This window comes from Alnus glutinosa, chromosome 7, assembly GCF_958979055.1.
Source record: "Alnus glutinosa chromosome 7, dhAlnGlut1.1, whole genome shotgun sequence".
In the NCBI taxonomy this organism is placed as follows: Eukaryota; Viridiplantae; Streptophyta; class Magnoliopsida; order Fagales; family Betulaceae; genus Alnus; species Alnus glutinosa.
In genome coordinates, this window is record NC_084892.1 from 3839560 (window position 1) to 3911648 (window position 72089).

The 72089-nt window shown below is 35.9% G+C and overlaps 5 protein-coding genes across 6 annotated transcripts; 2 read left to right on the forward strand and 3 right to left on the reverse strand.

Annotated features, from left to right (window-relative positions):
- Nucleotides 1–3520: 3520 nt before the first annotated feature.
- LOC133873013 (transcription factor E2FA-like) lies at nt 3521–10034 on the reverse strand. Its single transcript, XM_062310717.1, has 14 exons — nt 9516–10034; nt 6939–7131; nt 6691–6741; nt 6492–6577; nt 6331–6419; nt 6147–6201; nt 5608–5660; nt 5470–5520; nt 5316–5364; nt 5135–5200; nt 4973–5049; nt 4529–4760; nt 4337–4406; nt 3521–4228 (listed from the first exon to the last, which is right to left on the reverse strand). The coding sequence occupies exons 1-14, from the start codon at nt 9726–9728 to the stop codon at nt 4092–4094; spliced, it is 1422 nt and encodes a 473-aa protein (XP_062166701.1). The 5' UTR covers nt 9729–10034; the 3' UTR covers nt 3521–4091.
- A 3648-nt stretch (nt 10035–13682) lies between these two features.
- Nucleotides 13683–16351, reverse strand: LOC133874305 (protein SEEDLING LETHAL 1, chloroplastic). The gene is made up of 2 exons (XM_062312195.1): nt 15210–16351; nt 13683–14471 (listed from the first exon to the last, which is right to left on the reverse strand). Exons 1-2 carry the CDS (start codon nt 16149–16151, stop codon nt 14469–14471), a joined length of 945 nt encoding a protein of 314 aa, XP_062168179.1. The 5' UTR covers nt 16152–16351; the 3' UTR covers nt 13683–14468.
- Nucleotides 16352–18447: 2096 nt separating this feature from the next.
- Nucleotides 18448–21931, forward strand: LOC133873809 (2-Cys peroxiredoxin BAS1, chloroplastic). The gene is made up of 7 exons (XM_062311580.1): nt 18448–18822; nt 19427–19501; nt 19707–19788; nt 19884–19963; nt 20379–20504; nt 21387–21500; nt 21628–21931. Exons 1-7 carry the CDS (start codon nt 18598–18600, stop codon nt 21742–21744), a joined length of 819 nt encoding a protein of 272 aa, XP_062167564.1. The 5' UTR covers nt 18448–18597; the 3' UTR covers nt 21745–21931.
- Nucleotides 21932–22259: 328 nt separating this feature from the next.
- LOC133872665 (protein ALP1-like) lies at nt 22260–26097 on the forward strand. The gene is made up of 5 exons (XM_062310245.1): nt 22260–22450; nt 24193–24684; nt 24774–24999; nt 25085–25468; nt 25757–26097. The coding sequence occupies exons 2-5, from the start codon at nt 24193–24195 to the stop codon at nt 26095–26097; spliced, it is 1443 nt and encodes a 480-aa protein (XP_062166229.1). The 5' UTR covers nt 22260–22450.
- Nucleotides 26098–45789: 19692 nt separating this feature from the next.
- On the reverse strand, nt 45790–50665 carry LOC133873620 (cytokinin riboside 5'-monophosphate phosphoribohydrolase LOG7). 2 transcript variants are annotated; one of them, XM_062311349.1, is made up of 7 exons: nt 50401–50665; nt 49261–49358; nt 48279–48309; nt 47866–47965; nt 47695–47765; nt 46660–46803; nt 45790–46093 (listed from the first exon to the last, which is right to left on the reverse strand). In XM_062311349.1, exons 1-7 carry the CDS (start codon nt 50599–50601, stop codon nt 45998–46000), a joined length of 741 nt encoding a protein of 246 aa, XP_062167333.1. In that variant the 5' UTR covers nt 50602–50665; the 3' UTR covers nt 45790–45997. The 2 variants fall into 2 exon arrangements, with proteins under 2 accessions (XP_062167333.1, XP_062167335.1); XM_062311351.1 differs by having other exon boundaries at nt 45797–46093; nt 50494–50665.
- Between the last annotated feature and the right edge of the window lie 21424 nt (nt 50666–72089).

Here is a 72089-nt window from a genome sequence, read left to right on the forward strand (position 1 = left end):
CCCCCCTTATTCGGTGCACATTTCACGTTTTTGTATAAAATCACAAATTACAAGTGGTTGAAGAATCTACACCTTGGGCTCATGAGCAAATAGTGTTAAAGTATTAATCGATTAAATTTATCTATTCTTATCGGTTTAAGTTTTTAGAATAATTGATGATTTAACATGGTATCAAAGTGTCAAAGATTCTGAGTTCGAACCTTGACTCCGTCATTTACCTCACATTTTAAATAAATATTCAACGTGTTAGGCTTCACCTATTAAAGAAAAGTTTGAGCGATTAAATTTACTTATTCTTATCAGCTTATTCTTTTAGGATAAGTGATGATTTAACAAATAGCAATTTTAAATGCAGTTAAGTATTTAATATGATACCCGAAATCGTGCATTTTAAAAGCACATATAATGTGCTTGTTGCACGAAAATGTAAATTTTTTTAACATTTTCAAACTGGTAGTTAGTTTATTTTAAACGTACTCTTAAACAGAAGATCATTTCCGACAATTTTATTTAAAAACACACGTTTAGCATGCAATACGGGGCCAAACAAATTCTTAGTACATACCCTTTGCAAATGGTTAAATTAATTGGTGATAGGTGCCCCCATAGTCTAGAGGAGGAGGTGACCCAAAATCATTAGGCATATTTAATTTGAAAGCGGTCCCCAAACTTGAATGGCCTAATTATCAACTACTGGCCACTCTTCACCTTAGAGGTTGAAACCATTATAGTGGAGATGAAAGCAACCAATAATCCTGGTTAGAACCTATAAGGTTAGGGTTACTGCTCAACTGCCAGAGTCACCACTTAGATTTGGTGAGCTGCAATTCAACAGCTCTCTCAAGAATTTGAGAGCCAAACTACCAACCTCTAATCAAAAACCCTCTCGAGAGGTGTCTGTGTTATTTATTTATTTTTATTTTATTTTTTTGGGTTCTCTTCTCTTCTATTGTTCTGACAATTGATCAGGAAAAAAAATTGATGAAAAAAGTGTTTTTTAACCAAAATCACAGGAAATGTTCCACTTTAGATCACATTAAAAAAAAAAAAAAAAAAATCACGTTTAAAAACTCACGATTATAAATTGAATCGTAATTTTTAAGGGTGATTACCTTTTTCCTCATTAAACTACCAGTCATTGTCAACATGCCACCACAAACTGACACATTGACCATAAGAGAGCATTTAACTACCATTTCCGTACCTTTTATATATATATTTAAAAAAAAGAAAAAAAAACAAAAGAAAAAAAAAGGCCACTCCATTGGGGGAGGGGGTGGCCTGCGAGCTACTGGAGGTGATGGCAGCCACCCCTTAGTTATCTTTTCTTTTTTTTACTTATTATTATTTGTTTAATTTTGAAAGTATTTTTTGTAAATTTTGATTTTAAATTAAAGAATTTGAGTTTTTTAACGAATTTAACTAAATAAGAAAAGTAAAGATATAGAAATATTAATTGAATGCTTTTTATAATGAAGTGTCACTTCGTAATGACACGTTGAAGATAACCATAGTTCACTGGAGATGCCATTAGGATTACCCTTGAAAATTGTGATAGAAAAAAGTTAATCTTTGAAAGGCGACATGACAGGCATTTGGATCCCATCATCAAAATCCAAAAGGGATAATAACCAAACCCCTTTTTTCTACTTTTCTATCACTTGAGAGCTGATTTGTCCCGCTATAGTGCATGTCCCAAAATTGTCCATATTCCATGAAAATGACCTCTCACTGGTTAATTAGCTTAGGCAAAATCCCCGTCAACCATTGGCTATCAGGTGATGCAAACTTGCAATCGCCAATCCTGACTCAAATTAGAGACTAATTACGGTGGTTGCTTTTAGTTTTGTGGCTCTATTTCTTTTGGGATCTAATTTAGATTGTGGTCCTGGACATGCACAATCCTCCCTTGGCCCACCCCTAGGATTGAGAACAGCCCATTAGGCAGCCAACCTCCCGTCAACACACAAACATGCGCACTACAAATTGTGTTGCATGTGGTTAAGGTTGTTAATCGGTGTTTGCATGTAAGGTTTAGATCGTCTTAAAATATGTATATAAGATTATATAAGTAAATCTTAACTTAACTCATTTAATTAAACAAGTTAGACCACTCAACCCTAACTCGCTAATTTTGTGTTGAGTTCATGTCGAGTTCGCGAATTGTGTTAAAAAAATTTAATCCTAAATGTTGTGGGTCAGGTTCTAGTCGTGTCAAGACATGGGTATACAATTATATAAGTTAACCATACCCGGTCCATTTAATTAAACGGGTAAGATAGCTCAACTTTAACCCACTAATTTCGTGTTAAGTTCGCAAATTGTGTCAAATATTGTCAGCCTATTTGTAAGTATGCTATGGCTACACTAAAAAATAGATACAATTCACATCAAATTATTCAAACAATTTATAGACTAACTTATCATGGATGTTTCAAAACTATGTTAGGACTTCCAATCTTTTGAATTAGAGTAATGTTAAAAAGTACAATTTTATCCTATAATGTTGATGGAATAATTCCAACCAACCATTGAATCAATCCTTGTTTTTTTATTTTTTATTTTATTGATTAAGACTGTTAGGTTAGTATTGTGAGATAAAAGTGTGATATATAACATTACTCTTTGAATTAGATAAAGAGAAAATTAATAAAGCAATCTATTGGGTTTGATTTTGTTTAAATTGAATTCCAAGAGTTTTGATCTTAAAAATTGACATGGTATACTTTGTATCAAATTAATCTCTCAATGTATATTGGCATTGCATCTATTTTTTTCAACATTTCAACAAAATACTTATGAATACCAACTCTTGCCTGTCTTTGGAAGAGGTTTCAACCATCATTAGAGGCTAGTTTTAAGGGCGGTTGAATCACCCTCATAATCTTTGGGGATAGTTCACCCATACCTAATAGCCAAATTTGAGGGTGGTCTAGACTGTTTTTAGAATGGCTGAACCACTAACAAAAGACCATAACCAGTCAGAGCCTTTGGTGGTTGACCACCTCCTAAACCAAAAATAAAAGGTAAAAAACTTAGTTAGGGGATGGCCAACCATTCTATAACCTCGCTTTATTTTCTTTACTTTTTCTATTTTTTTTATTTGAAGGTAAAATTGTAATTTCACAAAAGCTGTCAAAAAATAGCCAAAATTTGTACAAACGAATTATTTTGATACAAAAAGTATACTACAAGGATTTATAAGATCATTTTGAAATCCCAAGAATTTATTTGATACAAGCCCCCAAAGCCCAATTTAATAATTGTTCCTTAAATAAATATGGTCCGTAATTCTTCTACCATTCCATCTCCTTTTGGAATCTTTTTATGGTTAGAAGCATTGCAAAAGGAAGTGTTTGCAGTCATATGCTGCTAATAGATTTTACATAAAAATAAATGCAGCTTATAAAGTATTTCAGACCAAGTAAGACGCATTGCTCCCAATTTGCTATGCAAAAGGACCGCAAAAAAAAAAAAGGAATAGAAACTGTCAAACTGAGGATGGATGGAATACCATTCCTGACGTTCAATCCAAAAGAATACCATCAACATCAAAATTTCATGTCAAATGCTTACAACCATAGTTTATACCAAAGATTAGGATCACTGACCATGCAATTACATCAATCTGGGGCAGATCTAGCTCGGTGCTTCCTCACAATATCCAGTACATGAACCTTGCAGCAATGTTTACATTTGCAACATATACAGCCTAAGTTGCCTCAATTTCAAAACAGAGATCAAGGTGCTACAGACAAAGAAGGGATATGCATGTAAATTCTATCTTTGTTTCTCTCTAGTTTGTGCCCTAACTTAATCCAAAGCACCCATGTTAAAGTAATCATATACCCTCCATACTCTACCATCTTAATTCAAAAGTACCCAGTTTATTCATACCACAGGGCCCCTAAACTGTACAGTATAAGAAGTACCTCCAGCTTGCCATCTATTAGCTTCCTCCAAAAGCTTATTCAGCACTTTCTTCTGGCAACCCTTTGGCACCTTTAAGCAATGATTTGAGGACATAAGGTTGCTACTGGGACATAGACATGAGTTTCTTGATTTAGCACATTAGGCAAATCAATATTCATTCATCTTTGAGTAGAATTAGCAGCTGCAGATGGCACTTCAGTGATCCCAGATAATGGAGTTTGTTGAATTGGAGTAACGAGATCAGCTACTCCAAAGTCAGCATGAAGCATATCAATCCCAGTCCATTCAGCGGGAGCTATTGTTGGAGTAAAGGAATTGAGCATCCATAGTTAGACAAAAAATTATGTCCCAAAAAAAAAAAAAAAAAAGATTAAAAAGAAGAAGAAGAAAACAATGCTAATACCATCATCTGTTTTCCACATATCTGTTATGCTAACTTCAGCATCTGATAGAAGCCAGTAATCTGCATCATTCTGTAACAACAAACAAACAAATAAATATACTTCACGATAGTTGGTTCTCGGTCTTTATAAATTTAAGATATTTTGAAAATGATTAGCTATAGGAACAAATTACTCAGGATAACAACACCTACATCAACATCTGAGGGAACAATCTTCATCATGCCTCCAGCAAAATCCTGTGAAGCATTAAGATCAGAGGGCATTTGATGACCGTACAGTGCCTGAGGTTCAATTTCATTCCCGGTGCCGTTTACATTGACCACTTCTGTGGGTGGGTTCTCATTAGAACCCGAGCTTGAAGCCACTGGGAAGCTCACAGGTGGCTCAACACTGTTCATCTCCTCAAACTTCTCCTCAAATTGACTACAAAACAATCAAAGAGAGTTCAAGGGGGAAAAAAGAGGGAGAAAGAGGGCTAAAACATAGGACAGAAAGGAATATTTTATTTTTTTTAAAAAAAAAAACCACCAAAAACATTTAAGGATCTCAAATCAACTATTATTACAGATGCAAGATATATAGGTAATAAACCTGCAGAAGCAGATATTTCAGCCTCAAAAAGTAGACAACAATACCTGACAAGGTAGACATCAATAGGTCCCATTGAGCTTCTAAGAATAATCCTATATCTCCTTTGTGGATAGTCAACAGCCTGATGTGTATAGAAGCAGTCATGCATCAAATCAATTTTAAACATAAAAATGAACCATCTTTCAATTTGTTTGGTCTGGACTTACTTCATCTGGATCTGGGACTTCCAGCGTGGTTCCATGAGGAGCTTTAATTGCTAATAGGGTTTGGTTCTGCCAGAGAAAGACTTAAACCAGTTAAACTATAAAGCTAAAGCACCATTGAACCCATAGAAGGTGGGACACAATTATAATAGTACTAAATCAGTATAACACAACATGAACTGACCTCGAGGCAGGGTAGGCCCTTGATATCTTCTTTGGTTACAAAAAGGCACCTAATAAGAAGAATAGAATATAAAGTCACCAGGTTGCAAGGCCTTGATAAACCATTTGAGTCTTTTTTTTTTCTTTAGAAAAAATAATACAGGAAAATATTTTACTTTTGGTTGTTTTCATCTTCACTCAAACCCCTCAATCTTTCCTGCATTTCCCTGCAACAGCTTGAAAGCGTCAGCCTTAATTCAACAATTTCAAGATAGCAACAATTATTGCTTTGACAAGAAAAACGGCCATATAACCTTATCTGATCATCCAATGTTTGCTCTCGCATGGAAAGGTTTTCAACTTCCGCCTGCAGGAAAAAACCATAAGAAGAATTTTCATCCTCGGTAAAAAATTATTAAATTGCTTTCTTCTTTCCTTCCTTTTCATCCTTTCTTGGATCATACCATGGTTATCATCCTATATTTATTGGATGTCACTGAGGGGAGGTTGTGGAGCAGCAATTATTGAATACTATATGGACATGAGAAATGCTATATACAACATTTTTTTGCCCACAACTATCTCACAATATTGATGTGACAGTCCCAACCAAACCTTGGATTGTATATTTTATTTTTTTATTTTTAACAAGGATTAATCTAAGAGTTGGTTGAAACATTGTGGGATAGTTGTTGAATAAAAATGTGGTTTATAACATTACTTTATGAACGCTTATAGATCATATTAAACAAATATAATAACATTCTAATCCATGATAATTGAAAAACACAAAAAAATAATAATCCCCGTGTTTCATCATCACAAGAGACATAATATCCACACCCGCATATACCTGTAATACAGAGGCATCATATTCCCCTTCCCCTTGCCGTAAAGCATCAAGTCCCCTGATCGGTCATTCAACCAATCCTCATGTAAGATATCATTTCCTCACATGCTAAGTAGAATCTCAAATCAAAATCAATTAAAAGCAAAGCAACATCAGATATTTTAATAGCAAAGGTATCAAGCATTACTTCCATCGTATTCTGTTCTTAAGCTTCTTTTCAATTAGACCAATGCCTTCCAGGACATTTGTAATGTCATATATCCGCCTCTTCTGCACCTGTATCATTAGAAGCTCTCTAATTAGTATGAGTATTAATTAATGCATATAATCAAATAGCTAAATGATCACCTCCAAAGTTCCCGCTGCTTTGTTTAGGTCAAGAATACCATCCTCTGCTTGCTTGAGCAAATTGATGAACTTTTTTGTCAACAATCCTGTAAATTTCTGGCACTGTCACTCTTAGCCCATATGACATTTTCAAAAGCTACAAAATACATTATAATTACATATGAAGAACTCATTTAGATGCCAACACTTTCAGCATTACCTAGGGAACTGTCATAACGACAGCTGCCGGGAGTAAGAGGAGCAGGGGAACCTGCATGATTATAGAAACTGTTTTGTTAGATCTTATTTTTCTAGCAATGCTGGGCAGAGTACAGACTGTATTATTTCCAACTTCAATTAGAATGGTGAGAAGCAAATGTGACCTATGCAACACAACATAAGTTGTTTCCAAGACAAACTATCTGATGGTATAAATCAACGTTGAGGATGGTGTAAGAAATGTCTCACCGGCATTGGACACTGGTGTCTGAGGCCCAGATCTGTTGCCCTTTGAAGCCTGTGACCTGTTGTATATCCTTCCCCCTTTTGCAGACACAGGCGTCTTGAGTGGACTGTTAACCACACTATTGCATCCAGGACTGCTAGTCCAGTCAATAGACTGAATTTCATTGTCGTCTGTTCCACTCTTCCGCTTTAATTGCTGAGAATCATATCAGGTTTGTGAAATTATGAAAATGACAGGTAGAAGAATAGTCAACCACAATACTATTTTAAAATGTATCTTTTAGTAAGTGATATTTACTTGATATATAGAGTTCTGGTGGATTAATTTCCAGATGGAAATAACTAAAGTTGAGATATATATATAGCACTTGAATACTAATGTGGAGGATGCTGACAATGCAACCACAATGAAGAAACCGCAAGTCCTTCCCATAGTCCAATTAATTATGAGTATACTTAAGTACATGTATATCCATAAAATACTAGAATCAGAGTATCGATTAAAATCAGAAAATCTAACAATTCTTTTTGTGACGGGCGGCAAAGCAATAATGAGCAACAACAATTTAAGAGCAAAAATTATTAGCATATATGATAGACTACAGTGTCAGAAATCGGGTAACAATATAAGCTACTTAAAGCACTGATACAAAATCCTATGGTGGCTGTTGGAGAAAATTGAAATGAAGCCCAATTCCCTTTTTTATATTTTTTTCAAAGGTAAATACAACTTATACACCCGTTTAGGATTGAAAATGTGACCTTATCATCCACCCCTAGTTATAAGTGAAGGAAATGCCATTTCGACTACAGAGCAATGTCTAAATGATCACAGAAAAGTTCAGTAGAAGGAACTTAATGTCAATCCTCAATATTACCACCAAACAGTTGACATCAAAGTGGTAATACAGTTTTGATGTCATTGCTGATGATGAGTTGAAATGGATGAAAACAACACAAGGATAATGCCAATAAGCTCCCAAAGATGCATAAGCTTCTCTTCATGTTCAGCAAAAACAATAGGAAAGTGGTAATACAGTTTTGATGTCATCACTGACGATGAGTCAAAATGGATGAAAACATCACAAGGACAATGCCAATAAGCTCCCTAAGATGTCTAAGCTTCTCTTCATGTTCAGCAAAAACAATAGGAGTCATATATGAACTATGTGTTGTACATCTGTTGTCACCCACATTGTCTTTTGAAGCTCAGTACATAATGTAGAACCATAATGAACATTTGAGCTTTCTTCATATTGTTGATAGGAATACATCCAAAAAAATACCAGTGAAGATGTCTAGAAATAAGTAGCAAATGTTGCACCCACTGACGATATTGACAAGGAGATATAAGTGTTCTCTCTGTGTTAAGATGGCCAACTCAAATAGGAAAAATTAAACCAGGCAATATTTCAGATGCAATACATGTCGAATGTGAGCTTGTCTTTGTTGTGCACTATAATATAACTACAAATTTAGCAATTCAAGATTTATATCTCAACCTAACTAACACAAGTAAGCAGTCAGTTTGCACCACAAGCCTCATGCCAAACAAAAAGGACTGAATCACCATAATCAAGTTGAAAATGGTGTACATGTAAGAATACACACATACTCAAAAGAACATAATAATGATTGACTGCATGTCAAAGCCAATCTTAACAGCTTCTTCAAAAGAAACCAATGCATCAAGTGAGCAAGTATTGCTTCCCAAATAGAAGAATTCCCTCTTAAAGTAAAAACCCTGGTTACCATCCATGGGAAAATAAACACTAAAGAGCAAACATAAACATTCAAAATGCGCCTTCAGTCCCATGCCAAAATGTTAAAAAAAGACAATCTTCTCGTATGCATCAATTCTATCGAGATATCTTTTTCAACCTCACTTTGTTTTGCATACTCAAACCATCTTCAACATAGTCTAAAAATATACTAATATTAGATTGTATGTACCAAACAATTCAAAGAGAGCTTTACAATCCCTTCTTCACGGAGAACCAAATGACTAAATTGCTGAAGAAGTAATTTTCCACAAACCACGAAAAGAACAAACTAAATCAATCACTCTACATCTAGGAAAATATGGTGTTCGACTATGGTAATTTGAAGGGTAAACGAAAAAAAAAAAAAACAAACAATAAAGGAAATTAGTAGCAAACTAGTACTGCTGAATTACATGTTTTGACTGCCCTCTTCAAGCTTCCAAATTAAATTCACCAACACGAATCCTCTCCAAAGTGAATATCGTCCGGGTAAATACAACAAAGTTAAAATTTCCATATAGCACATAATATTATTACGCAAAATTGCAGGTACGCGCATAGATCCTCAATATGACCAAAGAATTTGAGCGTCAGTTCATAACTTAGACAGTGTCTCATACAGCGAGAAGCGCCACCAAACAAGCTTGAATTTCCTTCCAATTATCAGCATTGCATAAAAAAATTCATTCAAAGCGTCTCAACAATCAATCTCGCCAATATTGTCCAAAAATCGCGCATCAGTTACACTTTAGGCCAAGTAAACTGCTCGCCTAAACGCAAAATCAAATAAAAAGAGACAAAATAACAACAAACTTACAGGCGATCTAACGACAATTGCTTCGGCTTCACGATCGGCTGCTTGTCGAGAATCGGCGGCGGAGGAGAAGCGGTGGTAGTCATCGGGAGGGACGAACGGCGGCTTCGTCGACGCGAGCGTCGAGAGGTTCCGCTTCGGCGGCGGCGGCAGGATCTGCATCGCCCCTGCCTTCGCCGCCGTTGGGCGGCTCGGACCTCGAGCGCCGCCGGACATCGATGAGCCCTCGCCTGCTTCCGGTAGAGGTTCTCTCACAGGTTTCGGTAATTGGACGAACAACCTGAGAGTCCGTGAGCGATAGGATCTGCGTATGTGCGTGCGTGCGTGTGTGCGTGAGAGAGGGTGAGAGAGAGAGAGAGAGAGGGTTTAGAGAGAGAAGGGGTTTGGGGAAAAGTGTGTGAGGTAGAAGAGAGAAGAAAACGAGGGAAGGAGGGAATTTTTAGTTTGGGATAGATGTGGAGGGAAGCACGGCGCAAATGGAAATTTATATTTTTGTACTTTTGCCCTCTATTTTTAGCGGTATTCTATATTGACCCACTATAAATTATAATTCCATGTACTTTCTTTATCTTAATGAGTATTTGTTATAAGAGTCGTAAAGTCTGTGTCCTAAAATTACTAGTCCTGTGGTAGCACTGGTCCACGCTATAACGAGTCATTTGGTCCCCTTCATTCTTCTAAAAGACCATTAAAAAATAAACGGTTTTAATTGTCTTCACTAAAAAAAAAAATTGAAATTCTCCTTCAATCATCCAATTTTTACTGTTTTTTTTTTTCCACATAAAATTTCCTCGAATTATTATTTTTTTACTGAAAACAAGTCAAACTCGTGCCTCTCAATGTTCCAAACGCAAATGTGTTTTGTGGATTGATTTAAATATTTTTTATTAGTTTAATGATGGTTGTATAAGCAATATCTAATATGCAGAAGAAAAATAAACCAAACAAAACTCTTCCTACCGAAACCTATATAATTTAACTAGTTTCAATGAAAATTTTAAAGAAAAACTAATCTCAATAGGAAGCAATATAAGTACAATAGAGACGGTTTGACTTAGTGGTTTATAGGGAAATGATTTGTGTCTCTAAATAGATTAATAAACATTTAAATTGCAAATTTACCATTCCCTCCCAAGAGAAAAAAAATAATAAAAGAAATAAAAGAAAACAAAACAAACATTTGACCTCCATACTCATAGTGATTGGCTTACTGCATGTCAAATTACATTCAAACTTGTAATTGAAAGATTCTACTGTTTGTAATGTTTATAGAATTTTTTCTTCTATGATAAATGGAAGAAAAGTTTAAAGAAAAAAGGTTAATATATGGTTTCCTTTGATGATGGGAATCATTTAAAACTTACCCGATAGGTAGGCTATTAGATTCAGGAGTCAAAAGCTTACTACCAACGCATAAAAGTTTCAATTCGAGCGAAAGCCCGATCAGGAGAGGCATCCGAATTGGTGCTGGAATGAGAGAGTGGCCTATGGGGCTCAGGTCAATCCCAAACTGGTGAGTTATGCTCTTGCCCTCTCTGTCCGGATTGTTTGAATTTAATTGCATTCTAAATTTTACCCAGTCCTAATCCTCATCCTTTCTTTGGTAGGGGCATGGATGAACAACAACCTAATAACATAGAATGTAAAAGGGATAAGGGAAAAAGCGATACTCAAAGATGTAATTTGAAGTTACCAACAAGTTTGGGGCTCTAGTGCAAAAATGATGATAACTAATAAAAGGTAGAAAAAGACAAAAATTAAAAAAAATAGCAGGGGAGAGATACGCGCCTTTATTTGTCTAATTGTCTTTATACTTAAACGGCTCTCCATTACTATTTGTTGGCACTCTTTTCTCACCTTCCCTTTTCTCCTAAAAAAATGATGAAACTCTAACTCATATGTCCGTGCAATTGCTATTGGCAGAAACCTTTCTACAAGTAGGTTCACCGTACCAAGACATCGCATGAGTGGAGTAATCAATTATTTCGATGTTATTGCCTCGTTGGAAGGGCTCTCATATTTTTAGGACTCGTTTGAGTGTGTTATTTTTTTTGTATTATATTTAAAATTATGAATAATGAAAGAATTTATTTTTTGAAATTATATTTAGATGGTTTATAAAACTTAAAAAAAAAAAATTAAAAAAAAAAGTTAGATAAAACCTTAGTAGAATTTAAATTTCAAGAAATAACCCAAACATGTTTTCTGAAAAATAATAAAATATAATTAAAAAAATAAATTTTACCCAAACATGCCCTTAGCATCAGTTTTAGACTTCTAGTTACCTATTACTCTTGAAAATGCTACAATAAATCTGTGAGTTCATTTATGTCCACAATTTCACGCTTTTGAAAGAAATGCGACGATGGTGACAAGAGAATCTTGATAAATAATTATGATCCGTCGTTTAATGTTTTTTAAAGCGTAATTTTATTTTTTGATTAAAAAAATATTTTAATGTGAAGTAAAAGTAAAAATAATTTTAAATATTTTATAAAGGATCTTCGGGTAAGCATATTGCACGCGAGTAATTAGTAAAAGAACAAAGGTTTTTTTTTTTTAAAAAAAAAAAAAAAAAAAAAAAGAATTAAAGAAAATGTCTTAAATTCAGTCTATTAAATTGAGATTTATTTTTAAAATATAAGTTTCTCACATACATATTTTTAAAAATTGTAATTTTAATAGATTGAAATGGATAAATTTGCTATGATCTAATTTGAAGAAAACTTGTCCATTAGAAAAACAATGTGTAACTCCACTTGCGGGGATGAAAACACGTTGTGGTGTGGAGGTCTTCAGTCCCCTAAAAAATTTAAAAACCCTCTAAAATATATATTTTTCTATATGAATGAACCTCTTAAAATTAATTTCTTAAAATTTTTAGACACAAACCTAAAAATTCAAGTTACCCCTATTCACTTGGACGATTTTTCCATAAGAAATGATTAATAAAGTCGTGCTCACGAGTGATCATTTGACTTTCACTCTCTACACAACGTCGTTTCTCAGTTTCTCTTATGCTTCTAAATTTAGAGTTTTAACTTCCTCATTTGGTTTGTCTATGTGTCAACTACACCGCTAGCTTTTTATATTTGAAGGCATAGCCCGATGGCCATTGAATTCCAGTTTTCCACAAACGTCCGCTGCTCTGCATTTGACAAATCACTGCAGGTTTTGACCATCCAAAAAACCACGGTTGTTACCGGCACTCCATAAATTTTAATATTAAGACCTTAATTTTTTATTGAGACCCAATTTTGTGATTATTTTAAATTTGATATTTTCGTCAAATTTTCTTCAAAATAAATAATAAAAATATAATTATGCCCCTCATAAAAAAAATTGCAAAAATGTAAAGTTTAGGGTTACCCCAACTACGATTGTGGCTGGTAACAGCCACCCAACAACGGTCGTGGTAAGATAACAGCCTGCCATGGCTGAACTGTTACCCAGCCCCATTTTGGTTGGATGTTAGCCTAGGAGCTAGGTAATGGGTTGTTGTTGCCTGTTGGACAACACCCTAAACTTTGCATTTTTGTATTTATGTTTTTTTTTTTAAAAAAAAATAAAAATAAAAATAGTAATGTGAAGGATATAATCGATTTTCATATAAATTTGTAATATATATTCGAGGGAGAAATAGATGAAAAGTATTAGATTTAAAATGACCATAAACTCAGGTATTAAATTTGTAAAATTGAAAAAATGAGACCTTAATGACAAAATCTAGTAAAGAATACAAGGTCATATCACAATTTTCCTATAATTTAAAGCTAACTTATCACTTTGGTTTTAGATGTTCATTACTTGGGGAAATGATATTTGGGGGACGTTTTACCGTCCCCCAGCAGGCTTTCTAAATAATTTTTTTTTTTTTTTTTTTTTTTTTTTTTTTTTTTTTTTTTTTTATATGAAAATGCAACTTCTGATGTCACATCAGAGTTGCTTTTTCATTAAAAAATCTCTTTTTAATGAAAAGGGGCGGGCAGGGCCGGCTGGTTTACCCCTGCCTGTCATTGCTCTATCACTTGAATAAAGATATCCGATCAAGTATTTATCACTTCTATGCCGAAAAACTTCCCAATTTTGGTGAACCACCTTTTCCATATACTGGTTTTGGCTTTATTTTTCTTGTAAGCTCCATTTAATTCAGAGAGACATGAAATGAAATGCAAAGAAACAAGACATTATTGTTAAGGCAAGCAAAGAAACATTATGCAACAAATTCGCAACTCCTAAGGGTGTTATTCCCTTTACAGCAAATCTAAGAAAATGACCAACAGATATCCAAATACACAATCTTGAGACAAGTGAATTCTAAATCCCTTTCATTAACCTTTATACTACCTAACTTCCATTTAGCCAAATCAAGAAACTCTAGCCAATTATATCCAAACCAAAAACCCATTAGCCCAAAAGTAGATCCGGGCTCACCAAGCTACGCACACACTAGAACCCCTCCCATTGCCTACGCCCCAAACTGTAGCGAACCACGATCATCTTAATTATTGACCTACCAATCAAAGATGTGCAGAAAAAGAAAATTGTCGGTTGGCGATTTTCTCTCTAAGTAAAGCTAGCAACGAGCCTTAAATGACCTGCCATTTCGAACACACTCTGTAAGGAATAGAGGCTGACGGATCCAAGAGCAAAATGAAATAAAATCAAGAAGAAACACCACATTCAATAGGTGATCCTAGTGTCAGTCGACACTTGCCTTACCTGGCTCATTTACCGACAAAGGACAGACAACCTCTACAAAAGGTGAGAAAAATCATAGCGCATGTACATTGTTCTTACACTTATACTCTGCTCTTTGCTTATTCATCTTCCCAAATTCACCTCCACTAACTTAAACATAAGAGGTGATTCCACTGCTACCACCAGCGTGCCACTCTGACCCTTAAGACTTTTTTCAGATTTCTGGAATCGGACGTTTGACTTCGACGTGCGTAATCACTGTATCAACAAATTGAATGATTAAGCTTATCCTTTTTTATCAGCTTCAAGTTTTTGGAATCAGAATAGTGATTTAACATAGTATCATAATATATAAGTCCTAAATTCAAACCCTACCTCTATAATTCACCCCTCATTTCAATTAAATATTCTATCGCCTCAAACTTATCCATTTATCTTTTCGATTAAATATTCAATCACCTCAAACTTATCCATAAAGAGCTGTTCAAATGCGTGCCAAAATAACATATGCCCAAGTCCAAATCTCAGATTTTGGGATTTGGCACTCGAAATGTATAATAGAAGGATCCTGCTCGGATCCAATCTGCAGGGCAACATCTCAGATCGTCTCATTTTCCTAAACCACATAGACAAAGCACAAGGACAGTCAAATATTGTTCATACTTTCATATCACGTAGACAGCAGCCTTTTTTCTACCGGTATAAACAGAACCGTTAACATCATATTAGACAACATGAGCTTTTCCACAACATAAAAGCTATGTACATTTACTAGTAATCCAGAAGTTGAATTGTAGTAATTCAATTAAATTTTGAAAATTCAGGAAAGTTCCCAAATAATTTTTCAGAAATTGCCAAACAACGCCCACCAATTGAAACATGGCAAAAGAAAAATTCAAACCCAAATTTACACTATACGTTTTTGAATGAATAGATATCATAATTTGTACAGCACAAAGGAGAAGTTCTCAACGGTAAGGAAGAATTACAACATACCTCCAATCCATTACGGAATTGTGCCTCACTCGCCTTTAACAACACAGGGAGAGGAAAGTATACACGCTTCTCTACGCAACACTGGTGCCTAGGCTTAATCCTATTCTCTAAGCTAAACGAAAAGTATTGCGGAAACTCCTTCAGCTCCTTCAAATCCCTCCCCATTTCCACCACGAAGTAATTCAATTTCGGCTCGAAATTATCCTTCAAACTGTAATTGAACAGCTGCGGAAATCGCCGAAACATCCACAACGCGTCTCGGCGAGAGAACCCGATATTTTCGAAGTATTCGATTCTGGGTATGAGCTTGTCTTCGACGCTAGCGGAGAGCAGAGAGGCGTGCTTGTTCACCTCGGAGATGCCGATGCTCTGGAGGAAGTACAGGGTGGGGCGGAGGCGGTGCTTGACGCTGCAGGCGAGCAATCTGGGGCGTCGGTTGATGACGCGCTTGAGATCGGAGCCCTTGACGCGGGCCTCCCGGAGGAGGAAGGTGAAGACGGGGACGATGTCGGCGACTCGGGAGGCGAGGATCTCGGGGCACATGCCGGCGATTCGGCGGAGCTCGATGGCGGTGAAGCCGAGGGAAGTCATGTAATCGACGGTAGATTTGATGTCGGAGAGAGGGGCGGAGATGATCGGAGGGTGGTGGTTTAAGAGGGAGAGGAAGTCGAGGCCAATGGAGTCGAGGTAGAGCATTTTCTCTTGGAACTGGGAATTGGGTTGCGGGTGAGTTGGGGGGGAGATGGAGAGGATTTCTGGGGTCTTGGGGGGTTTGAGTGGGAGAGAGACGGTTGCTTTGATGGAAGAGATGGGAGAGAAGTGGGGGTTTCTTGGGCGAGAAAGTGAAGGGAAACCATGGTGAGGTTTAGGATGGAAGAAAGATGATGTGAAGGAGGACTTGGCGGAGGCGGTGGAGAGGAAGTGGAGTGTTTCTTGGTGCATTGTTTGGGTGCTACATGGCTGATGGTGAGGGAAACTTCTTTTCTCTGGTGGGGGTTGTATAGGAGGTGGTGTGGGTGGCAGAGGATAAGGCTCCGAACTTTACCATTGCAAGATTGTGTGCTAGTGCTATCTGAAATCAATCCAAGGAGGTTGGTTTCATAGAGAGTGAGATAACGAGAGAGAGAGAGAGAGAGAGATAGCAACAAGGGAAAGGTAAGGCCCAAAAGAACCACGGCCTAGGCTCTATAAGACTATTCTGAGAACCTCCTTTTCCTTCTTCTTTTTCTTTGTTAAAAAATGACACCAGTTCCTATTGTTTATGCCTTTTTCGGCCCTTTTAAGGGGGAGAGTGAAAAACAAGCCCAGTGGGCCGAAGCTAAAAGCTTACTTGAAAATACTTTGCTACTCCTACAATTAAAAAATAGTAATGTTTAGGTCCTACCGTCCTACACTCTCTCATTTGGGAGGATGTAGTAGTGTTATTATCCTTTAAATCAGTTTTTGTTAAAAAACAAAAAAGAAATATAAGAATTGACGGTGTAGTACTGTAGTATTTACCATTCGTGCATGTGTGAAATTATGTTAAAGAATTTAAAAAGTATTTTTAGTATTTAAAAATCTCTTGTAGGCAAAAAATAATAATATTGGTGTGATAAAAAAAACTTTAAAATCTTTCTTTTTTTTTTTTTTAAAAAAAAAAAAAAATCTCAAAAACTGGTTGTAAGAAACTTGAAAATGAGGTTTTTTCTAAAAAAAAAACTCTTTCAAACTTTTTATATAGAAAGAGCTCTATTTCTCTAGGCAATATTAAACGGTCTTTTACTCTAAAAAAATTGAGTAATGTTAAAAACTACATTTTTATTACATAACTATTTTACAATACTGATGTGATAATCTTAACCAACCGATCAATCATTAATTAAAAAAATAAAAAATAAAAAAATCAAGAGTTGGTTGGAAGTCACATCCTTGTCCTAGTCTTTGTGGGTTGGAATGACTCGATTGATCATGTTAACATAGTGTAATAATTGTAACATAAAAATGTGTTTTTTATAATGGTTAAATTCTTTTTTGTCCCATCTGATTTAACAATTTTAATTCTTTTCCACATAGGTTTTAATTTGTATCGTAGATGATATATCGTTTGTGACTAAAAACAGAGATAATGCTTCTGTCTAACTTATGAATATAAATTGACAGATGTCCACGTCAGTACCCTTAACAAACATACACGTGTTTGGTGTCCCTATGCCTCATTAAAAATAAAAAATAAAAAATTTGATAAACTAAAAATATTAAAACCTTTTTTTTAAAAAAAAAAAAAAAGAAAAAAAAAGGGTGGCTCGACCCACCCCAAGCCATGGCGTAACTAACCATCCTTTTTTTTTTTTTTTTTTTTTTTTCAAATCTTTATTTTTTAATTTTATTAATATTCTTAGTTTTCTAGTTTTTTAATTTTTAATAGGCACATGGACATGTGTCTTTCTTTTAAAGTTATTGACATGGACTTCCGTCAATTTATTGACAAAAATACCATATCTATTTTTAATCATGAGCGATGTATCATAAATGATTGAAATTTATGCTCTGTTTGTTTCAATGTAAAATGATTTCTTTCGTAAAATATTTTCGATTGTTTCAAAAATGTTTTCCAGCGTTTGGTTCGCATGAAAAAAATTACGAAAGGCGAAAATGCAACTGTCACTAGAATTCGGCAACGTCCAGTCATCGTTGCCGGATTCCGGCGAATATGTTTGGTTGGATCCGGCCAGATCTAGGCCATTTTGGCCAGATCCGGTCAGGTACTGACCATGGCTGGATTCTAACCATTTTCAATCGAAATCTGGTCCGCCGGCATCCGGCGACGGTGGCCGAATGTCGTCGGATTCCGAAATCAAATATCAAACATGCGTGGAAGGACAAAGAGTTTAATTTCAGAAAATGATTTACGGTTTTTAAAACCGTAAATCGTTTTCCAAAAATTAAAGAAGCTTTTACGGTTAAACCGAAAATGATTTTCGTTGACCATTATTTTTTGCCCCTACCAAACACCGTAAAATGTTAAAATTATTTTTCAAAAATCAATTTACGCCGTAACAAACGGAGCAATAGATGAGAAAAAATAAAATTTTTAAACAAATGTGGTATTTAACCCTTTTTATAATTGCTAAAAAAAATAAAATAAAACCAATTACGTCCACAACTGCCGGCTCAAAATCACCTACATTTCCCGGTTTCCCCAATGCCTGGAGTCGGTTACCCGTAAAAATAACTCCCACCAACCTCACACGGTCACACCCGTTCCCTTCCTCGCTTTATCCTATCTTCTCACCCACCAAATCGATTTCTCCACCCTAGACTTCCCAAACGACAGTGAGTGAGTGAGCCAGTGAGAGGCGAGAGCTTTCTACGCGCTCTGTCACTCTCCCCCCTGAAATCCCAAAGAATGGCTTGCTCAGCTGCCGCCACCGCTCTTCTCTCCTCAAACTCTGGGGCTTTCTCTTCCAAAGCTGCTGCTCCGATGGCCTCGATCTCCAAGCCCTTCTCTCAAACCCTAACCATCCCCAAGTCCTTCAACGGCCTCCGCAGACCCATCCAATCCCACGCCTCTCGATCCCTCTCGCTCTCTCGTGGCTCCCATTCTCGACGGAGCTTCGTTGTCAGAGCCTGTGTAAGTAATTTTGACTCCCCGCTTGTAGATTAATACATTCACAATGTTTCTTTTGCTTTTAAGTGCACCGTAACCCTTTCGTTTGAAGTTATAAGTGTGGTTTCCGTTCAAAAGTGTATAATGCTATGGCCTAGGATTCTTGTAGAGGATATTCAATAGTTGGGTTTTTTGAATTTATAAGTTTGGTTTCCGTTCAAAAGTGTATAATGCTATGGCCTAGGATTCTTGTGGAGGATATTAAATAGTTGGGTTTTTTGTATTTATAAAGATAATTGAATTCAATGTCTCTGATAATATAGTGAGGAAAGGTAGTGCTTGTGTTGCATTGGAAGATGGATTGGTCATGAATGGACGGCCAGGATTCATGAAGTATCGATATTTATGGAGTAAGATTAGAAATTAAATAACAGGCAGAGACTCTAATGGGCTCTTGTGCTTAACTACCATAAGTTTTTGATAAATTTGTTATTAGAAGGGTATTTCAGTTAATTTTCTTATGCCATTGTTAACGGCAATGTAAAATTCTAGAGGAGTGTGTATATATGTAATTTTTCGTGTTATGAATCCTGGTCTATGTTTTATGGGCTAATTGCTCTTTTTGCAGTCTTTACGTCCATTGGTTGGAAATGTAGCACCGGATTTCGAGGCAGAGGCTGTTTTTGATCAGGAGTTCATCAAGGTAGTTTACAAAGAATAATGTTGCAAATTCTGAGTGGCACTCATGGTTATTTCTTGCAAACTCCAAATTATATTGGGTGTGTTTGAGTTATAGTGTTGGTCAATTTTTCAGCCAATCCTAATATGGGTAGTGTGCGTTTTTTTTTTTTTTAGCTGGGATGGATTTTTTATCAGGTTTTCATTTAATCAAAGCATCTCCATTTCAGGTTAAACTCTCTGAATATATTGGGAAGAAATATGTGATTCTCTTTTTCTACCCTTTAGACTTCACATTTGTTTGCCCCACAGGTTTGTTTGACACTGAACTAATGGAATTTGAAGTTTACATATTAAGTTGATGCTAAGGCTTACCATTATTCTCTTCTCTTGTCCTTCATTTGCAGAGATCACTGCTTTCAGTGACCGCCATGCTGAATTTGAGCAGCTAAACACGGAAATATTGGGTGTTTCAATCGACAGTGTGGTAAGTTGTTTCCTCCATTTAATTTGAAGGCTCTTAAGCCAGTGGCTGGCAATCCTTCCATTTCTTTTTTCTTAATAAATATATTTATATTTGGTAAATTGGTGTATTCTTTAGTTTTTGGTTCAGCAACAAATATTATACGCACTAAGTTTGTGTATTGTGATATAGGGGTTAGATTGTAGAACCGAATTGATCTATCAGCTTATCATTCAAAACTTTTGAGATTGTTGATGGGGTGCCATTTTAGAGCCTCTGTGTCCGGATGGAGTGTGTCCATTTATGTTTTCTTTGTAGAACTCTTCTTTTTACTTCTTTTTTCTTTTTTCCTTTTTTCCTTTTTTTATCAGATTACTGATGTGGCCTAAATTCGAAATTGCTTGTTTATCTTGATGTCCTTATGTTATCCTTTTTGTAGTTCTCGCACCTTGCGTGGGTCCAAACAGACAGAAAGTCTGGTGGGCTTGGTGATCTGAAGTATCCTTTGATTTCTGATGTCACCAAATCAATCTCAAAATCCTATGGTGTGCTGATCCCAGATCAGGTATGAATACCTTTTTGGGCTAGAATTTCATTGTTAAAGAGCTTGTTTGAGGGTTTTCTTTTTTCCCAAAAAATTAAATACAGATCATAATGGGTAAGTTGATCAGAACATGGTATGATGGGTTCTGTAGGCAACATGTGTTGCCAGAAAGACTTGACCATGCCATCTTTTTCTGTAGTCTGTTGAATTATACCATTATTATTGTCTGCTTCATGTTGCCAACAGAAAGCCTAAGCTGGTTTTTCATGGGGTTTTAAGAACTGTTTTATAACATATGAAGTGGTACGATCTAATTAAATATATGGAGTGATGTGGTTAGTCTTGGCCAACCCCTTGCAGAAAATTGGGGTTATCTAACCATACTAAAATTTGATGACATTTGGAAATTTATCAGAAAATGTGGCACATGAGACAGAATATGAAAATGTTCTTTGAAGTGGTTATTAATGTGTAGCTGTATGTTAAGATATATGCATATATAATACTCAAATATGCATAGGCTGATAGGTACACATCTCAGAATAAAAGTTCCTAGCTATTGTGTTAAATCTTGCATATATTATGTCTTTGCTACAAAATCTTATGCTTAATCTTGCGTGTATTTTATGTTGTATTTTATTTTAGAGGATATTGAATTTTCATATAAAATAAAGGTTAAGTTATATAAGTTACTAAAATTATTTTCATTGATTTTCGAAGTAGACAATCTTTTGGAACATTAAATGGAATAGTGGAGAAACAATATGGGATAGACAAAGTACAATGTAGTGCATGTTAAATGTTGGGACTTGGGATGAATGCTTTGTTATTGTAATTACACTTTTTCACCATTAGCTACAGTTTTCTTTGATTATAATTAGAAGTTCTGTTTCAATCTTGTAGGGAATTGCATTAAGGGGACTTTTCATCATTGACAAGGAAGGAGTGATCCAACACTCCACCATTAACAATCTTGCCATTGGTCGGAGTGTTGATGAGACAAAGAGAACACTCCAGGTAAATTTTATTTTCAAGGACAAGACAATGACTTGGCGGATTCATTTTTATTCTTATGTGGAATAGTTTTGCTTTCCTATTTCTTTGTTGCCTTCTAAATTGGTCATTGTTGCTTTATTTCCTGCAGGCTTTGCAGTATGTGCAGGAGAACCCAGATGAAGTTTGCCCTGCCGGATGGAAGCCTGGAGAGAAGTCCATGAAGCCAGATCCTAAGCTCAGCAAAGAGTACTTCGCAGCAATATAGAGTGGAGCTACCATTTATGACCCCAGTTGCCTGTTTATTTCAATTAGCGTGGTGTAAACGAGTTTTGTATTCATGTAATGTCTTTGACTTTTGAGCAGCAGATGGTGGGAATAAGTGCGGGACTTGCCCCGTTTTTTGGACTGTATGAATGTAGCTAAGTACAATTGAAGCATTACTACCTTTACTATACCATGGGTTCAAACATGATCAGATTTGGCTGGCTTAGGTATGGTTAAAAAAAAAAAAAAAAAAAAACTACAGGAGATCTCCTGTAATTTTGTCAAAGGTTCTGATTTGATTTCACTTTCTTTTTCTTATAAAAAATTTAAAATTAAATTTGGACCATCAAAAAACTATAAGAGATTTTCTTTTATGCTCCGTTTGTTTCGGCGTAAATTGATTTCTGGAAAATAATTTCCGTATTTTTCGGTGTTTGGTTGGGGCGTAAATATTAGTCAACCGTAAATTGATTTCCATTTGACCAAAATTAGTTAACAAAATTTGGAAAATGATTTACGCTTTTTATTTCCGTAAATCATTTTCCCCCACGCTCATTACTCTCGTTCGTTCCTCCCGCAAGCCCGACACTCAGCTCTTTTTTACGGGAGTTTCGTCTTCTCCTCAAATACAGACGGGCGACAGCTTCTCTCATCTTCTCCTTCACGCTCAACCGCACAACTCCTCTCTCTCTCTGCTAGCATCTTAGGTAATCTCACATCTCTCTCTTTGTTGCGTTTGGTTTCATTTTCATTTTGGGTTTTTAGCGTTCACTTCCGTTTGGTTTCTGAGAAAACTCAAGGGAAGAACCCGATTCTGCATTTTCTCTCGCTTTCTCTCCCTTGTTTGAATTTATATGGTTTAAATGTGATATATGGCTTTTGGTTGATCTGGTTCTGCTATGTGGGGACTGTTGGCATGGGGGGTGGGGATATTTGCTATTGGGTGGCTTGATTACTTTGTATCTTTTCCCTATGTGACGCTATTGTGCTCTCTGTGATATTTGCTTTGTTTACCCTCACTTGCATTTACACGTTGTCATGGGTCACGATTGACAGAGGTTGGGACCCCTGTGTTTGGCTGTTGTATGCACTCAAAGTGTTTGTCAAAATGTCTCTATACAAGTTGTAATGTTTGTAGGTCAGAAGATGATGAGATTCTAATATGAGTCCACTGTCCACTTGAACTCCAACCTTTTCTTATCAACTTTCCCTTTTGCTCTGCTTCCATGGATAACGCTTAAGTTACTTCTGAAGATGTCTCAGCAGCTGTGTCACCATCAATAGACTCGTCCACAATGCCCAATCTCTCAGATACAAAAGGAGAACCACGTATATGATGAATTGATGATCTTGCCTTTTAAATTTCACTTGTTAGGTGTGTCTGTGTGTATCCGACTCCTTCCACGACTTCAGGGTGTGATCCCTTGAGTTTGGTGGATGCTAATGATATTCTTTTTCCTTCTTTACTCTATTCCTTGCCTTACCTTTTTTTATCTGTCACCATTGTCCAGGGATCTGCTTTTTGTTTTTGTTCCTCTGATTTGGAAGGGTGGAATCCTCTAGAGGTTTTGTTGTTAGGGTCTTGAAGTGGTTAAGAATCAAACAAGATTCTTGAATGGTCATCAACGAGGTATCAAATACCTCTCTTGGACCTCATTGAGATGGTCACATCTTTCAATTTATTGGAGGTCTTTCAAAGCATTTGATGCACTAAATCTGTTGAGTTTTCTTCTTTTTATCATTCCCTTGTGATCCATTTTTTATGTTTACTCAAATGATGTCTAAGATTATTTTTCTGTCTTAATCAAGCAGGAATGCTTGTTAGATGACTTTTTTTTTTTTTTTTAAGAGATTGGTATTCTAGTTTGAAATTTTCTTGTGGTTGAACGATAAGAGATGTAGATATACTTGAGAAAGGCCAGCAGTTCCTTGTTGATGACAGAGTTGCACTTTTCAGTATGTGGTGACCAAGGCCTCCAATTGCCACAACATTCCCTGCCTTTGCAGAAGCCACTGGTTTTAAGCCTTGGCCCATCATTAGATACATGGATTGCAACTCAGCCTCCTGCACATACTTCTGCATTGAATCCCCTTTTAGTGGATCATATAAAGCTGAGAGCACAAAAACCCTCTGCCTTGAATAAAGAACCCCGCTAAATAGATGTAAGAAGTGTAATGGCTGAAATGTTCCACACTCTCTGTTTTGGGAACATTGAGATTTCTATAACAGCTACAAAGTGATTACAATTCATCTTATCACATCAACTTCTTTATCTCTTCTTTGAACTGGTTGTTGGTTATTGTTATCTTCCTCCTCGGCTTTTGCAGATTGTCGTTCAACTTTATCTTTATCCTTCTTGTCAACTTCAGCTTGATGCTTCTCTGACGTCTCAATATTTTATGCTTGGATGGAATATCATACCTTAATAATTTTTTGTGTTGTTTGTAGATGGATGAAAAAATTCTTGCAACAGTTATGGCCGCAGTTGCATCTATCCTTGCTATTGGGGCTGTAATCTTAGAAGATATTAGATCTAAGAGATTATTACGTAGAGAACCTCATGTTAATCGAGAGTATGAAAGAGGGATTTATATGGATAGTATTCTTTATGGAGGCAAGCAAGATTGTATTGATCAGATAAGAATGAGTCCTACAGCTTTCTTTGGATTATGTAAAAGTCTTGCTGACAACAACCTCATACGTGAAACCATTAACATGTCTATTAAGGAACAAGTGTTGATGTTTTTACACATTATTGGACATAATGTGAGGTTTCGAGTGGTTGGTGGAAGGTTCTATAGATCGATTGAGTCTGTTCATCGATATTTTAGGGTTGTCCTCAGAGGAGTCTTGAGGCTATATAAACATTTAATTAGAAAACCTGACAATTCTACGCCACCAGAAATAAGGAACAGCCAAAGGTTTTACCCATACTTTAAGGTACGTTTGAAAATTTGATTTTTTTTTTTAAAAAAAAATTCAAGTAATTTGTCAAACAAACGTAATTTTTTTTCTTTTGTCATCATTAGGATTGTGTTGGAGCAATAGATGGAACTCATGTTCGGGCATCTGTTCCAATCGAAATCCAAGGAAGGTTTCGTGGTCGAAAAGAGCGAACAACACAAAATGTGTTAGCTGGCATTACCTTTGACTTAAAATTCACATATGTATTAGCTGGCTGGGAAGGAAGTGCACATGATTCCCGTGTTTTGAACGATGCACTCACTAGGCCAGAGGGATTCAAAATTCCTGAAGGTATATAGGGATAAAATTACGTTTTGTTCCGGTTGATTACCTTTTATTAATTAGTTATGATTTTATTTTTATTGTAAACTTGTAGGTAAGTATTATCTTGGTGATGCTGGTTATGGAACTCGAAATGGAATTCTCTCCCCCTATCGTGGTGTTCGGTATCATTTGAAAGAATTTGGTGATCATTTACCTGAAAATGAAAAAGAATTATTTAACCTTCGTCATTCGTCCTTACGAACCACCATTGAACGAGGGTTTGGAATTTTGAAGAAACGTTTTCGTGTGTTGGATGCAGAACCTTTTTGGTCATTCCCGACACAAGTGGATGTAGTATTAGCATGTTGTGTTATTCACAATCACATTATGGGTGTTGATCCAAATGACTCAATTATGGAAGAGGTTGTTCGTGATGTTGGATCTCAAAATCAAAGTAGTAGAGTCTATCAAACGCAAAGGGAAGCTCAAGAGGAAAGTAGAGAATGGACAATCAAAAGGGATGTAATATGTCATGCGATGTGGGATGATTATAAAAATAGAAGAAATTTGTAGATTTATTTTCTCTTGTATGGTTTACGTTATAATGTGAACAAAATTGAATTAGTCATGTTGAAAGACGGTTATGTTTCTATCTTTAATGATTTGATTATATAATATTGCCTGTTTGATGTTTAATCCAACTTATGATATAAGTTTGTTTTTATCTTGCATTGTGTTTTTTATTTTTTATCTTGCATTATTATTTATGTGTTTGTGATTGTAGCAATGGGCAAAAACAAGGAAAAAGACACTACAAACAAGCAATTCAGGTGGTCAAAACCAATGCACACTTTATTACTTGAAATTCTTGCTGATGAGGCTGCTAAAGGAAATAAGCCTTCAAACACATTCAAACCTGCATCATTCGCACTAGTTGCCAGGTCAATTAATGAGAAATTTGGAGTAGAATGTGCATCTGATCATGTTGAGAACCGCCTTCGAACCATCAGAAACATGTGGACTAGCATCAACACCCTACGTGGGAAGAGTGGCTTTGGATGGGATGACAATTTGAGGATGATTACTTGTGCTAAAAAGGTGTATGAAGAGGAAGTGGTGGTATGAAACTTACTTTCTTTATTATAGTAGTTATATTAATTTTGAAGTTTCTCAAAGTCTATTTTTTTTTTTTATTATTATAGTATTTTTTTTATATAGTAAATTATGTTCTCTCTTTTTCACAGGCGCATCCTAAGCATGAGCAATTTTTAAATAAAAAAATTGAAATGTACGATGAGATGGCCGTAGTTGTTGGTAAGGATATGGCGACTGGGAGTTTCTCAAAGTCTTTTGCTGATATAGATGATTCAGAACATGTGGATTTGGATTTTGATGATGCGTTGTCAAAAGAAAAAGATGTTGCTTCTTCCAATTCTGCTTCAGCCAAAAGGTCACACAGGAAAAGAAGTCGTGCTGACAGTGAAGATACTTATAGTTTGATAGCTGAACAGTTGAAAGATGTTGCATTAGCAGTTAGATCTCTCAATAAGGGAGTCGATGCAGATTATCTTTATGAGGAAGTAATGAAGGTGGAAGGATATGATGAGTTTATGCTTGCATCTGCATTTGACCACTTGATAGGAGATGAGAATGTCGCAAGAGGATTTTTGGCAAAGAATGCTAAGCTTAAAAAGTTTTGGTTGGACAACTTCTTCAAAAATCATGGAGCTTAGAAATTGTTTAGTATTGATATGTAGTAAGATACTAATTAACTAGATTGAAATAACATATATGACTGAACTTGGATGGTTGTAGTACGTTAGCCTAAACTTTGCAATATTTATAGTTGAACTTGAATGGTAATATTTATGATTAAACTTTTGTTGGTAATTTAAATTTATTGTTAGATGTTATTTATAACTCTCCCAATTTGAAAATATATAATTATTGTTAGTCGATGTGTATATTTTAGTTAAACATAATTTTTTAGTTTTTTTTTTTTTAAAAAAAAAATTAATTTTAATTTTTTTATATTATTTTACATTAATATTTTTATGTTGTGAATAAAAATTGATTTTTATAAGTTAATATGATTGAATAAAAATATAAAAAAATATTTGCGATTTTCCGTACGCGCCAAACACCGGAAAATGGTTTCGACGGAAAATGGTTTCTTGAAAAATGACTTCCCTGAAACCATTTTACGACGGAAACCATTTTACGTCGAAACAAACGGAGCATTAGTGTTTTTTTATAGCGCGGATTGTAAGAGAATTAAGAGGATATGAAAACCTAAAAACGGAGTCATTACTGAGCGGCGGGACAGCAAGAGGGCAAACAGGACAGCAAGAGGGTGGTTCGCCGCCGCTACCTCAGCCTACAATGAACAAACTAGTCGTTTAGAGTCACGTGGGTGTGAATTCCGATGCACTTTTCCGTCGGATGCCAACATTTCATCGTACCTATTGCTTTCTAGTTTCTATGCTTAATCGTACAGAGTTCAACTTACCATAAAATGGATCAGGGAAATGATTTCAGGCTTGCTGATACTCGATGGTTTATACCGTCCAATAAAAAGCTATCCATTCCTCCTCTTGATGTCTTTTCATTAGAATTTAGAGCAGAAAGAAAGAGGCTTCGAAGTGAAAAGGGATGTCGCTGGAGGGGTGTTTCCGCCGTTACCATCATCGTCATCATCACACGATGTCCGTGATGCTATCATCAGTCCTCTGCTGTGATTCTCTTCCTATCTCAAACATCCGAAACCTCGTGGAAAGGCCAAGGCCAAGGCTAGGGAAGAGAATGGTAGTGGTTGCATAGCCTCTGACATCATCAACGAGTCGTACGAGGCTTCCAGCTTTAGCAGCCGCTCTTTCATCCCCACCACCGCTCTATCTGACGGAAGACAACGTTAGACAGGTTTTAGATGATGCCCGTGCGGAGCTGGCGCAGATCTTTGACTCTTCTGTCGGCATAACAGGTCAATACTCCCATGGTCACACATTGATGTAGGGATGTAGGACAATTCGAGGATGCGCCTCGGAAGGTCATGGTCATCTCGGATAGTATTGACCTCGGATCATATCCGAGACGAGATGTGCCGACATTTGTCTCGGTAAAATGCCACGATCCCACCATGTCAAATAACCGAGACTCAGCTCGGTCCCTTCCAGCACATGACCGAGACCCAACTCGGTAAATCAAGGGGGAAGATTTCTACGGAAGGAGCAGCCGAGCGGATTTTCTGGAAAGAAACAGCCGAGCGGATTTTCTGGAGATTTCGTGAGGAAATCGTGGAAGATTGTTAATTCCTCTATTTTATTTTGATAATCATTTTGTGGTACTTTTCCTTAAATTTTGGGATTCCCCTTGACCATCAAATCTCTCATTAATGAGGATTTAATGACAACTTTTATTTATTATTTATTTCGTTTTACAAGCCATAAGGCTTCAATATAAAAAGTAAACAATGTAAGAATGATATTATCATTGAATGAAAGTTTGATTTTCCTCTTCAACTTGCGAGTTGAACTTTGTGCTTGAGAACACAGCTTCTCTTCACTTTTATCTGCCTGCCCTACGTCAATTGGTATCAGAGCCTTGACTATCTTGGTCTGATGGCAAGAGACGAAAACGACGACAACCACTCCGACGGCGAAGAACGTGGAGTGTAGGCCCTTTGGGCAGCCATAGACACCCATGATCAGCAATTTCTCCGCATGGAACGCACACTTGAAGCGTTACAGCAAGCAGTTGCTGGATTGGGCGTTGATGGCAACCGGGACCATGAACACCCCCGGAATCGCGCCCACGAAGAGGCTCGTGGCCATCCCGGGGGAGAACGTGGTCCTGGACCTCGACGAAGGCCTCAACCCTTCAGAGAGTCATCTAGTGAGGAGGAAGACCACCTCCAGGAAGGAGAAGGCGATAGAAGAAGACCGGAGAATGCCCACAGTTTCCGGGTTAAAATTGACCTTCCTAACTTTAATGGTCATCTCCACGTAGAGAACTTCCTTGATTGGATTCTCAAAGTAGAGAATTTCTTTGACTACATGCAGACTCCAGAGGCTCAACAAGTGAAATTGGTGGCGTACAAACGCAGAGCAACCAGAGGAGGCAAGGAAAGCAACCGGTTCGGACTTGGTTAAAAATGAAGAAGTTGATGAAGGCTCGGTTCTTACCCCCAGACTATGAGCAAATGTTATACCAGCAGTACTAGAATTGCCGACAGGGAACTCGGACAGTTACGGATTATACCGAGGAGTTCTATCGGTTGGACTCTCGGAACAATCTATCCGAGACTGAGGGGCAGCAAGTAGCTCGGTATATTGGTGGGTTGCGCATGGCCATTCAAGATCAAGTCTCATTACATACGGTGTGGACTTTGTCCGAAGCTTTGAACCTAGCCATGAAGATTGAGTCGCAGATGGTGCGACATTCGGGTCGGTCACAAGCTTTCAGGCAGTCCGAGAAAAGGGGAGAATCAACGATTGTACCGAACCCTCAACAAAGCTCACAGCCCCGAAGGTTTCAGGGTGAGAGCAGTAACACCCAGGCAGCGAAAGGAGTATCCTTTCCCCCTCGGGAAAAGGGAGTTGACGGAAGTAGTAACAACCCATACACCAAGCCTATTCTCGGTAAATGTTTTCAGGTGTGGCCAACCAGGTCACAGATCCAATGAATGCCCGAGCCGACGTTCGGTAAATACGGTGGAATCGGCGAAAGGAGTCTTACCAGAGGATTCAGTAGAGACTGAGGAGGATGAACTCGGTGAATATGAAGGAGGAGAATTCATCGAAGGTGACGACGGAGAGTTCGTCAATTGCATAGTCCAGAGAGTGCTGTTAGCCCCGAAACTTGAAGAACCGACGCAGCGACACACCATCTTCAAAACCCGATGTACTATCAATCAGAAGGTATGCAATCTGAATATAGCTAGTGGGAGCTGCAAGAATATTGTCTCTCGAAAATTGGTTGACACGTTGCAACTAAAAACCGAGAAGCACCCAAGCCCCTACAAAATCAGTTGGATCAAGAAAGGAGCCGATACGAGAGTCACAGACACTTGTCGAGTGCCTTTCTCAATCAGGTAGTCGTACCAAGACGAGGTTCAATGCGATATTGTAGACATGGATGCCTGCCATGTTTTGTTGGGATGACCGTGGCAATACGATGTAGACACCACGTGCAAGGGACGAGACAATGTCTACCTCTTTTGGTGGCACGGGAAGAAGATTATATTAGTACCAGCTGGGACTAATAACACACCTCAAAGTCATACCACGGCAAGCAAACCGTCTTTCCTTACCCTCGGAGAAACAGAGATATGCAGGAATTGAAAACTGCTGAGACAATCCTAACTATGGTAGTTAAGGGTGTCATGTCGGAGTCAAAGACAGATATTCCTAAGTCAATTCAGCCGATGCTGGATGAGTATGGGGATCTCTTGCCAGCTGAATTACAGACCGCGTTACCTCCCATGAGGGACATTCAGCACCAGATTGAGTTGGTGCCGGGAGCAAGTCTTCCTAACCTCCCCCACTATCGGATGAGTCCTGAGGAACATAAGATCCTCTGAGAGCAAATAGAGGACCTGATCCAAAAGGGTCTGATCAAGGAGAGCTTGAGTCCTTGTGCTGTGCCAGCGTTACTGATCCCAAAGAGGGATGGGAGTTGGAGGATGTGTATTGACAGCCAAGCTATCAACAAAATCACGGTGAAGTATCGATTCCCCATTCCAAGGCTACATGATATGCTCGATATGTTAGCAGGGGCGAAGGTCTTTTCAAAACTTGACCTTTGCAGCGGCTATCACCAAATTCGGATCCGACCTGGGGACGAATGGAAAACAGCGTTCAAGACGAAGGAGGGTCTGTATGAATGGCTGGTGATGCCATTTGGGCTCTCGAATGCACCGAGCACATTCATGCGGGTGATGAACCAAGTGCTGAAGCCTTTCATCGGTAAATTTGTTATAGTTTATTTCGATGATATTTTGATTTATAGCCAAAATACCGAGGAGCATCTGAAGCAGGTCCGAGAAGTTTTGAGTGTGTTGAGAGACAATAAGCTATACCTTAATCTGAAGAAATGCACCTTCCTCACGGACAAGTTGCTCTTCCTCGGATTTATTGTAAGTGCCGAGGGCATACAAGCAGATGAGGAGAAGGTCCGAGCCATTCAAGAGTGGCCGACGCCCACTACAGTCGAGCAAGTCCGAAGCTTTCACAGCCTAGCCACTTTCTTCCGAAGGTTCATTTGGAATTTCAGCAGCTTGGTAGCCCCAATTACCGAGTGTTTGAAGAAAGGGCAGTTTCGATGGGTAGCAGAGCAGGAGGCCAGTTTTGCCGTGATCAAAGAGTGACTTTCAATAGCCCCGGTCCTAGCTTTGCTTGACTTCAAAAAGTTATTTGAAGTAGATTGTGATGCTTCCATTGTGGGAATCAGAGCAGTATTGTCCCAGAAAGGTCGGCCAATAAAGTTCTTTAGTGAAAAGTTGAATGAAGCTTGGCAGAAGTGGACGACCTATGAGCTTGAGTTTTACGCAATGATCCGAGCCCTGAAGCATTGGGAACACTATCTGATTCATCGAGAATTTGTTCTATACAATGATCACCAAGCTCTGAAGTTCGTCAATACGCAAAACAATTTGAATCGGATGCATGCCCGGTGGATTGCTTTCATGCAGAAGTTTACTTTTGTGTTGAAGCACAAGTCGGGAAAACAGAACAAGGTGGCAGATGCCTTGAGTCAACGCTCGGCTTTACTTGTGACCTTACAGTCCGAGATAACAAGCTTAGAGCACTTGCGGGCTTTATACGCCGAAGATGAAGATTTTAAAGAAGATTGGGAGAAGTGCATGTTGATGCAACCAAACACCGACTTCCACATCCAGGAGGGATATCTGTTTCGAGTAAATCAACTTTGTATTCCCCAAACCTCACTGCGTGAACAAATAATGCGGGAGTTGCATGGAGGAGGACTCGGTGGTCATGTGGGTCGGGACAAAACTATTTCATTGGTCTCGGATCGGTATTATTGGCCACAACTCAGGCGAGATGTCGACAAATTTGTATCAAAGTGCCCTGTATGTCAGACCGAAAAAGGAAGTTCGCAAAATACCGGACTCTACACCCCGCTGCCAGTGCCCGAGAACATTTGGGAAGACTTAAGCATGGATTTTGTGCTTGGACTTCTGAGGACCCAACGAGGTATGGACTCGATCTTTGTGGTTGTAGATCGGTTCTCTAAAATGGCACACTTTATTCCTTGTAGGAAGACCTCGGATGCTTCCCATGTAGCTCATCTCTTCTTTAGAGAAGTTGTTCAGTTACACGGTGTGCCCAAGACCATCACCTCGGACCACGATGTAAAGTTCCTTAGCCACTTCTGGAGGACTCTGTGGCGAAGATTCGATACCTCTCTCAATTACAGCAGCACTTGTCATCTGCAGACTGACAGACAAACTGAGGTGACCAACCGAACTCTCGGAAATATGCTTAGGTGTGTTTCCCGAGACAAACCAAAGCAGTGGGACATCAACCTTCCTCAAGTTGAGTTCGCCTTCAACTGTATGAGTAACCGATCCACAGGCAAGTCACCTTTTGAGGTTGTCTACACCAAACCTCCAAATCATGCTCTTGACCTGGTTCCTCTTCCAAAGCTGCCGGGATTGAATGTTGCAGCCGAGCATATGGCTGACCGAGTGCAACAAATCCATGAAGAGGTGCGTCTGAATCTGGAACAGGCGAATGACAAATACAAAGGTGCCACTGATTCAAAACGGAGAGCAAAGATTTTCCACGAAGGTGATTTGGTGATGGCGCATCTGCGCAAGACCCACTTTCAGCCGGAACCTATGGCAAACTGAAGAGCCAAAAGTACGGGCCATTTCGGATTAAGAGGAGGATAAACAATAATGCTTATGTGGTGGAACTTCCCGAGGATATGGCCATTTCCAATACTTTCAATGTGGTTGACCTATTTGCCTACCATCCCGACGAGCCACTTTACGCTAACTCGAGGACGAGTTTTCTTGAAGAAGGGGAGACTGATGTAGGGATGTAGGACAATTCGAGGATGCGCCTCAGAAGGTCATGGTCATCTCGGATAGTAGTCTCGGATAGTATTGACCTCGGATCATATCCGAGAAGAGATGTGCCGACATTTGTCTCGGTAAAATGCCACGATCCCACCTTGTCAAATAACCAAGACTCAGCTCGATCCCTTCCAGCACATGACCGAGACCCAGCTCGATAAATCAAGGGGGAAGATTTCTGCGGAAGGAGCAGCCGAGCGGATTTTCTGGAGATTTCGTGCGGAAATCGTGGAAGAGTTGTTGATTCCCCTATTTTATTTTGATAATCATTTTGTGGTACTTTTCCTTAAATTTTGAGATTCCCCTTGACCATCAAATCTCTCTCATTAGTGAGGATTTGATGACAACTTTTATTTATTATTTATTTCCTTTTACAAGCCATAAGGCTTCACTATTAAAAGTAAACAATGTAAGAATGATATTATCATTGAATGAAAGTTTGATTTTCCTCTTTAACTTGCGAGTTGAACTTTGTGCTTGAGAACGCAGCTTCTCTTCACTTTTATCCGCCTGCGCTACGTCACACATTCACACAAATATGAGTATTTTGATTTGAACATTGTGAAAAAGTGTTAGTTTTTGGTGCTTAAAAAGGTGAAAAAAAAAAAAAAAAAAACATATGTTCTTAGGAGAAGTCGAACTTACTGATTTAGATGGACCTTTTGTGAAGATTAGTCTTAAAGGTCGGTTTTGGCACAAATGTAGTGATGTTCAGGCCAGAGTCGCTAATTATCTGAAGCAGAGGATCCCCGTGAGTCATTTTCTAACTGAGAATTGTAGCTGAATGGAATGCCCTGCTCTTTTTGGTATTAATGTGCGGTTGCTTTTTCTCAGGAAATCTTGGAGGTGGATAATAGAAGATGAGAAACAGTTGGATGATAGTCCTGAAAACTTTTGAGGTACACAAGTGGCCACTTTTTTCACTTTCTCTTGGCCTTTTAGAAAATTGTTCTGGCATTTTCATGGGAATAGCTTACAAGGGTAGTGATTTCTGTACAAATTCCTGCTATTAATCATGTGCTAAAGGATCGCTTGTTTCTATTGACAGATAGAAAAAGAAATTTGAAAATCTTTGAAATCATCAAGCTTTAAAAAACATTGCAAATGGATTGGTGTAATGCAAGAGTTTAGATAAACAAATGTAAGTATAAAATAATCTCAAGCCCATAGAAATTGGTGAATTTAATCATTTGATTAATACTTAAACACCTTCTGTTTTGGATAACTAAATGTAATGTGGCAGCATGTGAAGAAGCAGGGTTGAGTTCCTAATAGAATTCTTGTAGAAATCTGGTTGATTCAATAATCAATTAGTAATTTATTCTCCACCTTTTGTATATGATAAACTTGTTTAGAGATTAGTTATTTTCACTTATACTTTTGTTTCCGTCTCTTTCAAAAATTTGTCTAGGACGTCTCTCTCTGTGTGTGATCTGTGAAATTTTTACACAATTCATTAGCCAAGTTGCCTATTTTTCCATCATATGGACAATGGTTTAATGTTGGCATAGTAGAAACCTAACAAGAACTTTCTTAATCTAGTATAAGGTTGTTGCCTATGTCTGCCCTGTCAAATAGCTAGCTGGCAGTCACAGATTTGAGGAATTATTTCTTCATCAAGTAAGATATTTGCAGTTTTATATTGCTATGTGTGCTGCAGGATGGGAAGAATGTCAAGGGCAACTATATTTTGAGAATGGGCTCTTTTGAATCCTGTGAATGTCTATTTTTGGGTATAGACACCAGTATTACTTGTATCTTATTGGCAAAACAAGTTGCAGTGCCATATCAAAAAACTCAAAGCTTCTGAAGCCAAGAAATTCATCTTTAGGATTAGACTAGCAGTAAAAACTATTCTAAGGAAGTTTTAGAAAGAAGCTGAATGTGATCTCTGCCAGATGATAAAAGAGTTTCAAGAATTCAACACACTGTCGCCGTTTGTTGAGTCCCGTGCAATGTCCATCAAATGTTCAATTATGGAACTTATTAATAAGAACTTTCTTTTTCATTTTCTTCTTACATTCTGCATTGAAACCTTCATTACTCATGAGGCAGATGGTTTGACCCAGCTCCTCCTTGATTCTTTTGCAGTCTGCATTATAATTTCCAGCCTCCAAATCATTATCTGTTCATTTTTTTTTTTGAAACTGTTAGGGAATTATCATTCCTAAAGCCTAAACGGACCCATTATAGAAGTTAGGGCTCAACCAGCCTAGCCAGTTGGGTCGGCTCGAAATTCAGACAACCTCTATCAAAAGGGGAGTGGGCCTGAAAGTCCAACTAAGGCCCACCCCTAATCCAAAAAGAAAACCCCGCGGCCAAGTCCAATACAAGGTTCAATCCATTCCTGTCAAAAGACGAGAAGCTGCAAGAATCCGAGATACTCGGCCACGTTCCGCAAAAATGCCTCCAATCCTGTCGTGGGTGTACATGCACTACAAAAATTAAAGTGTTTTGTGACTGACTTTTTGTAGCCTTTCAGGATGCTTGAAAGGCCACTAAACAACAGTGACGTGTGATTAGTGGCCTTTCTACAAGGTCAGTAATCAAGGTATCAGTATTTCTAATTTAGTGGCGTATCATTGATTGACACGCCACTGATATCAGTGGCGTGTCGTTCTGGCACGCCACTATTATATATAGTGGCATGTCGTTCTGACACGCCACTAATTTGTGGCGTGCGAAACGGCACGCCCCTAATTTGTGGCGTGTCAACCAGTGACACACCACTAATTAAGTTAATTCTTTTTAAAAAAAAATAAATAAAAATTCTGCAATCCGAATAAAAATTCTGCAACCCTATTCTATTACATTTCCATCAATCCATGATCAACACAATCGCAACAATTTGCATTTTTATCAATAATTAACAATCACAACTACCAAAAAATTATTCCAAAAGTTTCAATAAACATATGTCATAGATTCATAATAATCAAAACAAAAGTTTCAACAAACAAAATATACAATCAATCTTTGTCATAGATTGATAACAAATTATACAGATTACAAAACCGGAGCAAAAAAGACAAGTACGTATTCGCCAACTAAAATAAACCAAAATGTTACCCAATATCAGTCGTGATCAAGATTTTCATGATCGGGTAATTGCACAACATTTTTTGTAGGAGCTGTGAATGATAAAACAAATATAGTTAGCAAACAATATGATCGAATCATATCAAGTCCTAAGCATTGAGCAACGCGTGAATTTAAACAAATGTAATCATACCATGAAAAAAAAAAAGCCATTAATTATTACCTGATCTGCTATCAACAGACGATATCACATTCATATGATGTGCATAATTTTTGTCTGGCGTTGCGTTATCATTAGAGACTCTGAACACGGATACTGACTAGCGCTACGATGACTCCATTTGGCTAAAACAGGACATAATCTGAGACTGTGCCGCCAACACCTCATCCATTTGTGACTTTTGTCGTGTCCGCTCACCCTCGGGTGCTCTTCAATCTCAGAAGCTTGTTGTGCCCACTCAGCCTCGAGTGCTCTCTCCATCTCAGAAGCGTGTCGTGCCCGCTCGACCTCGAGTGCTCTCTCCATCTCAGAAGTGAATATTTCTTATAGGAAGACAGCGTGCCCTTGATTCTGTGATCGTTGCTATGAGGGTGTATGGTATGAGCGTATGGACCCGCACAGGCTAAATATTTGGTCCAACCTGCCGAACTCTGCACGCGTACTCCAGTTTATTGTCAAGCGCCAGGGCATACGCGTCGTCATGTCTCCAGCATACCGTTCCTTGTGTCATGCTTGACAATTCAGCAGAGTCGGTTGGCATTAGCATCGCCATCCTCTCCTGCATATTGTATTAAATGTTAGTGTGTCAAACAAATGTGCATCGTAAATAAGTTATCACACATATAAGCAAAATAATATATGAAAAATGAGTAGCATACACATCTCTCTTTTACTACATCATTTGGATAGCTTCCATCCTTCCTCGTGTGAGTTTTTAGGTACGATTGTGCTCGTGTAGGAAGAGTGTCATCCTTGATAGCCTGGCAAAAGAATAAAACATTATAACACATGTTTATATATATATAAAATGTTTACATCTATGTGTACGGGATAAATTGGTGCACATACTTCTTCGTGTGACAACCTCGCATAACTTTTGGTTCCCATGCAATGAGGAGTATTTTGCAATGCTCGTAATTGCTTCATATGGTCAACATACTCCTACACAATTAACATTTTTATTATGTGAACATTAACACAACTAAATGAAATTAATGAAACTACACAAAACAGTAATATAATTCATGACTAACCTGATACTCCTCATCACACCATTTATTCAATAACACATTCAAGTCGTCGGAGTGGTAGTTGGAGAAAAAACACCACATAACAAATGGATTGAATATCTAAAATTTTGTACTATGAGCAACCCCCACCTTATACTCGATTAACGGACTGGGTTAATATTGCAACATTAAAAAGCATATCTTTGACTTAAATAGTAATTTCATACTATACATAGACACTACTGGGCATCTTAACAAGGAATCTCATCCCATGTTATTCCATGCCCAAAGAGGGAGTAGGGAGAGGATAAGAAATCACAAGTCTATTGTCTAACATTACAATTTTTTTTACTAATTTGCTTATACCTCAAACACGTCTTTTCCTTCAACCCAAACACCTAAAGCACACAGAAACTGTAATTACAAAAATAAAAAACCAAGCAACACAAAAACGTATACAATTCAAAACAATAAACCAAACAATAACAAAAATAAAAAACTGAAACACAACACAAAAGAATAAATGTATTTTACATATATTAAACATAGAAATAGATAATTAATATATAATTGAAAAAAAAAGGAAAAAAAGAAAAAAAAAATGGAGAGTCACTAACCGTACGGGTGGACGGCGTCGGTGGACTTCAGCCGTCGTGGGTGGCCGGCGTCTGAGCTGGGCGGGAGAGTGAGAGATGAGAGAGAGAGAAAGAGAGAGAGAGAGAGGAGACGCATACTGTGCGATGGTCGATGGAGTTGATGCGGCGGCCAGCATAGCTGAGAGAGAGAGTGAAATTTTTATTGCAGAGAAAAGGGTTGCCGTGCGGGTATGCGCGGTTCTATGAAATTGTTTGTGGTGTGTCAGTAAAATGCGCCACAAAATTAGTGGCGTGTTGGATCCGACACGCCACACATTCAGTCAGGCGTGCCACAAATTAGTAGCGCGTCTAACAAACAGTCCACTATTTAGTGGCGTGTTTGACTGATACACCACAAAATTGTGGCACGTCTGATTGACACGCCACAAAATTGTGGGGCGTTAGACTGGCACGCCACAATTAATGGTGTGTTAAACTAAATTTGTGGTGTGTCGGATCCAACACGCCACTAATTTAGTGGCGTTTGAATCCAACACGCCACTAATTATTTTAGTGAGGTGTTAAGATTGAACGCACCACTAATTAGTGAGGTGTCAAAAAGTAATTTACTGTAGACACACCACTAAATGCAGAGTTTTTTTGTAGTGGTGCTTTGAATTATCAAAAGATTTACACTCCTAAACGTGCAGTAACCCTCGTCTCAAAGACTACCACGATCAGAGAGACGTTCTCCCTCACTTTAAAGGGTTAATCGTCTCAACCTTTCAGTATAAATACAGAACAACCTCCAAATATTCTCTAGTGAAAATTCTTACGATTAAGTGCTATCATTATTATACCCCAGAAATTGACTTAAGCATTAAAGTGAGAGTAGTTGGCACCTCTAGTAAGCGTTCTTATTGTATTATTGTTTTGCAGAAGGAGATCATTGTTGTTTTCAAACAGCTCGTGTCACCTAACTGGAAACTGTCTCAACAGATACTTTTCATTGCCTTAGGGTTTTATTGATCTTCTAAGGTAGACAAATAATTTGGGATGGGAATATAACATTTATATATAAATAAAAGCAAACTATGCAATGTTTGCTATGAATGGAATGAAGAATTCAGCCAAGTTCTAATGTTGCAAACTCCGGTACAGATGAGCAACAACAAGTGCCATTGTTCCTTACAATTTATTCATGATCATTGGCAGCAACTTTTTCTTTTTCTATTGCTCTAATCTTAGTTGTTTGTTCTGATGTATAACAATTCAAAGTTCATATGATTCATCTAAAAAAAAAAAAAAAAAAATTCAAAGTACATATAATTTTCAAAGAAAAGATCAAACAACTCATATTCGTGGTTACTATCTCGTTCGCTTCTTTTCTAAAATAAGGTAGGCATTCATGTTTGCAGTGTTCAACAAAACCATGATCGGAAATATTGGAGTGAAAGGACTTTCACTGACCTCCAAAAGTTAATTGTACTATAGTAGGGCAAACAAACATTGACATCTTCTCTTCAAAAAAAAAAAAAAGACAATTACCTTCTTGATCTCACACACACGTCAATAAATCACCCTTTTACCACTTAGCCCGTTTATTTCGGCGTAAAATATTTCATTGATTTTTTTTGTTCTTAATTTTGAGTGTTTGGTCTAGCACAAAATATTGGTCAACATAAAAAAGTTTCGACCAAGAAAAATAACTTTCACGAGTCGTAAAATTGTTTACGTTTCTCATCTGCGTAAACTATTTTTTGTCGTTCTCTCACAGCCCTAGACAGACAATTGTAAGAAGGAGCCTACCTATGCGAGCATGTCTCAAATGGCCCTTTTACAATTGCCAATCCAAATTGCAAGCAATATCGTTTGGAAATTGCACAGAAACTCAATCCCACCTCAAAAGGCTTTTTATTTTTGCACTCTCTTTCTTCGCAACTCATCTTTCATGTCTCTCTCTTTCTCGAAGCTCATCAAATTATATGAAAATTGTTGGTTTATTTTTTATTAACTACATTCTGGTTTGACAAAAATGCTTCCATATCAGGGACTTCCATTTCATGGACTGCTATGACAGGAACACTGTAATTCAGAGTCTTCCAGAAGAATATTGCAGAATATTAATTCTAAATATAGAATGGAATGATCAAGTCATGATATCTACATAGAATATCCTTAAGAAGGCAATTTCTTGTTAAATGAAATATTCTGGAGACTTTACAGCTCAAAAAGTCGGTTTTCCCTACAGCCCGTTCGGATGCCCAGATGCCAGAGTCCGAACGCTCAACACTAAGAGCAAAAGTCCTATGAAGGTCCGAACGGTGCAGCAGACATTGAAGTCCGAGAGCAAAAGTCCGAAATGAGTCTGGACGGCCTAGCAGACGTGATCTACAGAGAGCAAAAGTCTGCATGAAGGTTCGGACACAAATGCATTGACTGCGGATGTTGGAAGTACTTTATGCAACTGTTCGGAGGCTAGTGTTGCAAGTTCAGACGCCAGAGACCAGGTCCGGACGCCGTCTATGGAGTCCGAGTTTGAGTAGAACTAGGTTTTCTGAAGCTTATTTAAAGGGGCTTCTAGGCTACTTATTTGTAAGGAATCTGTATAGAATTCAAGCGTGCTAAGAGATGATGTTTAGGCAGAGATTGTTAGATTTGCTAGCTCTCTTAGATCAAAGTTTTTATGTTGTGTGATTTGATCAATTGAAATCTAGCTTAGGGATGAGCCTTAAACTAAATGAGTCCATTGAACACCCATTTAGACAGAAGGTCTGGTTGGGAAGCGTTCACGTATAAGTACCTGTCAGAGTTAGAGGTACAACTACTGCATTGGGTTATGTGAGTATTACTGCCTTATAACTAACTTTGTCTTCTGAATAGTGGATTTCTTAAGTTTGACTGCCTCAAATTGGTTTTTTTTCTTAATAAGAGTTCCCATTTCGTCAACAAAATATTTGTCTCTTTTAAATTCTGCATTTAATATTTTATTGCACAATTGATCACACATACACGTTAATTACGAGTCTTTATTTTTCAAAAAATATATTTAATTGTTAAAAGAGCATTTTAGGTTGCCAAACGCAAAACAAAACAAGCCCTTAATCTAAGATTAACCGGAGGAGTGACTTGGGGTGAGGATTTAGAATTGAAGATTAGTTGTTCGGTTTCTTTAATCTTTGGAAAGAAGATATTATATTTAAATGTTGTATGAACAGCACCAAAATCTTATACATATCCCGTTCTCATCCAGGTCACCCTTTTACTTCTTAAGCAAAATTAAAGAAAAAGAGGTAGGTAGGAATTTGAAGATAGTTCTTTGATTTCTTTTATTCTTTTGTTAAGAAGATCTTGTATTTAAATGCCAATAAGCATACGTGATCTAGTAGCTTACAGCAGCATACCTAAACCTGTTGTTGTCGGAATCTCTCTGTCTTGTGCTTTTCACCAATAAAACCAAGAGACTAAGATTTATTGACATTTTGGTTGATTGCTTCGTATCTTGTATGGATTGAATCATATCTATGTAATCAAATGCAAATGGAGATTATTAACAACTTATCATGTGCCTCACATGAATGCCCCACCATTTGAAGTTGACTTGTATCTCGTGGCAAACAAAGCAATCCACTCTCCTCAAAGATTGGATACCAAACCACTTTTTTTTAATCATAATTATCATCATCAAAATGAATAATTAAGAACATGCTCGTGGTTGCACGATAATTTTGCAATCACGTTGATACCTCAAAATTCCTAGCAGATATGATTGCATTTTTGTGTGGTGTAGAATCGGAACTGTTGTTGTGCCCAACAAGAAAATGGAGAAGAACCATTTTACGGTCAAGATTTTATTTTGTTTCAAATGACGTGGCATCACATAGATCGTTAGATACAAAAATAAAATAATACCTTAAAATGGAGAGGATCTTATTCCTTTTGGGGTACCATACTAGCTTGTTCCCGAATTGATGACAATGCAAAGAAGCCTTTGGATTGTGGAATGGTATACGATGGCATATAAAAAGAGACCAAAACTCTCTCCCTCTCGGAAGCTTCTATGTCATTGACTTTCCATAGATTATATGATGGCTTATCATGCCTCAAAGTCTGTATTAAGATTTTAGGACATCGATATTTAAGACTTCTGGTTGTGGATAATTGTGGAGAATGTTGGATAAATTAGGAATTGATTAATAAATATGGTAAAAAGTCATGCTAGAAACTATATTTTTATGCTGGACTTAATTAAATATGGTAAAAATAAATAAATTAAAGGTTGGTTAAAAGTGATATGTCAACATTGTAGGATATTTGTGCGATGAACTTATGGTATATATTCAATGTAGGACTTAATTGTTTTTTACTCACATATGTATATTCAACATATCTATGCACTCATCCTACTGAACTATTGGCTCTTAATAGGATCATGAAGTGATGAACCATCGGCTCTGATACCCTTTATAGGAGAGATATAGGAGAGATTTATTGGCAAGTGAGTTCTTTCAATGAGAATATATTATAACATATTATAATATCACTAAACTCAAAAGCTTAAGCGAATGAGTTTAACCCAATTGTCGTGTACTAATTACTAACCAATTTTTGATATGTTTTTAATATAAAATTTAATTATTTTTCACTCGCATGTGTATACTCCTCACAAACCTCAGTCATGAAATGAGAGACCAATTAGAAACATAACTTAGCTAAAAATAGGGTCGGGGCCATGTTCATCAAATTTAACAACATTATAACTTTTTTTTTTTTTTTTTTTTTTTTTTTTTTTTTTTTTTTTTTTAATAAATGAACGTAACAATTTACGTAACATTCATCGTATCAACCACAGTCAAATTTAATAACGTAAACTATTACGTCAGTTTTTAAACATTTATAATACGAGGGGCCCACCAATTTATGGGGGCCGCAAAGATTATTGTCACAAACACGTGACACACAAACCATCTAGAAGACAAATACAAACCAAACTACATGTCTTTGGTGGGATCGAACAAGAAAAATCGTAACACATTTTTGTGTTAAAAAAAGGAATTATGAAGACAATAAAATTGATTAAAACGCGGCCCCACCGAAATACACATCAAAATAACAGTAAGGTCTTGGTTTATATATATTTTAATTTGTGTCTAAAACATTTGTGACGTGGCCTACTAAAAAGGGGGATTTGATTCTTGTACAACACCGATACAACAACTGCACAACAACCACTCACATGAGGGTGGGGCTCAGTATGTGGGACCCACTCTCATGTGAGGGATTGTTGTACAGTTGTTGTATTGATGTTGTAAATCTAACATTTTCCCTAAAAAGTTTACCAATTGTTTGTGAAGGGAAATTATCAAAACACTCACAATGCACAACAATAACACAACACCAAGAGAACAAGGATCACTCCCCATTTGTAAAATACAAAAGTCATTGGAATAGGTATGAAATACTATTATCTTGATCGGTTGAATAATCAATTATTTTAAAAGTTTAAATTAATAAAATAATAAATTTAATTAATATTGTAACACACATTTTATATGTGGGGACTCAAACTCCCTTAAATAAGTGAGTCTTAACATATTAAATATTTATTTTATGATATAATTTTCCTTTCAATCCAATTTATAAAGTTATCCTTTAAACTTGTGAGAATTTTTTCAAACTCTTTTAATGCTATTAAATAAAACATATGAGAATCACATATTTAAGGGACACAAGACAATAAGTGAATTACAAAGATAAATTTCAAATTCAAGATCATCATTTATTTTAAAAATTTTAAAAAATTAAAAAATTATAAATTTAATCATTTAATTAATATTTTAACATAATCTAACACCATTTTGCACCTATAACAATTTGGTTCACAACTAATTATGCAGCTACAGAAGTCTTTCTCTAGCATTACATGAAAGTCACCTGAGAGTTGATCGAGAGGCTTTCTCTAGCATTTTCTACCCTGGATTTTGGGTGATTATTTTTCCTTTACTTTCGGAACAAGTTCCTCATGCAAAGCTGTCTCCTTTGAAACGATCGAGGTCGTTCACTATTGTTGACTGCATATATATATATATATTTTAAGGAAAGATCAGCCTTTCATTAAACAAGATAAGGGTACATAATAATCCACCAAATTGGTGTACATACAACACCCCATGAAGGTGAATACGCAACTGAGCCAACAAAGACTCAGACACCAATAGACAATTGCTAAGAAAGAAATTTAGCCAAACAGAACGAAAAGCACATATAGACGAGGAAATAATTATTAAAATATATCTAGATTACTGTAAAATTAAGAATTTGATGAGAATTGTATTGCTTTGAATAATGATTAGATTACATTAAATTTATAAATTTGATGATATTAAATCACCATAAATTAAGAAATTTGATTATGATTATATTTTATATGTAAGCTCTATAAATAGAGTCATTCGTATTGTACACTCATAAAGTGAATAAGAATATAATATAACTCGTTCGACTTTATTCTGTTGACGTAGGTTATAAACCAAACCACATAAAAATTTTTGTTTCTATTTTATTATTTTTACTATTGTCTTTATTTTTGTATGCGATTATATCGAGTTGCTTTATATGACGGAACGCTTTGAAACATGCAAGAGCCTATGTGAAAATAGTAGGACCGCGAAGGCCTCCTTTGAAAATTGATTATTACATTCATTTTGATTTATTAAAATTCAACTCATTTTATATTAAAAAAAAGAGAGTGAGAATCATATGCTAAATGTCACTTAATAGACTAAATTAGTTTGGGAATAACTTCAATTCGGTTGTAGCAGAAAGTAGGCTTTGTTTGCCTGCCAATGAGAAGTTGACACGTAAGCCTGGAGTAAGAAAATCAAATACAAGCAAAATGCCCGATTTTTTTTTGCTTTCTTTGCAGTGAAATGAAGAGATCGAAGGAGAGAGATGGGCGTGTCACGCTGGAAACCCAGCCTCGACCATCGACCCCTGACCCCGACCTAGACAACCAAACCTGCGTAGCCCATGGAAGCCGCACCACCACGTGGCCGACCCGAGTTCGACTCCGACCACATCACCGTTCACCATCTCCGGTTGAATAAGAATGCCGAGAGCACCAAATCACCGGACCAAATGTGATCACCAACTAGATCTGATCACCGAAAACCACTAGAGGGGCGAGAGGGGAGAACGGCCGGCGAAAGGGAGAGATCCCGGGAGAGGACGAGACTCAGGTCGAATCTCTGTCGACGATGTAGGAAGGTCGCAGGGAAGAGGATCTGGAGGCTCGCCGGTGGTCGCCGAGACTCTGTGGCTGGAGGACCGGCCATTCGGCGACGGGGAAGAGGCAGTCGGCTGACGGGTTGGGTTGAGATGCATTAGTTTTTTTTTTTTTTTTTCAGTCCAGGCAGACGTGCAGTGATTTGGGGCAAACCAGCTGACGGGCGGACATGCAGACGTGATTTTGGCAGTGGGGTTTTTCTTTTGTTTTAGAACAGGAGATACTTCAGAAGAGAGTTAGGAAAGAAATTGGCTACTTCACCAAAATTTCAATTTTTTACATTTAGCTGATGTGTCAAGTGATTATTGGTGGGCATAGACCCACTGTTTTCTGCCACTGCCGTATAGAAGGAGCTCTCAATTAGTTTTATTTCAGTTTCAGGAGCATTATGATTCAAGCCAACGTAATATATATATATATATACATCATTGCTTACCGATGAGAATTAGCATTTTATTAATTCTTTCAATATTCTTTCGAGTTTCGACCCATCCGAGAAGTTGAATATTGGCGTTGTTCCAATAGGCTCTTAAGTATTAAAAAAATTTAACAAAATCCGTACAAATAAGAAAAGCACTCTTTATATACGAGATAGAATGCATAAAGGCTTAAAATTGATTCTTTCACGTACTTTTCTTTTTTCCATTCAGGCACATGCATGTATATATATATGAGAAACTAATTAAGACATTGTGCTGGCGCAGTTCCAAAAAAAAAAAGGGCCAAAAGCTCTGCTCATATAAACTATATACTAAGATCACTGCAAACTCAAAAGCCATGTATATTTCATGCAGCAGATCACGTGGTAACTCCTGATTCAGGTACATAATTTAGTCTGTCCACCTCTTCCCAAACCAACTTGGATGTTATCTCATCATACTCTGGAACATATTCCTGTTACAAAACAAAAATTATATATCCAAGTCAATAAAAAGATAAAAATTATTCTTTCTCAATTTTCTTCAAAAAAAAAAAAAAAAGTTAGCCCAACTAATAAAAAAAACGGCTGCACTTGCTAACAACCCAATGAAAACATTAGCTAAATCTGTGTTATCACTCTAAAAGAATTAATCAATTTGGAGTTCTATAGAATCACTCAATAATTGGGGACACGTGATACTCACAAGAGCTTGTGTGTTGTGTGCACAAGACATAGACTGTAACACTCCGATCTCATATTCGGAAGAGATGAATAGTTCATATAAAGTGAGTGGTTTATAAAAATATTCATGGGTGTTAAGTTCCACATTGCCTAGTTCCTAGGTGAAACTGGGCTTTATAAGGGATTCTAGAAAAGTTTTATATTGACTAGTTCTTTTAGTGTGAAAGCGCAGATGTGGCTAGCACTTTTTTTTGGGTCGTTACATAGACCAAGGCCTTTGGAAGTTATTTGGTAGAATTATTGTTCATCTAAATCATATTTATATTAAAAAGGAGATGAAAGTGATCAAAGCACATACCTCAAGTTGCCTGACCAATTGTTTGGCAGTTGGTGCAGACACAATAATGCGACGTGCGATAGGTGAGATAAAGCCTTCATCGACAGCCTTATCTATGAAAGACAACAAGGAATTATAAAACCCATCTACATTCAAGAGGCCCACCTGCAATATTATGATTAAATTAGTGAATAGATTATAATATCCAAGTCGAACAATCGATCTTTATTCCGTGACCAAAAACAATTACAACTCTATTATATATTCTTAGTTTTGCATTTTATTTATTGTTTTTTTAGTCTATGAGAACCTTTCTCCCATTCAAACGGAGATCCTCTCCCAATCAAACCTCCTAAACGTGTACCATAACTCTGATTAAAAATGGCAAATCTTACGCTATCTTTCCATGTGAATCCAAATTAAGTACCCACATGCATTGATATATTCTAATAGTTTGATGCTATATATATATCTTTCTCAAAAATGATAAATCCATCACACTCAATAAGATTAATTAGCCCCACTAAACATATCACCTCTAGAAAAACAGCCGTGTACTCAAGAAACACGACAAAACATACCAAATTAATAATAGAAATAAACGTTGGACGAGTTAAAACTCCTCTGACGATCAGAATTCTCTTTTCAAAGCTTTTCTGATGTGAACTCGGAATATTAATTAGGGTTCTACGACATAAAGCATGTTATGATCATGTGAAGGGAGGAGCAGAAATTTGTCAGAATTGTTCAAGGTAAACAATAGGATGCATTTTAATTAAAAAAAACTCCATTTGCTTTATATATAGAGGGGATATGATCACTTGCTAAACACTGTTTTTTTTTTTTTTTTTAGTAATAAGATAAACGCTACTTAATAGACTCGTATATAACTGTCATACAATTGTGATGACGTGGTACGATTAATTTTTACTGACACATTATTCCAACTGTAAACAGTCTATTAAGTAGGATTGCTCTAATAATATTCCACTCAATATCTTGAATGTCCATATTTTATGGTGAAATTTTATTAAACAAAAGGAGAAAATTTCTCACGGGTTTTTGGTGAATTCCAAGCTGAGCCCACGTAATGACTTCCAGCAGTTCTTCCAGAGTGCCATAGCCACCTGATATTTGTGAATAGTTGTACATATGATGAATATATTAACATAAGAATATATAAATATATATATACCATTCAAAATTCGTTACACTCTGATTTCATACCAGGGAGGGCAATGAAGGCATCAGCTTGACGAGCCATTTCAGCTTTCCTCTGATGCATATCAGATACCGCTCTCACTTCTCCAACCGTTACGCCAGTTATCTGTCATGTGCCATTGTATTATTAACTTCAAATGCTGAACACCAATAAATGTATTTTAATAGAAATACCAAAATAAATGTATCTGTATAGATACCAATAAACTGCTGACTGCCTTAACATTCTTAATTGACCAACCATTTTTAAATTAAATCGGACCGCTTGGAATAATTGCATAAATAAGTTGATTCCAGAGTAATTAACACGCATTAATGCTATAAATCACAGATTTAGATATTGTGTAATGAAGCTGCCATCTCAGCAACTGTTATCCTAAAGGGGGATTTCAGATTTGTTTTGGAGTTTCTGAAAGTACCTCTCTAGGCATTAGGCTCCGTGGAATAATTCTGCACACAAACCGAATAACAAATATCAGTACACCAATCCAACAAACGTTACCCTTAGATGTTGTGTTGGAAGAAAAACTAGAGAAACTGGGACTAATTTGGGCGCCTATAATGAAGAAAGAGCGACACCGTAAGACTAGTTAATTAGTCCGTGTTGTGAAGAACAGACCGTTGATCCTGACATGGGCAGCACGGTACGGTCCTCAAACAAAAAAGTTGCTGCTTCAATTCTTTTTATTTAAAAAAGAGAACAAAAAAGAGGAAGTTCTCAAATTAATTATGTCAAAAAGTTCTCATACTTTCTACCACGCTTTTTCATTTCTTTCTATCTGACTGGAAGTCCCAGTGTGGACCAAAAGAGATACAACTTTATCCAACTTTAGTAAAACACATACTTCTAGATTCTACTGAAGACCAGACAAATTAGCACTTTGGGAATCAGATACCATGGCTTCTAACTGGTCGAGTATTTAAACCAAGTTCAAAATCCACCAAAAGTATGAACTTCTTGTTCGAAAGTTCGTATAAAAAATTGACGGCTATGTTTGTAAATACTTTTTAGGGGGTTTGAAAAAGTGTACATTTTAATGTGACATCATTTTGTGTTTTGAGTTGTTTTTAATATTTTTGTTTTGAAAAGCCAGAACAAAAAAGGAGATAGAAAAAAGTTCTTATCAATCAAAGCCGACCTTTTTGTTCATAGGAAAAGAGGAAAAAAATGCATATCCTTTTTAACTTCCCCAGCATTTGATCCCATGATGTCTGCCTTTGAGCGGGTTGAGAACCCAGTTCAAGAATAATGCAAGCCATTCCAAAGAAAACCAAGAAAGGTAATCATGGGGAGACAAATTAATGATGTCTGTCTTTAGAACCCCCAACCCTTTTACTTGACATTCGAACTTCAAGACCAGTGAGAGAGAGAGACAGAGAGAGAGAGAGAGAGGGACAAACCCTAGAACATGGCGCCCACCATCATGAACAGCCTGAGAAACAAGACCCATCAATCCCACGCTCCCACCTCCATAGACTAAATCAATCCTTCTCTCCACCTGCAAAGCACATCGAAAACGAGACCCATTAAAACGTGTCACCAAACCCATCATTAAAACAAACATTAATTTAATACTCAAAATAGATGATGATGATAATAAAAATAATAATAAGCCTTGGTGTGGATGAAAAACCCTGAACAGCCCAGTGAGTGAAATAAATATATTTCATGGAACCCCATGAACAAAAATCATGGAGGTTTGGTCATGGAAGCTTGTGGAGGTACCCAATGTTCGAACACGCTTAAAAGAGTCATGATACCAGGGGAGCACGTTTGGTTCCCCAGTAAAAAGCAGGAGATTATTATTTTAACAGAGTTTAAAAACCCAAAACAGAGAGAGATCATGCAAGAAGGCTGCTCAACTGACAGGCAGGTTACAGCTAGCACTCTCTCTCTCTCTCTCTCTCTCTCTCTCTCTCTCTCACATGCCAAACATAAACCCTAAACCTTCCCCTAACTCTTCAACAATCAAAAGCCCACGTTGGAATCGAAGCTTGTTTGTTGCAACACCACCACACCTAATCGATCGAAGAAAGAAAGAATGCAGGAAAGACTAAATCATCATAAATAATACATAAAGAAAGAAAGAAAGATTAAACTTGATGATGGTTCACGCAAAATTATAGGCCTTCTATAGATGAAGAAAGAAAGGTGTGAAATTTTGACGTCTCACAATATAATATTCGCATTTTTCTTAACACAATGCTTTTTAAAATTGTGATGAACATAAACCTATTATAACACTGCAATTAAGTGTGGTTATGCGATAAGTAGTACAGGATGAGTGATTTCCAGAGAGTCTGGTTCCAGAGATAAAAGAAAATGAACAATATTATGTAGTTGGGTGAATCGTTACAGAAACTGCACCAACTTGATGACCAGTTTTTTGTCCCCCTGAGAGAATGCACCTTAACGGCAGACATCTCATGGAATCTAATTCACGGAAACAAGGATAGAAGACGGAGAGGGAAACCAGACACACAGAAAAACCAGAGAAAAAATAGAAATTCAAAATGTGTTGAAAATACGTAAAGTTGTACCCGGCTGCGAAATATTCTGGTTATTAGAGAACTGCCCATATCGTAGATGAGAGAATCATGAAAAAGGCAATGAAAGGAAACTTTTAACGTTACCAGTTCCTTCCCAAGCTCAACAGCAGCTTCTTGGTAACTGGCTTTCTTCCCTGAACTGCTCCCACAGAACACACAAATCCGCTTGAATCTCGACTTTGTCTCTTCCATCTCTCTCTTTCTCTCTCTCTCGGGATAATGATCTGTCAAAGGGCGAGGAGGTTTGAGAATGAGAAGAAAGTGAGTATTTGTATAAATATATAAAAATCCTCTAGCTACCCACTTTTTCAAGACTTTCTTCTTCTTCTTCTTTTTATTTATTTATTTTTTTTTATCCTTTTTCTCTGGGCACATCAAGACTAGTTAACTCCTCGGCCAAGTAAACTTAATAATATATGCCCAATGCTTAGAAAAAAAAAAAAAAAAAAAACTAATTAATATACGGCCACAAAAAATAAAAAAATAAAGTAGTCAGTTAAACACTAGGTATTTATTTATAGGATGCTCTATGTATTGGGCAAATGATGGGAGGTCGTTTGTAGAAAATTATAAAATTGTGTTCCCACTACGAAATATTTCATTAAATTATGTAATAGAGCAGAGATACCCTGCTTCGCATGATGGATTGGATGATGTATTACTTGATGTACAATTGGATCGCGATCATATGTATATATAGGATAGATGTCAAGCGGAGATGGTTATAATTTAGCCATTAAATATTTGATCCATCAGATTATGCTTTATTAATCTTAAAAATTTAGATTTTAAATTTAAAAACGTTCCTTTCGTTCAAGAATATTATGCTCTATAATTTGTTGATCATGTAGTATCACAGATTCATAAAAGTATAACTTCTAGATTCTTAAATTTAAGAATTCAAATATTTAGATTTTAAATTCAGGATATGCGTACTATAAATTTTACTACAAATCTATTTATAAACTGACATGGTAATCAATATTCGGGAAATAAGTAAGCAAAAAGTCTAACTTGTTAATTTAATTAATTAGTGACTGACTTGTCAATTATACACTACTCTTGACCCGATTAGGATTCTCTGTAATTATTTGTCCGAATCTGAAAGAATTCAGACTGATAATTGTAAGAAATTACTTATGAGACCTACATTACCAAATAAAAATTGGACTGCGCGCCTAACCACTTATTCGGTTAGGTGAGTCTCATAAGTGGCCTCTCACAATCACCTATTTGAATTCTCTCAAATTTAGGCAAATACTCGTAGAGGATCCTGATCCCTCTCAACTATTTTATCAATTATGAATTGTTATGTTAGGTTGTAAGAAAATTATTATAAAAATTGTAGTATTCCAAGCATTTTCCTTAAAAGATTTAACTTTTTTACACATTTTTAACTAGAATTTCCCATTTTTTTTTAAAAAAAAAAAAATTGAACATATATTCGACCTATCAATATTTGTTTAATTTTTGTTTTTATGATAGAGTTTTTAAAATATTATTCACTAATCCTAAATTCACCGTCAACTAGCTAGCTACCATTAAATAACACGCTTCGCTTAGGGAAAAAAAATGGTTCGCTTAAATAATGGTTCTTAAATTTTAGAAGAAGCTTGACTATTATTGGTATTTTTGTTAATATGTTTAGAATGATTTTTATTTACTTTTTTGGTTTGAAAAGTGTTCTATATATATATAATGTAATTATGTAAAGGTTAAAAATGTTTTATGTTTAGAAGAGTATTCCATATTTTGAGTTGCTTAATTATTAAGGTTTTTGTTTGTGGTTTATTTACGTGGAAGGAGGAAAATAAAATAAATAAAAGGTTGAAGAAAAAATATTATACTAACCGATCGGGGGTGGCTCAAGTAATGAAGGACTCGAACTTGGTGGCATTTCTATCCGGTCTAATATTTGAATTTTCTTGAGGTGCAAACAATTTTTTAAGGTCCCGCTTTCATAGATACTAAGTCTTCGATTCGTGTTCAGGAGACCTTTGCACGGGTCCAAAATTTGCCTTGTTGGAACGCGAGGTGACCATGCCTGATAGGGTTTCCCATTTAAAAACCAAAAAATGGCAAAGGCAAAGGTGAAGGTGACGATGAGAAAGAAGGCAAAGGAAAGCCCTGATAGCCGCACCATACTCCAGGATTAAGGTTGTGGATGCACCAAGGTTGCCACTGTTCAAGTGCTCGGCTCGTGGATATGTATTATATGTCTATACATAATACATCGTATGTCTCCCAGTGGACAACTGGTGACGTCGTGTAAAAATCCCGTTCGGCGTATATATACGGAAATTCTTTTAAGAACAATTAATTTACCTCTTATGGAAATTAGCTAAAACGATTTATCCCCATTGATATTATTTTTGTTACAAAAAAAGGTTTAGATTAATTGTTTTTTATTTTCCTAATTAACTGCGCTGTTGACAACAAAAATCATACCAAGAATATATACAATACGGCATCTGTTATCTTTAAATAATGGTTCTTAATTTTCAGAAGAAGCTGAATATATCTTTTGGGTGATTTTCTTTTAGTTTTTAGTTTGAAAAAAATGTTCTGATGTGATATCGAGATAAAATTTTATTTTATTTTTTGATAAGTTTAAAGTATTTTAAGTTATTTGTTAATGATTTTGTTATGATTATATATAATAGAAAAAAGAAAAAAAAAAAACACAAAAATTTTAACTTGCTTTAATCATTTATCTCAAAATCAAATTCGTTATTTAGATGTGTTTGCATTGGTGTGTCATTATCCCACACATCTCTTGTCCATATTCTTTTATAACACAAAAATATGCGTTTTACAGATTAATTCAACGGTAAATTTACACTCTTGTATAGAAACGGACAATATAATTGATTTTTATGTAGGAAAATTAAAACAAATATTTCTCTTCGTTAATTATTTGATAGTAAAACATGTAATGGGCGGCAAATGTACCACAGAACCACCATCGATCTTTAGGCATACGTAGATCATTACGCAAAAGAGAAATATTTAGTTTTCATATTTTGTCTATCAAATTTATTATTGAATATGTGGGACTCACGTGTGAGTTCTATAAATTTAATTTTGTATTTGCAAAAGAAATTGACATATTCCAAATCACATAGTTGCCACAGGAAAAAAAAAATTGTTGAATTTTTTCTTATACACTGTATTGATCTTGAGTCTCCTACCCTAGGATTTGCAATATATCTTGAGGTATTGGCCGGGGGATAGATCAACATAAGGAGAGTTCATGAATAACAAGATTAGGACGTATCATTCTAAGCTTTCCCTATTGACTATTGTCACATCTTTTAATTATCTTTATATATAGCCAACTTATATCATTAAAATATTAACATATAATATAATTTTTCTCATGTCTTTCAATAATGATTTTGTCTGCTATAATATTGGGCATGCAGGATCACGTGTAAACCCCCATTTCGGGCGCCAGCCACGTCAAAGCTTGAAAATGAAATGGGTGGTAGCTGCTGAGTTGAAATTTTGTGCAACTGAGCATATACTTTTCCAAGTTGAAATACTCTTTCATTTCCTCGTTTTCTTTATTATTTCTTGTATTTGTGAGATCTAAACTAATCCTCGGTAGTTCCGTTAATTCTTAACTACCAGGAAAGGTACTAGACGTTATGTGGCAATGCAATTGCCAATCATCAGGATTCAGGGATCAATCAGGATGTTTATTTAAAAGGGTCGAATATAATTTTAAAATAAAATTCCTCCTGATACTTTGTATGTCTGTCTTTGAAAGTATATAAGCGGTATGGTATTTTTTTATCAATTTTTTTTACAAAAAATACACTGTTTGGTGTTTTAATTATGCAAAAAAATAAAAATACAGATTTTAAAATACTTTTTGCCTTGTGAAAAAATGGGGACTAGTTAAATTTCTTCATTGGTACAGGGGCAAAGAAAAATTACATAAACTAATATTTATGAAATATGATTTATTTTTCTTTGAACTTTTCAGAAGAGTTTTTACTTTTCTGTCTGTAAATTCGTTTACAGTTCTTAATTTTAAGAACAGAAAAATAACAAGGAAAAAAGAAAAAAGAGTTAGGTTGAAGAGGTTAATTGACATTATTTTTCTTTTCCATGAAAATAGATATGTGCTTGGTCCAGAGAATCAATGAACACAATTATAAATGCTTTTGATTTAGGGATATGCAGGTAGTGATTGGAGGGAGGCCATTGACCGGCTCCCTCCCCCCTTTATATTAAAAAACCCTCTTTTAATCCAAAAGAATGAATAAAATAATATAAAAAACAAAAAATAAATTAAAAGTGAGTTTTTTATTATAAAGGGGGAGGAAGCCAGTCAATGGTCTCCCCCCAATCACTACCCGGGTTATGCCCTTTGTCTAAAAAACCAAGGGACAATTTATAAATGTTTTTCTTTTCTATTAGAGTGCTTTTTTGGTTGTTGTCCATATGTCAGAAATTTGGTAAGTAACCCCCTTTGAGTCCAATTACCCCTCCTCCCCTCTCCCCCATTAATCCCCTTCTCATCCCTCAATCCTCCGTGGTATGGCTCCTTCTCCCCCATTAATCCCCTTCTCATCCCTCAATCCTCCGTGGTATGGCTCCTGTAACATTTGGTGTAGGGGGATTGTCTTTTTGGTTGTGAGGACCATGCCACATAGGATTGGGGGAATAAGAGGAGGATGGGAGGGGGGCAATGTATAGAATTACTCAATTTGAATCCGAGTGCATTAGAGAGGGTCAAGTCAGAACACACAAGTCGCAACAAGTTGCTAAAGCAGTTGGACAAAGAAACTAAAGCCCAAAATCCTACAATACAAAGCAGCTCACATGAATGCAATTAATAATCCTTATATTTAGATGCAGCAGTAATGATAATTATAATTTTAATAATAACAGCGATTGGAATTTCAACGATAACGGTAAATAAATATGAGAAATGTTATATAGATTCTTAATCCCATATTCTCAAGTGCATATTTTTTAACGTGATAATTAAAATTGCCATCAAATTTTAGATAAATGAATATTAAATTTTGAAACTAATAATAAATTTAACCGACAGTCTACATCCGGTTATAAATAAAAATCTGTGCTTTTATCACTTATTTAAATACACACGTCATGAATTCAAAAAAAATAAAAAAAAAAATACACACGTCACTTTTTAAGAACGGTTGTAACGAGCTTTTGAATCTACTATCCATAGGTAAATAACCGTCAGGGCTGAGCTAAGTTTCAGAAGAGAATTGCAAATGTCGAGGCCATGTTTATACATCGAGATATGTTATTTACACCAATAATTAATAAGTTGGCACGTATGTCTCAGTTTTGTATTCAAATCCGTCCGCGCCCCGTGCGAATGAGGAACATCAAACGTAATTGTCTGTCCCCCTCTGCTCTGCCCACAGTCGGTCCTTTGCCGGCGGCTTGTCGCACGTGTGACTGCAGACAACCTCGCTTTTCCGCCGTTTCTCTCTTAAGTGCACGCACGTCAGACGATAAACTCCCAACACTAAGTTTTGACTCCACGTCAGGGTCATCGCAGAAAAAGGTACTACGTGGCGACGGGGGGAGGAACACTGTCGGCAAGATGAGAAGTTGTCGTTAGAGGAATGGAGGTTAGCGAAAAACTGAATTACTTTAATATTCGTTACTTAGTTTCTCTTTCTACGAATGAAATTTAATAAGAACTATAAAGTTAAATTTTTTACTTGATATTTTTTAAATTATCAGTTATTTAAAAATAAATTAACGCAAAATAATAATTTAACCATCATTTTGATTCTTATAACCTTCACAAGCCTCTCCATCTACTAGTGGGACTCTTTTTGAGATCTCACCACCGCCATAACAGTTTTCATTTAAGATAATCATTTTTATAATAAAATTGCTAACTTCATTAATAAATATTGAAGACACTGAACTATTGAAGCATACAAGCTTTAAAGAATCAGAGTGTGGGCTTTTGACAAAACAATATTACGGATACAGTAAAAAATACAGTCTATCCAAACTTGATTTGTGTAATATTTATTTGACCGCCTCCTTAGCAAGTTTATGAGTCGCAGAATTAGCCTCTTTTTAAGTGTGACAAACTTGCAAACTGCTAAAGGTGTTGAGAAGTCCTTTGACATCCTTGATGATTTGCCCATAAGTACTCCAATTTGACTCGGTGGCAGTTAAAGCATTTACTAATGATAAGTGCTACACATTCTAATTTTTTTTCTTCTAAAATTTAGTTTCTAAATGATATGTCACAATCTCATGTGATTTATCATTTTGAAAAATGTGTCATCAATCATCATCTAATAGGATGATGACACATCCTTTGAGAATCACTTTTGGGAATAAAGATTTGAGAAGTAAAGCATTTCTCTTTACTAATTATCTCGATTGTCCGCTCATGTTTACCCTCTTTTGATGGATGTGTGACGCATTTACATCACATATTTCATCAATTATAAACTGAAAAATCACTGCCTATAACAAGCATTGGTGCACTAATTTGAGGCTGTGTGGCCCCGACTCTCTCTCTCTCTCTCTCTCCCTGTCTCTAGAACTTTTCTCAGAGAGAGAGACTTTGCAGCTTGCTTCGCCGGTGGGGGGAGGCTTCACGTCTCCCCCCCGTTGGTCTTCCCCTAGCCTCCTCGGGCTAGGGCGGTTTTTGTCATCCCACTGGTTTCCAGTGGTGGCTGTTTTGTTTCTCCCAGCCCCAGGGTTGTGGAGCTGTGCTCCCTCCCAGATGTAGATCCGGTGAGGATGGTGTTTTTCTTTTCTTTTATTGTTTTGTTGTTGTTGGAGCAAACAGAAAGAGTCCCAAACTCTTGTCTGTGGGTATGGCGGATGTCGGTAGGTACTCGGTGAAGATGTGCTTTTGCTAGATCTGTAAGCCTTGGCTGGGTATCTGTCGACAGGAGCTTTTCTTTTGTGGTCGCCGGCCTCTTCTAGCTTCGGTCGTCACTCGACGGATCTGCGTGGTTCTCTCCTGTGCGGCGCGTGGCCAGCATGCGCCGGGGAGTGTCCCCCTGGGTTAGCGCGTGAGGGCCACCGCTTGCTTTTCCGGCTTCGTTTCGTGCCGATCTAGTCTTGTGGAGGTCGCTCGATGGCGGGAAGGGTTCCCGGTTTCGGTGCGTGTTCAACATGCCCTGTGATCCGGTCGCGGTTCTCATGGTGTTGATTGTTTGGTTTTTTTCTGTTTGTATTTGTAAATTCTTGTTCTTTACTCACAGTCTACCACTTGGTAGCTGCTTCAAGACAGGATTCTCCTGTCTTTGTGGATGGAATTTCTTCAATTTCATTCACTACCCTCGCCTACGGGCACTGTTGTAACCTTCAGGTGTTGCTCCTTTGCTGCTTTGTTAGTGTTTTCGTTATGAGGCTTTGCCTTATTGTATTCCCCTTTGGGGTTTCATTTCTTCAATGAAGGTTCTGGAGCTTCGTTCGAAAAAAAAAAAAAAAAAAAAAACAAGCATTGGTGCAATTTCAAATGAAACCCTTTTCATAACTACAACAGCGCGTCCTTATTCAGGCAGAAAAAGACTACCACAATAATAGGGTTTTGACAACAACACAAAGCAATTAGAAAGCAGTGCATGTTAATTCCCCTTGTTAACTTAAAGTACTTTGCACTCACAAAAAAAAAAAGTTATCAAACCCCACATGGGCGGAGAGATCTATATGACAATGACACAATTGAGAAATATTCAGTGTTCACCAAATATCGCATATGTTCTTACTGAACAAATGACTCAAATGAGAGGAAATCACCCCATGGAGAATATGACAGTTGACAAGAGCACGTGTACAAGTCTTGTCCTCCTCCATCTTTCGCTTTTCAAGCCACTAAGAGTTGGTCAGCTATCAGTGTAGCCAGTTTAGGCAGTCTTCACAGATCAACTCCTTCAAAGAAGAAGGAAAAAATACCCAACCAAAGGAAAACTCTGTTTAATTTACGAGTATTACAGTTTTATTAATAATTTTTTTTAAAAAAAATAGTTTGAAAGTCCACGTTATATAGTAAATTATCACATGCCCAGATGCCAGACAATATGACACTTGCTCCTATTATAAATGAATGTAGTAGTCGTTCTATATAATACTGTTACAATCACAAGTGTTTCAAATAGATTAGGTGCAATTTTAATTATTTGTATATAAATTTTTAGACATCCTTCCAATACAAATCAATTTTCAAATTTGAGTTTTACTGATGTTTTGTATCAATTGCTATGAGCAATCATTGTGTCACGGGTTTGTGTCAAAAAAGAATCAATTTATAAGCTGGATTAAAATGTTTTAGTAGTATGTATGAACATAATACTAAGTCATTAAATATTAATAGGTTAATGAAGTCTCCGAAAAAGAAACGGCTACCATTAGGTCAATACCGAAAAGAGTGAATTGCCGTGAACGTTGGATTTGAAAGTATGGTGGCATGTTATGATTCTAAGTGTTACAAATTTAATCGAATAAATATCTGATAGTCGTAAGGCTTTTAGATGAATGGTTAAGCCTTTAACAATTGGTATTAGAGATAGGTTTTGATCCTTTGACTTACGGGTTATGGGCTTACCAGACTTAACTAAATGATACAGACATTGGGTAGAACTCACAACTGAAAACCTGCTTGCACACCACCAAGCTCTACAACATATATATGTCCACAGCGACTCACTCTATCGACACGGACCTAATGGTAGTCATTTATCTTTTAGTGGCTCAATTCGCATATTAGTATTTAACGACTTAATATTATGTTCATACATAGTATTAAGCCATTGTAATTCAGCCAATAGATCACACCTTCCATGATTCGACCACAAATCTGTAACCAATTCGTTCTCATATACTCGACAAGCTATTTTCAATCACATACTTGACGCGGTGACTGTCTTTGGTACCAAATTATACAAATTTTGAATAGAACTGACACTTGAAAACCAGTTTGCAAGAAAAAAGTGTCAAAAAATTTATATACATATAGTTAAGATTGTACTTAACCATATTGTATGCTTGAATCGTAATTAATACTCATTATATTTATCACTAAAATATAGACTTTACTACTCTTATCTTCGTAAAATATAGAGTATTACCTAAATTTAGAAGGCAATAAGAGTAAAAATTAGAACCCATACATTTTGCTTTCAAATAAACGGACAAAGATTCTTTCTCTTTTATGATTAATTTAAAGTTTATTTTTTTTTTTTAATGGTGTAAATAATGCTATATTATTTATTTATTTTAAAATATTAACATTGACGTCATATATGTACTTTTAGATGCATTAAATAATAAAATGAAATGAAAGATGATTCTATTTCTCTTTCAAATAAACTAAACAATGAAAAATCTACACGTGTCACATGACTGTTGTACATGCTTCTTGTAGCTGTAGACTGAACCCCCCAGCGGAATTTCTGCCGTCATGCCTCATGCCTGCACTGGGTGATGCAATCACATCTCAGGACAAAAAATACAATAAAATAGCGTTCTTTTTTTTTAATTTTCCTGGTCGCAAACAGTGTGGGTGCATAATTGATAATTCAAGCAAAAACGTAATGATTACTTGTCAGTTCAAAACTGCAGAAACCGGATCAAACCAGTCCGAATACAAAAGTTGGTTTTTCTTGATCAAATTAAGCCAGTAGATTAATGCATAAAGCATGTCGGTAATGCGAATACAAAAGTGTCTCGCATCATACTTTTATTTTATTTTTATGTCACATCAAAGTAATTTTTAAATTAAAAATAAAAACACCTTTCAAAAATATAATAACAAGCTGAATCATAATCATTATTTTAATAAAAAGTAATTTTTTTATAACTCCCACACAATTTTTTTTTTTTTTTTTGTTTTACACTATGTGAGACCTATATGTAAGACACCTATACATGAATTTCACCCACACAATATGAAAGGAATTGTATAAAAATTGTATGAAAAAGATTGCTAGGGAATCACTTCCCTGTTTTAATTCTATATATAGTTTCATCAAAGGTCAACCAAAAGCAATCCTTTCTCATCTTTCAAAATCTCACTTATTTTCTAAAAAAAAAAAAAAAAAAAACTTATTTATTTTGATAAAATCCGATCTCAAATCTGTTATGCAATAATCAATATCCTACTCAAATTTCGAATAGGATATTTAACAATATTAGGCTTTGTTTGGTAAAATTATTAACAAATAATTTTTTTTTTTAAAAAAAAAAAAAATTCATATCACAACAAAAACTGTTTTTCACCTTTATGTCGCATCACTTTTCAAATAAAAACAAAACAAATTATGTGGAAAGCTTTTCAAATCAAGACATTAAACACATGCAATGTAACATGTGGAAAACTGAACCTAGAGATATACTTTAGATATTCTTTTAAAACTCCATCAAGTTATGTCTTGTAATCTAACTTAAAGATATGGTGAAAACACGTGTATATAGTGCACAACAGGGAACCAAGATTTTTCATCAAAGGAATTACAACTACGAGGAATGCTTGATATTATATTTTTATTTTACATTATTAATGTGGTAGTTTTAATTAATCTTTAATTTTTAATTTTTCTTTTTAAATAAGACTGATCCAATAGTCTAGTTGGACTGTTATATTAGCATTTAATGGTTGATTAAGACTACCATGTCAGTATTTTGAAATAAATATATAATTTATAGCATTACTTTTAAAAATATAAATGAGGAGTTAAACTAAATTTCGATAGAATCCAAACCTATTTTTAAGTAATATATATAAAATTATGATTTCACAACTATCTCACAATGTTGACATGATTGTCATAAATAACAATTTTTTTTTTATTATTATTATTATTTTAACGAAGGTTGATTCTGTTAAAGTGTTCCACATAACCAAGAGATACATGACCTGAAAATTTTATAAGTCATGGTGTCATCTTCTCTCTCGAAGCGTCATTTGAGAGTGAGTAATGCCCATTTGGACTTTTATATGGTATCAGAACATATTCCTTAGACGATAATGAGCATTTCCCCCCCCCCCCCCCTCCCCCTCCCCCTCCCCCTCCGATGTTGAACAAATGTTTGACCAAAAAGTTGCCACACGTGAGGGGGTGCGTTAAAGTGTCCTACATCGCCAAAATATATATGACCTGGGAACTTTATAAGTCACGGTGCCCTCTCCTCTCTTAAGACATATTTTGAGAGTGAATAAGGTCCATTGGACTTTTACAGATTCAAGCGTTGGTCAACATTATCAAAACTTGAGTTGTCGCTTTTGGGACAAGTGATCAACCCTCATTTTAATTAAATATTTCACATATTGGTCATCACCTATTTAAAGAGAGTTTGAATTCACACTTGAGGGGGAATGTTAAAGTAATGCCCATTTGGACTTTTATATGGTATCAGAACATATTCCTTAGACGATAATGAGCATTTTCCTCCCGATATTGAACAAATGTTTGACCAAAAAGTTGCCACATGTGAGGGGGTGCGTTAAAGTGTCCCACATCGCCAAGATATATATGACCTGGGAACTTTATAAGTCATGGTGTCCTCTCCTTTCTCAAGACATATTTTGAGAGTGAATAAGGTTCATCGGACTTTTACAGATTCAAGCGTTGGTCAAAATTATCAAAACTTGAGTTGTCGCTTTTGGGACAAGTGGTCACCCCTCATTTCAATTAAATATTTCACATATTGATCATTACCTATTTAAAGAGAGTTTGAACTCACATTTGAGGGGGAATGTTAAAGTATTGATTAAATGATTAAATTACGTACATATTCCTGCTATTAGCTTAAGCTTTTGGTATCCTTCACCAATATATTTGTTGGAGAATACATGTATATGTTGCTGCTAATTAAGAAGGGTAATGCTAGAATGAAATTACTATTGAATTTGAAATGATCATTAATGAATTTTAATATAATGATAATTTTAAAAGCCACGTAACATTTGGGAGGACATAAGAAAGACCGATCTAGTCCCCATTCTAAAATTACTCATTTGAGACGTGTTATATGTACATCACACACACACACACACACACACATATTAAAAATTAACCATTAGATATATGTGGATCTTACAAATTTAATGGTTAGTTTGAAAAAAATAAAAATAAAAAAATTGTATGGAGATACATATGAGACGTAAAAATAGCATTTCTCTACTCATATGGAAGGTATTAAAATGAATACAATTTGGATGGATTAATTGTAGATATACTTTTTATGTAAATGTAGTTGGTAATTAAGAATCCAAATACTGGTTCCTCTTTGTAGGTTTGGTGGTTGCTTTCTACCTCCAAGACAAAGGTTCAAAGATTCGTGGAAAGGGAGCAAAAGAAAATTACGCAACTTCTTTTTGTGCATTAAAATACCTTCGAAGATCGGATTTGGAAGGATTTGGAATACAAGTAGGATAAGTCTACACGCCACAAGTGAATAAAAACAACCAAAATGTCTAGAAATTTGGTTCCATTCTCATCCTTTGACCAAACATCTATTTTAACAATATATATATATATATATAAAATAATAGGTTCAAATACATATTTTATTCGAAAAAATCCAACCAAATTTTAAGTTAATTTTTAAAAAATTGAACGTCTCAAATTTATATGCATTCTTTCAGACAAGCTTCACGTAGACTTTTTGCCCTTATGTCATTTACTGGAGGCAAAAATTAGTTAGCACAGACATTTATTTATTGAAGTGGCGTGGCGTGGCTAGATATTAGAACTAAAATAACCTACCCAAGAACAAATACAAATACGAGGGAATTAACGAGTAAAGTGTGCAGCATCTCCCATCAGTACCGATCGGGATATATAGTTTGTCCGTGATTCACCGTCCATTGCGTTCTTTATTAAAGAACAAAATATAAACAATATGTTATGCCAAACAGTTCTGCTAATTCTAATAGATCGGCAAGAAAAATTATCAAAATAAAACTTTTCAATTTAAAATGATAAGAAATGAATTAAAATTTGAGTAATTATTAAACAACAAAAGTATATATTTTAACCTAAAAAATATATATATAATGAGAATAAACTTCATACACACATCTAATCATAAAATTATACAGTGGTCATGCACAAGTAAAGGCCGAGTACTTGATCCATCAATCACCCAATTAAACACTTGATCTGTTAATTGCATGTCAGTCTAGCAGAACTAGTGATCTTTGGGGAATATGAATAATATTAACTTGTCAAAGTGAGCTACTAGATGGAGAGAGAAAGAGATAAGAATTTCAAGCTCTCCAATATTTCTTAAGCGTTCTGATAGCTTTTCAAACTGATCCACTAATCCATTAAAATCTGAATTAAAATGGACTTTTTTGGCATGGAAATAGAGACGGAGGGAGGAGAGGGCCGGTTTTACTCACGTCAATCCCCCTTTATTGAATTTCTTTTTCATTATTATGTAAATAGCTAAATTCGATCATATATTTGGGCCAAAATAAATAAGATTGGCCCTTGTCTAGGGAAAAAAAAAAAGCTTGACCCTATCATAACAAAAAATCATTTATACCTAAACCTTAAATAGCCAAAATCTATCATGAGCAACAATTCAAATCTGTCATTAAAATAATTAAGCATGAGAATAGCCTCCAAAAAAAAATGTATAAGTGTTTTTAATGCAACAGGACAGCAGCGTTGGCTTACTCTTCTTGCTTCTATCATAACTATAGAACAAGCATTTTTAGTTATGAATATTTTAAAAACTAGGCTTCACAACTAAATTGAATATGGCTTTATGAGGTTGAAAGAGAAATCGCTACGAAATTTAGTATATATTCAATTATAGATGATTTTTGAGATCTAAAAAAATGTCGGGTTCCATTTTGACAAGTGTTTGAGGTGAAAATTGAAATATATTAAGAAACAACTATTTTGTTTCTTTTTTGTTAATACTTAATGGATATTAGTTTTATTTTTTATATATTAATTTAATATTTAATCTTAATATATTTCTCATTCATGCTTTTGCTCATTCCAACAAAAATTTTCAACTCCATCCTGAATTATGGAATGAAAAGTAACATTAAAGCATGTGGTTACTGGTTAGCCTAGCTACTTTGATTGTGAGACCTGAAAGTTATTCCAATTGAAAAGGTCAATTGTCATGTAGTTTCATGTTGAGAGCTGGTTGGTGCTAAATCTCAAACGGGTTCCTTACATAGTAAGATTTGGTTTTATAAGTAATTATAGGAAGCTTCATTTATAACTTAAACTAATCCTTAAAAAAGCGATAATACATATGTGAAAAGTACTTTCCTTAATTGGTTATGTTCCTAAAGTTGATGAGTTTTTTTTTGTTTTTGTTTTTATTTTTTATTTTATGAACCAAAAAAACCACTTTCCATTAATAATCATAAAAAATCCCCAAAGGGTTAAAAGGTAGAGCAATAAGCTCCCTACAAACAATATCAAAAATGAAAAAGGGGGGCTTCTTCCGACCAAATAGAGACTCTAAATTGAGCGGAGCTGCTTTAACAACAGTGTGTGTCGCTGAATTAACTTTTCTCTTCATATGTACCACTCTTAACGACCGGAGTGACCTCACTTCTTCTTTGATTCCTTCGATAAAATGACTAAATCTGCTCCAATTGGAAAGATTCGTAAAAATTACTTAGATTATTTGCATTGCATCGCCTTCCGGTATAATATCAAACAGTCCTATTTCTCAGCTGAAAAACACCGACTGTAATTAATAAAGCCCATAGTCGAATTCTTGCCTAACCAATTGTTTTAATGGTTCGACTTCTTGTTTTGTGCAAGGACTTTGGGTTTTTTAGTGAACACAAGTTGCACTATGGTTAGGCCTTATATCAACTCCTCGAGTGATCAGCTTGTTTCACTATGGTTTGGGCCCAAGTTTAAGAATTGTTGGCTCAAACAAGTGAACTCTTCTCTTGGGCTACATCACATCCGGTCCATTTAACAAACGGATCTCATGCATGGAGTACATATATTCTCTCAAATATCAGCAATGATCCATGTACTTTTTGCCACAAAGAAGCATTGGCCGTTAAGCCTCCAATCAAACTAAGGAGCAGGAGTCCAGCATGAAGCTAGGCTAAATACTCCGAGTATATTTAATGCCGGAAGGAATTTTTTTTTTTTTTTTTTCGAATTTATAAGGATATATTTATCTTATTAAAACTTTTTTATAGTTATTTTTGTCTTTTTATTAACTTTAGGGGAGATATTGACATTATTTGGTAGTTTCGGGGTGGATATTAACACAACTAATACTTTGGGAGGGCATATTGACAATTAAAGTGGTAGTTTGAGGAATATATATATACTTTTTTTCTTTTAAAACTATTATTATATCATAATCTAATAATGATAATTTTAAATTCAATAGTAATTTTAAAAGTTACGTCATATTTAAAAAGACAAAGAAAAACAAAAAAAACTTCCTTCTACCATTACTTTCATAGTAACTAGTAAGAGAGCCCCGCCCGCCTAGTTTATTTTCAGCTAAACTAAGATACTGAATTGAGGGCAGAGAGAACAAGAATGATGGGATCGGTCCAAGGAATTTGTTTGACGAGAACAGGAATGGTTTTTCTAAAAAGAAAATACTCTTCCTTTCTTTTCCCCCTGAACCTTTAGGGGTATTTTCGTCTTTTTATTAAGAGTAATGCAACATATCATCCCCTTGTCCTCCTTTTATCCTCTCAAAATTGATGTGGCTCTTGAAATCACCATTGAATTTATGATAGATCATTATTGGATTTTGATCCAATGGTGATTTCAAGAGCCACATCAATTTTGGGAGGATAAAAGGAGGACAAGAGGATGATGTGTAGCATTACTCTTAATGCAATATTTAGTTTTAGTTTGAGGGAATATTGTAAATTAAGTTCCTTATTGTCCAAATCATTCCGAGAGTAGGAAAGAGTTGATTTTAATAAATAAATAAATCACTTATCGTCCTTAATTTTTTTTTATCATTTTCTCAATCATACCTTTAAACTTTAAAAAATTTCAATTTAGTATGTCTCATCTTTCATTTTTATTTTCAATTTTAGCCATCCGTTAGGATTTTTTATTAAATTTTAACAAAATTTTTAAAATACCCTTGTGTGTGTGTGTGTATATATAATTTCAAAGATTTATGCATGAATATTTTTGTAAATTTTGACTAATCACTAAATCCTCGCAAATTTTTTTTATTTTTTCTAAAAAAAAAATTGCGGATATTTTAGGATTTTTGATATCCCTCATTTAGGATTTAACGGAAAATTCTACTGGAATGGTGAAAATTGAAAAAAATTAAAATATGGATACATTAAATTGACACTTTTTAAAGTTTATGAATATGATTGTAAAAGTGATTAGAGATCAAGATGGTAAGTGAAGTTTTTTCTTGATTTAATGGGAAAAATCATATTTCGTCCCTAAGTTTTCATCTGATTTGAATTTAGTCCATAGGTTTTCAATTTTTTTAAAAAAAGGTCATTAGGTTTCGCCTAAGTTTGAAATTGATAATTCTATTACTTTATCGTCAAAATTAACGATTTTTTCATTTGTCACATGTGTTTCATTTGACACTCTAGGGTTCATGTTAGCACTCAATACAATGTCAATGTCTATGTCAATATCAAAGTTAATGATTTTCCATTTAATGTTACAAATCTAGAAGATTAAGATGACGAATAAGATGGTTTTTGTTTATAGAGTTGGGTCTTCTTCTTCTTTATTCTTCTATGGATGCATTGATATTAGGTGCTAATATATATGGCCGCTGATGTGTCAGTTGAGACACACATGAAATATTACAAATTATTAATTTTGAGAAAAAAAGAAAAAGAAAAAGAAAAAGTGATAGATGGACCTATTTAAAATTTGTGCAAAACTTAAGGACCATATTCTTGAATTAAAAACTCAAGGACCAAATTCAAATGAGATAAAAACCTAAGTAAATATAATTTTTTCCTGATTTAATTATTTGAATTAATATTCGAACCCTCTATTTTTGTAAAATATTTAACTAAAATAAAGGTTAATAGGGAAGATAGACTTGAAAGACGAAAACTCTGTCCAATATAATGTTAAATCATCTAACAGGAACCGTTACGTACGTAAATCTTCAAGAAATCATCGTCGGTGACAAGCACATCAAGATTCCGGACAATTTTACTGTTTGTGGACCCGACGGAAATGGTGGGACAATATTGGACACGGGCACGCCCTATTCATACATGGAAAGGTCCATTTATAAATCAGTGTCTGAAGATAGAGTTCGAGAAACAGCTGGATCGTTATACCAGAGCGGCTGACGTCGGGTCGAGTTCTAGGGCCTTGTTTCCAACTTCTTCCCGACGATCATTCACTATCCGGCATTAATTTGAAGGTGCCAAGGTGGTGGCCAAATGGAATTGTTGGTGTCTAATTATTTGTTGTTGGATGATAAAGAGAATTCTGTGTCTTGTCATTTGCGACAGATGTTGTCGGCGGTATTGGCTTGAATATTGTCCAATTGAGCGGTGGCCCTATTCATACATGGAAAGGTCCGTTTATAAATCAGTGTCTGAAGATAGAGTTCGAGAAACAGCTGGATCGTTATACCAGAGCGGCTGACGTCGGGTCGAGTTCTAGGGCCTTGTTTCCAACTTCTTCCCGACGATCATTCACTATCCGGCATTAATTTGAAGGTGCCAAGGTGGTGGCCAAATGGAATTGTTGGTGTCTAATTATTTGTTGTTGGATGATAAAGAGAATTCTGTGTCTTGTCATTTGCGACAGATGTTGTCGGCGGTATTGGCTTGAATATTGTCCAATTGAGCGGTGGCCCTATTCATACATGGAAAGGTCCGTTTATAAATCAGTGTCTGAAGATAGAGTTCGAGAAACAGCTGGATCGTTATACCAGAGCGGCTGACGTCGGGTCGAGTTCTAGGGCCTTGTTTCCAACTTCTTCCCGACGATCATTCACTATCCGGCATTAATTTGAAGGTGCCAAGGTGGTGGCCAAATGGAATTGTTGGTGTCTAATTATTTGTTGTTGGATGATAAAGAGAATTCTGTGTCTTGTCATTTGCGACAGATGTTGTCGGCGGTATTGGCTTGAATATTGTCCAATTGAGCGGTGGCCCTATTCATACATGGAAAGGTCCATTTATAAATCAGTGTCTGAAGATAGAGTTCGAGAAACAGTTGGATCGTTATACCAGAGCGGCTGACGTCGGGTCGAGTTCTAGGGCCTTGTTTCCAACTTCTTCCCGACGATCATTCACTATCCGGCATTAATTTGAAGGTGCCAAGGTGGTGGCCAATATTGGACACGGGCACGCCCTATTCATACATGGAAAGGTCCATTTATAAATCACTGTCTGAAGATAGAGTTCGAGAAACAGCTGGATCGTTATACCAGAGCGGTTGACGTCGGGTCGAGTTCTAGGGCCTTGTTTCCAACTTCTTCCCGACGATCGTTCACTATCCGGCATTAATTTGAAGGTGCCAAGGTGGTGGCCAAATGGAATTGTTGGTGTCTAATTATTTGTTGTTGGATGGTAAAGAGAATTCTGCGTGTCTGTCATTTGTGACAGATGTTGTCGGCGGTATTGGTTTGAATGTCCAATTGAGCGGTGGCCCATCGATAATCTTGAGAAATTATCTGCAGCAGTCTTTTTATATGGAGTTTGATTTGGACAATAAGAGATTAGGGTTTCAGAAACAAGCTTGTTGATGAGATCGATCGTCTTATCTTGAAGACACTGGAAAATAAGAGATCAAGTGTACGTACGTTGAAATTAATTATTGCCAATATTTGTGTAGGGTGGTCCCTCTAGTACATCTAAATTGTCTGTATTTGTGGGGAATAATGTTAAATGTAGAACTTCACTCGTGTTATGTGGGCTTCCATTTCTGTTTTTTGTTTTTTTATATGTCCACACAAAAAGAGAGAGAAGATTCAAACTAGTGACCTCTACTTCATGAGACGTGATTCATAGCCAATTAAACTACCCTTATAGACTAAAACTTCAAATCTTTGAGATATCCTATATTTGTCAACTTTAGTCGGTTTTGGACCTTTTGGTTTTTATATGGAGACCCATGCACATGAGTCGTGACAAATTTTACTCCATCCTATATTTGTAGCCCCGCCTTTTTTATTTTTAATTCGATGTTTCAAAATATTATCCCCATAGTAAGTAAGTCTAGACTTTTATTCTTTAGAATTCTTTTATAACTTGTTAACACTTGTTTATATGTGTCAGAGTATTGTCAGCCATTACAATTTTTTTAGGGAAAATTGCACAATTGATCTCTATAACATGTAATATTAAAATTAATTCAAAAATCCATGTAGTTGGTTTAATTTATAAATTACTTTCTATTGTCGAATTCCGTTAGGAGTCACCCTCAACCAATGGGTGTGGCCGCGAGCCACCTCAGAGGTGGCCAAGGGTGACGTGTGGCCACCCCGATCACCTTTGGGGGTAGCGCACGGCCACCCCCAAAGAGGTGGCTACTCAACCAGCAGCCATCCATTTTTTCTTTTCAATTTTTTTTTAAATAATTTTTTAAGTTTTATATATTTATATTTTTTATTAAGACCAACACGTGTCGTCATTTCATTGGCTCTGATGTGGCGCCTAATGGAATTGGTCAAATTTTTTACTGTAGGGAGCGATTTATAAATTAGGCCAACCACAAAAATCTCTGAATTAATTTTGATACCACATAGAGCAATTTGCAATTTAAGCCAACCACAAGAACCAATTGTGCAACTTTTCCATTTTTTTTGACACCCAATAATTACATACTGAAACATGTAAATAAGTTGTAAACTTGTAAATGAGTTATAGTCTTGTAAATCAGTTTTTCTTATAATTTTATAAAAGTTAAAGCTATTTTTATTTACTTTACCGTAATGTCTATTTTCTCTTCGCATTTATTATGCATAAGGAAGCACTTTTGCACTATATCCATTGCTATGTGGTTGCAATGAGTTTTGCGAGTGACCGTTCTTGATGCCAAAACCTACTTTAAAGAATGAATGCCTGTTATCTAAACTAATTAAGGGCATGTCCAGCATTGATGGCTATTTTTGTCACTCAAAATATATATATATATATATATATTTTTTTAAAAAAAAAATTAGTTATCAATTTTTTAGTAGAAATTCTAACAAATTATTTATTTTGCTCTCTACTTTTTTTTTAATATTATATTTGCAATATATTTTTAAGGTAAACTCCACATACCCCCCTCAAACTATAATCCAATTGACAATGTTCCCCTAAAATTTTCAATTTGGACAATGTCCATTCAAACTATCAAAAATTGTCGGGAAATGCTAGACATCCCAAAAAAAATTTCATTTTTTTTTTCTTCTAAAAATTGGTTCCTAAATGATGTATTACAATCTCTTGTGATCTATCATTTTGAAAAATGTGCCACAATCTCATGGGATTGTGACACATCATTTGGTAACCAACTTTTGAGAAAAAAAAAATTTGGGATGTCTAGCATTTGTTCCCCAACGAAAATACCCTTAATAAAACAAAAACAAAAAATACCAATTTTTTTTTTTTAAAAAAAGAAACTAAAACTTAAAAAAATTAAAAAAATAAATACATAAAACCAGGGGTGGAAAATTTTAAAAAATTAGAAAGAAAAATTTTAAAGATTTAAATAACATTTCCTTTTTAAAAATAAAAAATAAAAAATTCCATTTCTTTAAAAAAAAAAAAAATCGTTTTTTAAAAAAAAATATCAAAATTTTCATTGTAAAAAAAAAAATTAAAATTTTGATTTTTTTTTTCAAAAATTAAAAATTTTCGTTTTTTCAAAAAAAAAAATTAAAATTTTCGTTTTTTTTTTTAATTATTTTTTTATTGTTTTGATTTTATAGGGGCACTTTTGTCTTATTCAGAAAATTGTAAGGTCATTTCTTTCTTTTTGCTAGCCTTAAGGACATTGACAACTTTACGGTAGTGAAGAAAATATTGTCCCAATTGAAAGTTTGAAGGACATTACCATTTAAATAGTAGTTTAAATAAGTACACAGACTTTTCAAAATTTTTTATTATTTTCTTTTAACACCACAAAAATCTTCATCTCTAAGTCTCGCCTTCATCGTCTACACCTTCTATCCTTCTCAACTCTCTTTAATTATTCCCATGCCCCCCACTTCTCTTCCTCCCACAGTTCGCACTCCACTTTTGAATTTTATCGTCCGTTGCCATCACGGACGTTGAATCAGTGCTAGAGTTCTAGAGTGGAATTTTTTTTTTTCTTCTTCTTCTTTAATGGCTCAAAGGCTGAGAAGCAATGTTTGAGAAAACGAAGAAGCACAAGGTCTCCATCAGCGAGGAAGACACACCTCCACACTCCTTCAAAGGTCCCATCTTTCTCCTTTTTTTTTTTTTTTTTTTTTTTTTTTTAAAAAAAAAAAAAATATAGGGGTATAGAAAACCCATCTCAAGCTCACAATGGTTTATTAATTATTATTAGTTAGTTCGCTCACTATTTACTAATAAAAATGAGGGGAGAATATATTTAGCCTCTTAAAACTACCACCATTTTTTACTTAAACTTCCAAACTTTAAAAAGTATACTTAACCCATTTCAACTACCACTACGTTATAAGTTAAACAATTCTTTAGTATCTGGCATTAAAATGTACGATAAAAAAATTCACACGTGATTTTATTTTATTTTCAT

Bases quoted from the DNA above. Each gene is read 5' to 3' on its own strand.
- LOC133872665 (XM_062310245.1), top strand. From the start codon at position 24,193: ATGGATGAAAAAATTCTTGCAACAGTTATGGCCGCAGTTGCATCTATC. The intron at 25,000-25,084 runs GTATATAGGGAT...GTAAACTTGTAG, and splicing joins GGGATTCAAAATTCCTGAAG to GTAAGTATTATCTTGGTGAT. The intron at 25,469-25,756 runs GTAGAGAATGGA...TTGTGATTGTAG, and splicing joins AAGGGAAGCTCAAGAGGAAA to CAATGGGCAAAAACAAGGAA.
- LOC133874305 (XM_062312195.1), bottom strand. From the start codon at position 16,151: ATGCACCAAGAAACACTCCACTTCCTCTCCACCGCCTCCGCCAAGTCC.
- LOC133873620 (XM_062311349.1), bottom strand. From the start codon at position 50,601: ATGGAAGAGACAAAGTCGAGATTCAAGCGGATTTGTGTGTTCTGTGGG. The intron at 47,966-48,278 runs GTACTTTCAGAA...GGCACATGACAG, and splicing joins GGAGCCTAATGCCTAGAGAG to ATAACTGGCGTAACGGTTGG. The intron at 47,766-47,865 runs GTATGAAATCAG...CACAAATATCAG, and splicing joins TGCCTTCATTGCCCTCCCTG to GTGGCTATGGCACTCTGGAA.
- LOC133873809 (XM_062311580.1), top strand. From the start codon at position 18,598: ATGGCTTGCTCAGCTGCCGCCACCGCTCTTCTCTCCTCAAACTCTGGG. The intron at 18,823-19,426 runs GTAAGTAATTTT...CTCTTTTTGCAG, and splicing joins GCTTCGTTGTCAGAGCCTGT to TCTTTACGTCCATTGGTTGG. The intron at 19,502-19,706 runs GTAGTTTACAAA...TCTCCATTTCAG, and splicing joins TTGATCAGGAGTTCATCAAG to GTTAAACTCTCTGAATATAT.
- LOC133873013 (XM_062310717.1), bottom strand. From the start codon at position 9,728: ATGTCCGGCGGCGCTCGAGGTCCGAGCCGCCCAACGGCGGCGAAGGCA. The intron at 5,661-6,146 runs GTATATGCGGGT...TTTTTCCTGCAG, and splicing joins ATGATGCCTCTGTATTACAG to GCGGAAGTTGAAAACCTTTC. The intron at 5,050-5,134 runs GTAAGTCCAGAC...TATACACATCAG, and splicing joins AAGTCCCAGATCCAGATGAA to GCTGTTGACTATCCACAAAG.